At 44.8% G+C, this 62718-nt stretch overlaps 1 protein-coding gene across 1 annotated transcript; it reads right to left on the bottom strand.

Moving 5' to 3' along the window:
* Positions 1-3998: 3998 nt before the first annotated feature.
* Positions 3999-33876, bottom strand: LOC147672092 (D-amino-acid oxidase-like; the record flags this gene model as incomplete). The annotated part of the gene is made up of 3 exons (XM_086948041.1): positions 33743-33876; positions 8432-8644; positions 3999-4113 (listed from the first exon to the last, which is right to left on the bottom strand). Coding segments are annotated over exons 1-3 (369 nt in total), but the record flags the coding sequence as incomplete, so codon positions are not given.
* Between the last annotated feature and the right edge of the window lie 28842 nt (positions 33877-62718).

The following is a 62718-nucleotide window of genomic DNA, read 5'->3' as shown; positions in this document are numbered from 1 at the left end:
AAAACCCATTGAGGTTCCATTTGATTGATTGAAAAACTGGCCATTCCACTCGAAATAGCTGTGATATAATGCGAATTGCATCAATTGTAGGATCAACATTTGTTGATGTTCCTCTAGATCGCTGTTGAGCCAACTCCACTCTAGGGCTTCAATACCATCTTTGTGTGGGATGGAAGTGTATAACGCAACCACGTCTATGGCGCATAACAAATACGTTTCTTCAGGATTTAGCTTGACTTGATTGAGCATGTTTAGGAAAGCCGTTGTGTCTTTGATGTATGTCTCACCCTGTTGGACTCGGGGTTGCAGGAATTTATCTACGAATTTCTCTAACGGTTTCGAGATTGACCCGCAGGCCGAGACAATGGGTCTAAATGGCGGTTTAACAGGATCCTTATGTATCTTGGGCAACATATACAGTTTTGGCCTTCTGGGGTGTTGCAATTGGAAAAACGCATATGTTTTTTGACTGATCCATTTCATGGTGAGTGCATGTTCCAAGATTTGCTGTAACACTTTTTGATACTCTTGAGTTGGATCTCCAGATAATGGTAAATAAATGTCTTGATTGTGAACATGGTTGTCCACACTCGTTTGATAAAATTCTCTGTCCATCACGATAAGGGCACCACCCTTATCAGCTTTTTGGAAAACAAGGCTTTTGTCTTGGGTGAGGTTTTTCAGTGTATTCCATTCTTTGGTGGTTAAATTGTTTTTCTTAGGTTTAGCGAAAGCAAGTTTCTGTATATCAGATGATACGGCTCTTGCGAATGCTTCAATAGTTTTGTGAGTTGTTGGCGCACAAAATACACTGGGCGGTTTAAACTCATAATCCCATGGTTCTGATGTTTGAGTGGGTTCCATATCTTTGAAAAAATACCGCAGTTTCAAGTTACGGAAAAATTTGAAAAGTGATATTTCAGTTTCACCTGCGTTTGTTCTGTATGTTGGTACAAACGTGGTTCCTTTATTCAACACTGATATTTGCATTTTAGTTAACTGTTTAGATGATATATTGATTACTAAGTTGCTTTCTGCAGTTGACTCCGTGTCCTCCTGGCCACTTCCTCCTCTGTTTCTTTTTCTTTTTGACCTTCTTGTACGTGGCTTGTCGTCGGAGGTGCATTTGCTGCTGGACTTATGTCTAAAAAAGACTGTTGTTGAACGTTAGTTGAACTGGTTGAAGGTTTGGCTACTTGTTTCGCTACTTTAGTGATTGGTGGTCGAATTTCTCAGTTAAAATTCATGGTTATCGAGAGTATCCAGCAACGCCCAGACATGGATCCTGTGAAACAGAGACTAAGGGTTGAATTTTATTGGCTAAAAAAACTGAATTCAACTCAGCCCTTCGGGCTAAATGACCGGATTGAACATGCATGTTTTCTATAATTTGGAACTTTAACATTGACTTTTGACATTTTCTGATCCCCGCATAGTCTTACAGTATTTCGATGTTTGAATTGTCTATTGATCTTAACAAGTATTTCAGCTTTTGTTCAGCATAACACAATGTGATAAAGTTTTGAGATTCAAGTTCTGAACTTCCTTTTACATTATCGTTTGAAACACGGAAAAGGTTTTCTCACATGATCGGAGTCACTGGGCCGTCATTGGCCGCGGGCCCGATCAGGTGATTTAAATCTCGTGACTTACACTTCCATTTACACACGCGGAATTTGAATCCCAACCGTGAAGACGCTGTTGCGTCCCGTTACTCGTAAGTGACAAAGTGTTTGATTTAGAGTTTCTAAATGTACTTCTTGAGTTTCAGTTGGTAGAGTTAAATATAGCCGTTAGTTAACTCTAAATGTTCGTGATTCATGGTTTAATTTTCATGGAGTTATCACTTGAAGAGGGTTTGATATCATGTTGTAACTAAGTGTTATGCTTAATGTCGTAGCATATTTGATGAGTGACTAATTTGGTCCTGTTTGCGCTTAATTTTCAGACCCCTGACGAAGGGTCATGTTGTTGTGGACCCGAAATGCATTGGGTGAATGGAAATTTCCTTGAGAATCAGTTTATGACGACATAAGAATGGAATTATGTTCGCTATGAATTTTTGCTTATAAATATACAACGTTTCAACAACTAAGATTTGAACTATGCAAATAAAATTGATGAACTTGAAAAAGAAAAACTTGGAGTAGAAACTTGCTTTCTTTGTAAAAAGAGTGCTCAGCCTTGAGGATAGTGGGTTCTACCCTCAATATTCGTTCATATTTGAAAAGGCACGTTAAGACTACGTGCGACGACTTGAGCACCGCCTTAAGATTTTAAACTGTGTCAAAACATTTCAAAAAAACGAGTGCACCGGGATAACATTTCTCTTTGAATTCAAACTATATCATTTGTTACCATGTCTGATGAAACGGGAGTATTAATCTCTGTGTGCACTCCCAGTGGCTTTGTGTTCTGTTTTCCTCAGTGCTGGTGTGCCCAGAGGTGGGCCCTGTGCTCACTGTGCTACCTGGCTCAAGCTATGCCTCCCTGATGAGGCCTCAGTAGGCCAAAGTCGATCTGGGGGTGCTTGTGCTCCCGTTCGAGGGGCCCTGGCCTGGCAGTTTGGTGCAGAACCAAGGATGATGTGCAAATGGTTGGGCCCGGTCTGAGGTGGCATAATGGGCATCGAAAAGATGGACTGGGCAGTGACCCGGAGTAATTACTAGTAACTCACATTAATTCTAGCACCCACCCATTACTTTTGTGTTTGTTCTTGGTGCTGTAAAATGCCGGGCACGAACTGCAGAATGTACAAGGGAGACAATGGTGAAAGGTCAGTTCTGGGCCAGAAGAAACAGTGTTTAGAATAAGCATTGCCAAAATGGCTAACGGAACTAAGGAGCACTCTTAGGGCCTTGTTTTGGGGTCCCTGGTAACTCATTGAGTAATCTGACCATACCTCTTCCAGAGTTCACCTTACTGGCTCAGCGATAAATCCGGAAGGCAGAGTTAATGCGCATTACGAGTGGAGCCTTTAGAGAGGAGACTAACCGTGGGCAACTAGTAATTCAGTCCTTTACCTCCTTTTGGCAGGTGCAGCTGGTGCTACCACCAGCTGAAACAACAAAGATCTACGGAGTTACTGCAGACTTTAATCCCTATTTGTCTAGAATCTCCTGTTACAGATCAATTTGGACCAGGGACCTTGTAATAAGGGTTTATGTGCCATGGCTGGTGATAAAAGCCTCAAGTTCAGGTCCCAAGGTCATCAGCAGGGTCAGGTCCAAGAGGTCCAAAGGAAGGACTCACACTGACTATTGCAAGGCACTGTTGCCCTCCTCGTGTTCTATTTTCACCAAATCTTAAGCAGGTGCACTTGAAATACTCTAGGGTGAGAGGTACTTCTACTCAGCGGACACATGCTCTGTCCCGCCACCACGCGATGGACATTTGAGAAGAGATGGACACATAAGTCCCATGAGCCTCAAACCCCCACACTAAGATCCAGAAGATACTCTCAGTGGAAGGGAACATCCATGCTATGAGGTCAGAGCCCTTACGCAGGGACAAACAGTTGAAACCACACCTATGTCAATTCTTGTAATACGACAGAAAAGACGAGTATTCTAATACATCGGAATGAGTGATGGCAAAAACAAAAACTAACTTTAAGGAAGCAAGTTCTAGATATCCGTCTACTGAGGCGAACCTGTGTAGGTTAGGCAGGCCTGGCACTATTTAGAGAGGATTAATTCCAGGATGAGTGAGGGATATGACCAGGACATTAACGCTGAGGAATTAGAATGACATGATTACTGGAGAGTTAAAAAGGACCATAAGTGCATCAGAATCAAGTGGAGTAAAAAAAATCTAGTGGTGCACTTCAGAGCGATAACCTGTGACGGGGGCTGTACTACGGCCATGGCACTGGGTGGGATTGCATTATTAAATACAGAGCGGAATGCCAGTAATCGAATCATATGACTATAAACCTTTGCTGCATTTGGCAAACAGTTTTCCCTTTGCAATCTCTACTGTGTTAAGAGCACACATACTGGCGTTGGTCTGCTTGTGAGGTTGTATGCAGACTCCAGGAACACTCCCATCTTGTCGGCTTCCTCCGAATGGACACACTTCAACAGGTAGTCAAATGTTTCTTTGTTCCATTGGCTGAAAAGAAGACGGTAATAAATATTGCAGTTAAAATGCAGCACCTGCCCCTGTTCCCCGACTACCACAAAATGACATAAATCCCCAGAATTCCCAACATCCAAGTCCTCACATTGCATAAAGACCCAATGCTCAAAATGCCTCCACTTCATCAGTCTACATACTATTCCAGAATGCACCACGCCCCAGTACTGCGACTGCACAACACCCAAGAATGTAAAACGTCCCAGTGCCTCGTTGTAGCGCTGTGACAATTTTCAGACTACACAATCCTCCAACACAGAGAATGCAGAACACCTCGTTCACAAGATGGTACAATGCACAATGCCACTGCTCGGTACAAAGACCGAGTCGCATGATGGCACACCTAGCTCAGATTCAGGCATTTCCATCTGTGCCTCTTTGCTGTTGAAATTCTGGGGCAGCATTATGAGTGCCATTCAGTCTCATGATGGCTGATGCCGTCCTGTGTGGGGCGTGTGCAATTGGGGTGGGGGGTCCACAGGGGCGGTTGCCCAGGGCGCAAAATTCTGAGGGATGCACAATTTTAAAAGAAAGTATTGCGCCCACTAACCGGTGGACCATTACCACTTCCTGAACTAACGGTCCACAGGTTAGGGGGCGCAATACTTACTTTAACAAGCATTTGCAATGCAATAGGTCTCGCATTAGGAAAGTTTGAGCTATTGGTCTTGTAAATGACAAACCTTTTATTTATGTGTTGGTTTTGAAAATAGTGAAATTAATAGCGTTGTCAATTACAATGCCAATACTTTTAACTTTTGCAAATGTGACACCTATAGCATTTGTAATGTAACATCTTTGTATTTACGTGACTTAGAAGTATTAATATTACAAATAACAATGGCTTTTATTTTTTTTAAATAATTAATACTTAAATAAAAGTTATTGTAAATTATAATGGCAATAGCTTAAACTTTAGTAAATAACTTTTGTGAGGATTATGTTCAGTGTATTTTATTGTGGGGAAAATCCAAGAACAGAAGTGAAATATTAACATATTTTTGTGATATTTGTAATAAAGCTTGAAACATTGAGAGAACATATTTGAACCAGTTGTTGTTCACAGAAAGTGCTGTTCAGGACCTGCGGATGTTTGGGAGGCGAAGAGACTGGGGTGAGGGGGGCGACGCCTCCTCAGGGAACCAGCATCATGAGGCAGATCTCTCCGGTCTTTGCAGGCATTTCCAGCTAGCATTGAATGGTTAGTAAGTGGGATGGTACAGCCTGCATCTGTCCCCTCCATTTGGCAGCAAGGTTCCACAGGGCCTTTCATACATTAAATGCTTGACTTTTTGGATAGCGAGAGACAGTAGTGACTTGTTATACATCATATGGTGACAGAGATGCATTACTTATTGGCACATCCAGGCAATTTGATTTCTTTAAACAGCTATTTTGTAAAATACAAATCAGCCCTCTATTCTAGACAAGCCACACATGGTGGGTGCAGGCAATTGGCGACATGTTCCCGGCAGCGTTGCTGCTGGATAGAGGTGAATGAATCCGCGGAAATGGCTGGAGAATAGTGCGGATTGCCGTGAGGCAATCACTGAGGCAGAGAGCAAGAGAGCAGGTGCGACAGCTATACAATAATGGCAGGTTCAAACTCACATTCCGGCTCCCACTATCTACACAGAACCTACCTGATGCTGGACAAGTAGACACGAATATAACCAGATAGGTCGGTGACTTGCTCAGATGCGGGCTCTTCTGCCGGTTCCCTACACACCGCATGGTCCATGAAATACTGGCAGCTAGTACTGGCAATACTGGCGTACTTGTTGGAGGGATCTATGAAGCTGTGCTGTATGGGGGTGGTGCCTCGCAGGGAAAGCCTCGAGGTGGGAATGTTGGCACTTTGAGTGGTATTGGGAAGGAGACGAAGTGCAACAACCAGGAAGGTGGTCAGGCCCCCCTCTGGCAGCGTGAGGGGCAGCCCTGATGGAGTAGGCACTTACTGATGAACCGCATATTAAGCAGACCCAAAGGGATGATAAAGTGGGGGAAGATCTGGCGACCGGGGTGAAATTATCAGAAGGGTTCTGGACCCATTACTAGGTGGAATATAATAGCGGAGACTACAGACTGAGCCACCAGATGGACTAGTCCTACCTGCTTGAGGGGAGGAAGGGAAAGAATGTTGGGGAGTTCTGGATATAATGCATGTCACTTATATTGCTTGATTAAAAAATGACTAACGTTGTGATGCTGTACTTGTCACTGTTAAAAACCTTAGAAAAAACTTGTTTTTAAAAAAGGAATCTCTACCTCTCAGTCTGACCTGATGTCTAGAACTCTCATGTCCAGTTTCGTGCGCGAGTAGCTCATCGCTAGATGAAAAGAGCGCCCATGAACTTGAGTGATGTTGATGTCTAACATAAGTGGTCACCGGTTCACTGATCTCTAACAAAGATAAGCCCAGTCACAGCTGTAATGTCTATGACTGCTGCCCAACTAACAGCTCAACCGGTAGCATGCGACTAAACAAGTCGTCCCACTAAAAAGTAAACAGTGGACACGATCTTGTGCTTAGTCACCCAGGCTCCCAAATATTATCCTTTTCCCGCGGTTTCTTACATTATATTCGTCTCTCGAGCCTGGTGTGTTACATCTTGCTTACGCAGAGCTGCTTTGGCTGGAGCGCCTGGTAACTGCGCATGCGCGTTTGACGAGTATATGCACTTCTGGGTGAAAAGAAGCAAAGTTCTTCGAGGTATGGTATGCGTGGATGACCTGAACTGAAGAGGCTCGCGTGAAGGCAACTGATTGCTCGAAGTGCTGGACAGAGCCTTCTAAATCGGAAGCCCCGTGTGACGGATCCTGTAGCCCGGTGAATGGGGCGGGTGGGGCTTAGTTGTAGGGGGGGTGTGTGTGTGTGCGTGCGTGTGGATGTGTATGCAGTGTGTGTTTGTGCGTGCGTGTGTGTGTGCCTGCCTGCGTGTGTGTGTGTGTGCATGTGTGTGTGTGTTTGCGCACTTCAGGAAATGTGAGGCAGGAGATGTGCACGGTGCCGGCCTGGACGTGCGTGTCCACATACCCCAATCGCCGCGCGTGCCCGACCCCTGTCTCAGATTCCCAGAAAGTGGGCAACAATAGATGCTTCGCTGGACGCAATGCTTCGCATTGCTTTTACCAGCTCGACCTAAAAAGTTTGCCACGGTTGCTGGCAACCCACGCTACGCCGCTGGGCGTTTGCAGGTCAGGCACTGAGTGACGACACCGCTACTGACTGAGCCTGTCAACTGGTTTACCCTGTGAAAGATATGCTCTTGGGCATCTGGTCGGGGCTTGGGGCACCACTGCCGCTCCTCTTTTCCTGCCACTGAACAGTGCTTGCGTCCTACCTATTTTATGGTTGCTCACCATCTGACAATGAAGCCGGCCTGATCAACCTGTGCTGCATCACACATTGACCAACTCTACACCTTGCAAATTTATCACAAGATTAATTTAGTGGAAGCAGTGCGAGCCTCACCAAGAGGCAGGGATTAATGCTTGGTTTTTGGGAAGATAATTCAGTAGTGGATTAACTGGGAATATCAATTTTGCTTTTAAGAAAGGCACTATACATTAGATAGCAAAAAATTGCTTTAGTTCTGATGAAGATGGGCTTAAATAAGTAAGCTATTTACATCCATTAGTGAGAAAATACATTTCTCAAATTCTGTGGTCATGATTATGCACTAGCCAGTAAATGAACAGAATGGAAAAAATATCATAGGGCCCAATTCGCAAAGGAAAACTGAGACTAAAGTTTAACTTTACAACTTTTGGTATTCACAAAGGGCATTTACAAGCACTAAAGTTGAACTTTTGTCTCAGTTTAAAACTTAAGTAAAACTGAGACAAAAGTCTAACTTTACTACTCATAAATACTATTTGTGAATACGAAAAGTCGTAAAGTTAGACTTTTGTCTCAGTTTACCTTTGTGAATCGGGCCCATACTTTTTTTCATATTGAACGATTATGAAAACATTGTGAGCTTTACTGGGAAATAGCATGATAATTCTGAGAGTTATTCCTGTGTATAAACCAAATCTCACCAATATTCAGAGAAGTTGCCAGCATCTTTAAGCCGAGGAGAAACCTGAAAGAATGATCAGCAAAAAAGAATGATTTCTGATAGTTGTTCTCTTAACTACTGGGCCCAGCATGGCAGAAATTACTGCTGTTAAAGGTATTTCCGGCTCTTTCATTGTCTTTGACAGCCACACTCATAATCAGGATTATCCCTCAGAATCTAATACATCTGCATAGTTAAAACAAAGATGAAAACAGAAAATGTTGTCTTACGTTTCCTTCACGTTCCCTTTGTCGTACAGATATGGCTGCCACAGGCCTGCAGCGCCATCGCTGGTGGTGAGTGGAGTGAACTTGTCAGCATAGATTTCAATTTTCAGAGGTTTGATGATGGAGTGAAATCTGTCATGGATGCATAAAGCTGAAGACAGTCCAATCACACCAGCTCCAATCACAGCAATGTGCATTTTCCGGGTGATAAACCCACTGCAAGAATCAGAAATTATGTAAGTTAAGAGGATTGAACAGTTGCACCATTATTCTAAATTGGCACTAAGGGCCCGATTATGATGTCGGCCGGACTGCCACCGACAGGCCGTCAATGGCGGTCCGGCCGACATCTGGGGCTGCAGTCCGACCACCGCATTACGATGCGGTCAGTTAGGCCGCATCGGTCAGAGGGACCGACCACCGTCCCTGCAGACTCAAGGAGTACGTCGGGACGGCAGTCGGAATGTGCTCCTACAATGGGGGCGGTGCCTGCGGAGGCACCTCCGTAGGGATTACGATGTCCCTTTCCAACAGCCTTTCCATGTCTGACAGACCGGCATGGAAAGGCTCTGGGACAGGGTTTTGGAGGCCCCTATGAGGGCCCCCCTTCCCCCTGGACCTCCGAAATGTGGTGCCTCACCCAACATTAATGTACCGTGTGCCAGGCATCACATAGTGCCTGGCACACAGTGAATGGATGTTTAAAAACATCCCTTTTTCCATTACGGCTTGGGCTCAAGCCCTTTTCCGGCCGCAGCACCAGCTGCAATGGAAAAATGGATGTTTCTAACTACCACATGTGTGGTTGCATCCTAATCTGTATGGTGGAACTTCCGACTACAAGTCAGGCGGTTTCAATCTCGTTACAATATCGGTCAGACGCTCGTCCGACCGGCATCGTAATCAGGCCTTAAGGGTTTCTTTCTTGTTATATACTGTACTCTAGAGCTTTAGTACAATTGGTTCGCTTTAAGTGAACCACAATTACTTAAAGGTCTCTTTCTCAGATTATATCTCCCACTTAGCACAGATTCTGGGCAACAATCACACCTCAAAGACTCTTCAGGACATAAACTCAATCCCTGCACAACTTCTTTTCATCTCACCTGTTCACTCCTGTTCAAACGCTTCTTGGCTCTACTACCATCCTAGACTGTAAACCTACCATCATCAATAGCTCAAACTCCCTTGGTTTTAGTCTTGACAATAGACTTAACATTAACAAACAGATTAAAAACATGGCCAAAATGCTCTCCACCAGCTCAAGCTCATTTATGTGATAACACCCTACATCACAGCTTTCCAAACTTTGCATGTTGGTGACACACTTTTTAGACATTCTTCATTTTGCGACACAGTAATGTGAGCGAGCGTAGCGAGTGACCCTGAACCACCTAAGGGGGGTTCGGGGGAGTTTTTTCCCGATAAAATTTTGAAAAAATAGTGGGCAAATAGTGCATTTTCAAGCAAATTTGAGAAAGCAGGAAGGTTAATAAAGCAATTGTGAATCTGTTCTAACAAAGACAGTGAATGGCAAAACTAGGTGTGAGGTTAGGTTTGTGCCTGAAACAAGAATATAATCATGCACACATTGACACATGCCCCAGTGATTTACGGCACAAAATGTTCGGGTGCACACCCAACCCTATAAACAAGTTGGATGAGAAATGTACACTACCAGATCTAGAACCAAAAGAAGCCTAACATTGTGGCAAGTGATGTTGATCACACTCAAGTCACTTCACACTAGAAGGGGGAAAGCCCATTTTGGAAAACTGAGACCAATTTATAGGATAGTTTGCGCTTGTATCTCAAAAATGACATATGAGAGCAAAAGTGTGAAAGGAAAGGTTGAAAAAAGAGAAAAGTGTCAGAAAAAGAAAGGGAGATCAGAATGAGCAAAGGAGATAGAGAAGAACCAGAAATAAGGATGGCAGGGAAAGACCAAAGAAGTGGAAGATAGAGAGAAACATGAAGACTAGTGATGGATATGAGAGGAAGGATATAGAATGAACAGAAAGAGAAACAAAGAAGAGAGTCTAGATTTAGGACGAACAAGGATGGAAAAATGAGAGGGAGGGAGGTGATAAGAATGAGTGAAAGGCACGAGGGGAAGAGACATGAAGCAATAGGAAGGAGACCAGGTGAAAGAAGGACAGATGAGTGAGGATGGAGATAGGGAGCAAGTGCTTAATTTAAACCGGTGGTTTCCACCCCTCCCCCCTCCCCCCCCACGAGCCCTACTGCTGCTACCAGCCAGCAGCCTCAACTGCTTCTTTGTTTACAGAGCCCTAAAATGCGATAAAAAGCAGATATATAAAGTTACGATTTCTCATAACCCAGAAATGAAACAGCTATCTTCTTTTCATCAAGGCAAATTGCGCAGGCACATTCCACATTTAGCAACCCCATTCTTAAAAAAAAAACACCTGACCACCCTTTTCCGGTCTGCTTCTCTAAGAATGTGCGAACAAAACAGACAGTTGTGCAGCAGGCAGATAATTAACATTTAACACTAGAACGCTGAGCTACCACCTGTGGCTTGGTTAAAATGTAAACATGATTTCAGACTACTTCGCAGAAAGCTTTCTGAAGGTCGGATACCCCTATCGATCCCTAAACCCTTTACACCCCCTAAAAACCCCTTACCCTCACCCACCCATGAACCCTAAACGCCCCTTATAACCCCACCACATGGAAACCTTACTCGTCCCACCACCTGAACCCTTAAACCGCACCCTTTTTAATGGCATAAAGTTTCCTGCCCAACTATACTGCGCAATGTGGTATCAGGGAATATGGGATGTATACATTCACTCCACCCATCTATTTAGCACACATTGGAAGTTTCTATAATACCCAAGTGAGCATACTCTCAGTGGATCCTTAATGCTCCAAAACACTAGGTTTTTTGGTAAGCAAGGCGTTAAAACAAAGCTGTTTTCTGTTAGAATGTCGTTTTGGTGATGTGAAGTGTATGTGACTGGTATTTGTCTTTTGTATTTTTTGAAACTGGAATGAGTGTGAGTAAAGGGGATGGGGACAGTGCGTGTCTGGTTTTAGTGCTCTAAAATCAATGATTGACGAGAGCTGTTGAGAGGTGAGCATGAGAATTGTGGATGAACGGGTTTGTGTAGTGTTGGGTTGTGCAGAGTAATTATAAGTGTGAGAGGTGAGGGTAGGAAGGTCTGATCTTCTCTGGTGGTAAGGCTGGTTATGGTGTTAAATGAGGATTGTTGGTGAGTGGTAGTATGTGTGGAATGTCTTGGCGAGTGGGAAATTGTGTGTTGTAGATGAGGGAATAGGAAGGGTTCAGGTAGTATTCTGTATCAGATCACACTTTTCACCTGTTCAACTCTGCAGGTTAGCTCTCATTTAAACAACCTGAAATGCTATCGCACACTTTAGAATTCTTCTCTAAACACGCCAAAAACTAGTGCTAAGCAGGCTCAAACATAATTGAACACAGAAAAAACAAATGAAGCAGACGCACACTTAAACTAGGCTTGCGTTTAACTCTTTGGTCCTTTTGTCACTTTACTACAGTGTTGAAAGGAAGCTCGAATCGTGCGCGCGCATACAGCAAATTCATAGAATAGGATTGTACACCAAAAAAGCTACCTGCTTTTATCAACTTTGCTCTGGCCTTACTCTATGCGCTGCTCAGTGCGCAGAGGCATTGTAGGGGAACCAAAGGAAAATGGCTACCTTGGTTTCTCTTTCTGAAACTTAAGGGGCTGTGCATGCTGGGAGGGAAAGAGGTGTCAAGTGAGGTTATGATAAGCCATACATCTGTTTCAAGAAGGCGGCCGCTGAAATAACACTTTTCCACTATCTTTGATGCTTTAATACATTTCTGATTCTCAACTTTGCTCCCATGGGTTTCAAATTAGTATTCCAATATCCGCCTTAATGTTTTTTTACTTCGCTACAATCAATCGGGCATATCAGAAGCTTTTGGAGGACCCAGGTTACATAGGTTCTGCAGGGTCCCTCTCTGTTTTTACGGCAGCATACACACCTCGTTCAAAGTAAAAAATGTAATTGGGCACATTTTGAGGCAGCTGCAGCAGATGACACAACCTTACCATCTACTCGCCGCCGTTCCTCCTTGTCACAGGGCTACCACTCGTATGAAAAACGTATCGAGCGCCGGGAATGGACTGCGCATTTGACGAGCCCGGCAAAGGGAAGAAGCCGCGCGCGCACACCTAATGGTTCCTCGCCTTCCTCTGCGTACTGCGTCACTGATAGGTGCAGTACCGTCCTGCTCAAACAAAGAATAGAGCGCGTCTCCTTGTCGTTGCGCGACACACAAAAGCATGGCAGGCGACACAGTAGTGTGCCGCGACACAGAGTTTGGAAAGCTCTGCACTACATCCACGAACAGCAAGTGGTCCAATCCCAAGTCCTGCGCGCACCAATTATCATGACTCCATTTTCACAGAGAATCCACCTTGCTCCCTTGATGCAGTGTTACATGCCACAGCCTAGTTTCAAGAAACGTATGGTTTGCGCATACCACCTCAAGACTCGCTTCCCGGGTATGGCTTTCAATACAGGGAAGATGTAACTACAAACTAGCTGTGTGATTCACAAACTCCTGTTATTTTATGTGTATTTGTAAAGTGCACCATCACTCATGAGTGTATACTGGGGCTGAGTAGGTGTATGTCCCTAGCCCTGCCTATGCTACGTTGGTTAGTTAACAAAGTCATGGCATCAGCTTCTTGCCGAATTCAAGAAGAGAGGAGGAAACCATGATGCGGGGTGAGAGCCTTCCATGCTTTAGTAACGATGTAAGATGACACGTCCTCCATATCTGGTACTGTGTATGCGTGGGAGGTGTGTGAGTAGGGGTCATGCTAAGCAGATCTGTCCATTTGGTTGGTGTAATGCACCCCATGACCAGTCTTCTCTAAAAAGTTGTCTGTCAGTACCTCTCCTTATAGGTTTTTGTTTGGTTGAATTGATATATGTATACCAAACCTAAAAAGGGTGCATTTGAGATGATAAACATTTGTGTATTTTTAAAACTCATAAGCTGATATTTGGTCAAAAAAGATTGAATTTCCAAAATGTAGTCAAAGCTGAAAGTTGAGTGATAAATCATGTGGCAATGGGATGGGGAGACTTATTACTAATATTAGTACGTTGATGCCCGTTACGTTATGTAGTACCAATGTAAAGGCATTCCAAACTTATAAAGCCTTTTTAGGTCGAGCCTGGGCAGCACATGAACTGCTCTGTGAGGCATGCTGTATTCAGGTATGGACTTGAACCTCCACCCACTCTCCGCCCATATTATTCACTGGCTTGTGTTATTGTTCACAGTAAACTGTGTTTTTTAATTGGTCAGTAGGCTTAGTAGTCCCTTCATAGTACTGCCTTATCTCATTTTGTAACCTCCCCTGAGGACACCCCCTGTTACGTGTGTTGTTACTCTGTAGGCTTTAATTACAGCTTCCGAGCACTATTTTCCAAAATAGCTTTGTCCTGCCTGCACATGCTCTCTCCTAATGCTTTAAATAAAATCTTGATAGCATGGGCAATGAACGCATTTGCAATGCAATAGGTCTCGCATTCACTAGAGTTTAAGCTATTAACATTGTAAATGACAATGCCTTTTATTTATCTGTTTTAAAAACAACACATAAATAAAGGGCATTGTCATTAACAATGTCAATAACTCAAACTCTCGTAAATGCGAGACCTATTGCATTGCAAATGCTTGTTTTAGATTACTGCTGGCAACCCTCCTGATGTACTGATGGGATCAGTGCAGGTAATCTAGCATAGGGTGGCCACAAAGGTAATCTTGCCTGATGTGGTCACTATTACAACAGTAATACTGGTAGCTTAGGATGATTTTCATTGAACAAAAGTAGCTCTTTTTACAGAAAAAGTTCGAGGCCCCTAATTCAGGGGGCTCTTGCACACTTCAAAGCTAGGTTATGCTGCTCAAGAGGCACACAACTTCAAAAAAGAATATATGCGGCCGAAAATAAATAAATAAATAAATAAATCCAATTTCGTCTGTCGACTCCCCACCCCGCACCACTACGTTTACCTGCACGAGCCGCGACTGATTCGTTTTCCTTTTATAAATGGTTCATGCAAGGTTCAACAACTGAGGCAAAGAAACTACAATCCCCAGAATGCACTGATGTGTTTAAATGAAAGTCCAAGGCCATAAATATGATAGCTTGTTGACACCGAGGGCATGACTTTGAATCCCACAATGCAAAGCAAACATCCTTTGGCAAAGACAATAGGTCCAGCTTACATTTTGACTCCTGGCTAATCCAATACAGCAAGTGCAGTGAAAAAAAAAACATACTTACAATTGCTTTCTGTAGTCAATTCATCTATGTGATTTAGAATCTAAAGTGTGTGGATTCAGTGCAATATTTAGATGTAAAATAGTCCCCTGTGCACTGCACTGCAAGCACTTCATGGGAGGTGTAATGATACATGAAAAAGTCACAGTATGAGGTGAGAGCATTATGGAGCCAAACCCCACTGTAAGCATAGCTTGAAGAATTGCTAACATTAGGTATGTGCTAGCAATGCTATAAAGCCAGACACAAAATGGGTTTGGTGGAGCTATTCACATATAGATCTGGGAAAATTAAGTATTTTCACGAGGGGGATAAAGATGTACTAGAACCTGCAAAATTAACTGCTGCCTAATCTTGTTGTTTCCTAATATAACAAGGGAAAACAAACAGTTGGCTGAGGACCGTGGGGAATTATGCTTTAGAAGACAGGGGTCCTTAGCTTATCAAAATGTAAAAACGAGAATGAAATATAGGCCATGATAGGAAGCTATATTTGCCCTCTGTCCAGCCGGACAGGGTATTTATTAAACACGATGAATACACACTTGTTTAAATGGTTTTAGACACAGTCCTGTACCTTTCTCATGAAGGACACACGACACGTAAGGGAGAATAAGAAGAAAAATAGAAAAAAGATTTCACAGGCAAAGAAAGAGCAGTGCTGGCCACTTTTGATTCTTAAATTAAAGTGTATGCCAGACGGCACTAGGCACAACGAAAGTAAAACTCAATGGTTAGGTTGTGAAAGCACTATATCAGTCGACGTTTCTATCCTTTTGCTCTAATTATACAGGATCATCATCAGGACTAAAATTGACAACATTTGCCTGCCTGGAATTGTGGTACAACCGCCTGTTGTGGAGGAAGAAAGAAGAAAGAAAAGGAAAAAGATAGCCAGTGGCTAAATTAAAAGAAGATACTCCAACAAGTTAGACTGTCCAACTGCTTTGTACATTTATTCGGAATCAACTTAACGTGGTCTATTTCGTGTATGAAAACAAGGTGAGAGTACTGGGCTTTCATAACCGGGTGCGTTGGTGACTGGTGTCAATACATAGATTAAAAACCACATGAGACATTTAGAGGCAATATTTCGCAAATGCAAGACGTGGAGGTGGCCATAGTAATTTTTTATCCAGAGGCCAGCCCAACACCCCTCAACGAGGGCGAGTAAAGAAACCCCAGAGATGGCACAATCCCCCAGGAGAGAGGAAAACCAGGAACAATTTCTACCAATGGTAACTGAAAAATCAACAGAGGTGATACCTATCTTCAACCTCTCACAACATATTCTGTTAGATACAGAACTTGAATTACCGAAGAAAGGCCTGTCATTCGTGCCCACCATTCGCCCCAATTTTATGGAATTGCACATGGAAGTGTTAAGATTCTTTAGAACAATCCGCCTTAAAGCATTTTTCCAATTGCACCCCAGCCCCCTTTCTGATTCATACACTCCCTTTCGACCACCATCCACCTTCTCACCTTCATCTTCAATGGTGCCTCCCGAGATTATAGCATTTGAGAAACTTGTACTCAGAGATCTCACAACAATACAGAATATTAAACTCTTCATTCCATATAACATTTCATTTCAAGAGAAAAAAGCAATTGACACACTCAAAAATAACAGAAACGTAGTCATCAAAAGTGCAGATAAAGGTGGAGGGATTGTCATTCAAGAAACAGAAACATATAAGGCCGAAATCATGCGCCAGTTGAATAATCCTGACCATTACCAGAAACTCCCTGGGAATCCAACTAAACAGATTCAAGAGATCATTACTAAATTGACGTCTCAAGCCTGCTCCGAAGGCTACCTGAGCAAAAAAGAATATAACTTTCTTAACATCAAATCCCCGAGATTACCAGTTATATATACACTCCCAAAGATCCACAAAAATCTAAGAAATCCACCAGGAAGGCCCATTGTATCCGCATGTGGCTCTGTCTTGGAACCTCTGGGGGCCTACGTACACTTCTTCATTAAAGAGTTTGTTCCAACCACGGCATACTATGTGAGAGATAGCATGTGAATGATCAATCTGGAGGAACATCTCGAATTTGACCCCCTCAATGAGACACTATGCACGTTAGACGTGGAATCGTTATACACAAACATTCCACAAACAGCAGCACTACTAGTCATTCAGAAAATCCTAGACACCCGTTCACGCCCACACAGGGTACCCACTCTTTTCATCCTCCAATTACTTGAATTGTGTTTAACGAGGAATTTCTTTTTCTTCGACAACACATATTTCCAGCAGATCAAGGGGACATCCATGGGTGCTATTTTTGCCCCTAACCTGGCCGTATTGTTCATGGATCAAATAGAAATAGGTTCCATACTGACATCATCGAATCCCTTCTTCTCAGGCATAAAAATGTGGAGGAGATATTTAGATGCAAAAGTAAACTGTGGGAACACCTGCAGTTAAGGGAGTGCACAGCTATTGGACAACTGTCTCAAAACAAACTTGGTGTGTCCTGATTTAAACTATATTCACAAATGCTCAAAGGCAACAGGGTTCTGATCAAGTTATCAGGTTTAGTATCAACATGTTTCAACAAACAAATTATATACACATGATTTCAAGCATTATATGCATACCAATTATCAATAGATATTCAAAACGATATGATTTTGTTTGATAGTTCAAGAAAACATAGCGTTATACATAAACACATGAATGCTTAGCAATAATGTTCTTTTCAAAAATCCCAATGCATTTCGGGTTCATGAATGGAACCCTTCGTCAGGGGAAATCAATTCCATGGGTAAAGTTGTCTTCCCAAGTTGAATGGAATCCACTGTAATCTAAAACACAACAATGTGCAGTAAGTCTACTGCATCAAATGTAGGATTTGTACTCAAATTTGTGACTGAGGTGTGCATAATAAAAAAGAGGAAAAGAAAGTGTGCAATACTGTGTGATTGCCAGAAAACGAATCATATTAGTAAAAATCACCTCCGAAAGAATGTGTAGCATGAGGTGTAATAAGTGACAGCAGTACCATATCCAAAACAGTAAAGCGTAAACAGTAAAGTGTGATTATGGGCTTGCCTGATAAGTTACTTGTAGCTGCCGTGTTTCACAATCTTAAGAGTGCCGCGAGATACTGTGGGTCCTAGTTTTTCAAAGCGGTCTGTGAAATATGAACATTACCAGTATTTAAATCAAAATATAGAAAAAGGAGTTGAGTTAAGCGAGCCTAATTGCGTTGGAGGCTTACCAGAAAGCAGTGGGAGTTCTCGTCCGTCAATACTCGGGACGAGAGCTTCATGGAGTCTGAAAAAGAAACGGGGATGCACCGTTAGTAAACTGATGCGTGTGGGATGGAATAGCACAGGAAATATAATAGCGAAGTTTAACCTACCCGAAGTGTGGAATCGTGAAGTTTCTGTTTGCCGCCAGAGCTTCTGAACGCCGAGATCGCGTTGCGTACGAAAAATCCCATGATGCTTAGCGGTTTTAAAGGGGCAGTGTGGATATTCAAAATACCGCGATAAAGGGTTGTATGTAATAGAATCGTGATATATGGCTATACCAAAATGTAATGCTTACATATTGATAAGGTGTTGGAAGATATGTATGCCACGTGAATTGTGTTATGTACACTAGGAGCTAAGCGCAAGACTCAACAAAAATAAAAAAGTAAGAAATTTGTCGAGTGACCCATCTGTGCAAGCATATGTTAAATAAAGGTTATCTGAATGAAGGTTGGATGACAAAACCCTGAAAATGAGTGGATGAAGATATTGAAAAAGGCAAAGAATGGTGTGGCCTGCTGTGTCCCAGTGTACAGCCAAAGAAGAAGTATTGTTTTTGTTCCTAATTCTACTTTTGTGCTCTATAATGCGTGTCTTAATTTTCCTACTGGTTCTGCCTACATATACAAGGCCACAAGGGCATTTGATCGCGTAAATTACTTGTTCAGTATTCCAATTGGATGTGTGCTTCAATTTTATCCTATGACCCGTCTGTGGGTGCATGAAGTTATCGCACAGAATCACATTACTGCACTGGCCACAGTTGTGGCATTTCGTCATTCCCTTGAACGGTTTAGCAGGCTCTTCATGCTGAGATTTTAACATTTCACGTAAATTCTTCGATCTGTGGTGAGCAAACAATGAATTTACGTGAAATGTGATTCTGGGCGATACCTTCATGCACCCACAGACGGTTCATAGGATAAAATTGAAGCACACATCCAATTGGAATACTGAACAAGTAATTTACGCGATCAAATGCCCTTGTGGCCTTGTATATGTAGGCAGAACCAGTAGGAAAATTAAGACACGCATTATAGAGCACAAAAGTAGAATTGGGAACAAAAACACTACTTCTTCTTTGGCTGTACACTGGGACACAGCAGGCCACACCATACCTCAATTACGTCACACAATTCTTGAAAGCCTCAGAAATAACCCAGGTATTGACATTAACACTGCCCTTGCACGAAGGGAAACCTATTGGATAAAAACATTATGCACGCTGGCCCCGAATGGGCTCAGTGATCATTATGAAATGTTGTGCTTTTTGTAATAATACCACATGAGAGAAATTGACTCATTCTCTGAATTTGTAAAGGATTTGCACTCGCTTCCTTCCCTTTTTGTTTCACATTACCTTTATGGCCATCCCTATCATCTATTCTCTTATGGGCATTCTTTGCCTTTTTCAATATCTTCATCCACTCATTTTCAGGGTTTTGTCATCCAACCTTCATTCAGATAACCTTTATTTAACATATGCTTGCACAGATGGGTCACTCGACAAATTTCTTACTTTTTTATTTTTGTTGAGTCTTGCGCTTAGCTCCTAGTGTACATAACACAATTCACGTGGCATACATATCTTCCAACACCTTATCAATATGTAAGCATTACATTTTGGTATAGCCATATATCACGATTCTATTACATACAACCCTTTATCGCGGTATTTTGAATATCCACACTGCCCCTTTAAAACCGCTAAGCATCATGGGATTTTTCGTACACAACGCGATCACGGCATTCAGAAGTTCTGGCAGCAAACAGAAATTTCACGATTCCACACTTCGGGTAGGTTAAACTTCGCTATTATATTTCCTGTGCCATTCCATCCCACACGCATCAGTTTACTAACGGTGGGTCCCCGTTTCTTTTTCAGACTCCATGAAGCTCTCGTCCCGAGTATTGACGGACGAGAACTCCCACTGGTTTCTGGTAAGCCTCCAACACAATTAGGCTCGCTTAACTCAACTCCTTTCTCTATATTTTGATTTAAATACTGGTAATGTTCATATTTTACAGACCGCTTTGAAAAACTAGGACCCTCAGTATCTCGCTGCACTCTTAAGATTGTGAAACACAGCAGCTACAAGTAACTTATCAGGCAAGCCCATAATCACACTTTACTGTTTACGCTTTACTGTTTTGGATATGGTACTGCTGTCACTTATTACACCTCATGCTACACATTCTTTCGGAGGTGATTTTTACTAATACGATTCGTTTTCTGGCAATTACACAGTATTGCACACTTTCTTTTCCTCTTTTTTATTATGCACACCTCAGTCACAAATTTGAGTGCAAATCCTACAATTGATGCAGTAGACTTACTGCACATTGTTGTGTTTTAGATTACAGTGGATTCCATTCAACTTGGGAAGACAACTTTACCCATGGAATTGATTTCCCCTGACGAAGGGTTCCATTCATGAACCCGAAATGCATTGGGATTTTTGAAAAGAACATTATTGCTAAGCATTCATGTGTTTATGTATAACGCTATGTTTTTTTGAACTATCATACAAAATCATATCGTTTTGAAGATCTATTGATAATTGGTATGCATATAATGCTTGAAATCATGTGTATATAATTTTATTTTGAAACATGTCGATACTAAACCTGATAACTTGATCAGAACCCTGTTGCCTTTGAGCATTTGTGAATATAGTTTAAATCAGGACACACCAAGTTTGCTTTGAGACAGTTGTCCAATAGCTGTGCACTCCCTTAACTGCGGGTGTTCCCACAGTTTACTTTTGCATTCAATAGTAGGGGAATTTAGGGTCTTTTTCCATAGACAGGGAGCAGCACGCAATTTCTTTACATATCTCTAAACTTTTTTAAGAACTCTGCTTAACTTACAATAAGAACCCCTAACAGAGGTGTGCAACTGCACCACTCTTCATTGCATGGAGATATATAGATGCCATTTTTCTTATTTGGAACCAGACCAATGAAACACTGGCCAGTTTCTTACATTGGCTCAATAACAATTGCTGTGGGCTTACATTTACTCTAAGCCAGGACAAGGCTTCAATAGCGTTTCTGGACCTTACCATCTACCACTCAGAGGGTGAACTTCTGACCAGACCTTTCAGGAAACCCACAGAGCGGAATACGCTCCTCTATTACAAAAGTAACCATCCTAGGGCTTTAAGGGACTCCCTACCATATTCGCAGTTCCTCAGGATCAGACGAAATTGTTCCTGTAGAACTGACTATTTCAGAGAGGCTGTAGTTCTCTCTAACAAGTTAAAAGACCGAGGCTACCCGAGGAGAATAGTCAGACAGGCCCTGAAACAAGCGTGGTATTGTCCACGAGAGGTTTTACTGACGCCAAAGGTGAGAAATCAGAAAGACAGAATCACGTGCGTCACAACCTTCTCGCCCGTTTCTAATAAAATCAGAAGGTCAATCATAAAACACTGGCCAACGATTAATGCAGGCTCAATAAATATTGACAGACCCCTCTTCGCATTTCGCAAGAGCAAAAATTTAAAAGACCACCTTGTAAGAGCTGCATTACAAATAACACCACAGGGCACCACTCTTGACACAGCCTGGGGCTTACCACCACTCATAGGCCATGTAAAATGTGGATGTTGCAATGTATGTGAATACACAGTGGAGGGCAAGAAATTCACCCACAATGACACCACGTTTGAAAGATGTTCATTTTCAAATTGTAACTCTTCAAATGTAATATATGCCATCCTATGTCCATGTCCAAAAATATATGTGGGTCAGACCACACAAAAAGCTAAGACACGCATTTGCCAGCATAGGAGCCGTATAAGATGTAAAACAACCAATGATCCTCTGATGGACCATTTCGTGGAAGTTGGACACAACGAAAATGACATAAAATGGACGATATTGAAAGTGGTGAAGTTACCAGCCCGAGGAGGAAACATTGCCCAAATGCTGAACAAAGAGGAGCTAAAGACAATGATCCAATTTGATACAATAAGGAATGGCTTGAATCGAGCAGAAGATTGGACTACCTTAGTATAATTTGCACAATATGCTTCCAGGCTTGGAAGCATAGAAACCAAAGACCTTGTCTTAATTGTACTGTATCATGTGCACAATTGTAATCTAAGTTTCTTTTGGCAATTCGGAAATTTGTATATAATCTATAAATGTATTAAATGTCACAGAATGCACTCTCACTTATGTAAATGTAACCACTTGCACTGTACATGAGCTCCCAAATAATCTCGTGCTTAATTACTCCCCCTACTAGCCCGGTGAATCTCACACCCTAAGACTACTAGATTCGAGCAATATGACTCAATCCTCATTAAGGATTAGGCAAGACCCATTCCAATATGGCCGCCACAGTCTGGCCCCTTTCTATTTCTATGTCCAACTTCGCGTTGCCCCAGACAAAACAAACGCTCCACTGAGGTTCACTGCAACCGGAGCAATGGTCGGATAGGACATCGTTCTCCCAGAACACCAACGGCAAGGTAGTCATTGCACTACTAATGTAAGCGCCAGCATTCCTCGGGGTCGAAAGTACGCTTACGATATTCCCAAACGGAATTATTCGTGACCAGATCCCCTTGCCTCTTTCTGTTTTCAGACAAAGCATCGATATTCCATCGAATGCTAATGGTCTCAATGCAGTACCCATATTAACAAGGTAAAAGTCACCACCCACAGTTTATCGCGGAAGACATGGTCTTTTCCGAACGTAATTTTGATAGAAGCGTGTCCCTCTCTGTATTAGGCGCGTAAACCCGATCGGATCCTGCAGTTCCACACTGCTTTAACTTTGGACATCGTACCAAGGTAATTAGGGATACTTCCTTGGCAACAGTCACCGGTTGGCATGATCACAAGTTAAGTATGTATGCCTAATGGGTACCCCTCCTTCCCACAGGTAGAGTCCCTCACTCGTGCTGTCAGCCACATCTGAAGGGAGGCGCCTCAACCATTTCAGATAGGAAAAGCCCCAACCCGGGCAAGGTAATTAACATCTTCGAGGGTATAAGTATCACTTAGCGCCTTCCCTGCTCCAGGACACTGTATGAATGTACACAAATGTTTTGTCACTCGAGGGCCCCCGAAAATCAAAATTATTAGTAATAATGGAATTGCATAGACTTCTTTTATAGCGAAAATATTGCCTCTAAATGTCTCATGTGGTTTTTAATCTATGTATTGACACCAGTCACCAACACACCCGGTTATGAAAGCCCAGTACTCTCACCTTGTTTTCATACACGAAATAGACCACGTTAAGTTGGTTCCGAATAAATGTACAAAGCAGTTGGACAGTCTATCTTGTTAAAGTATCTTCTTTTAATTTAGCCACTGGCTATCTTTTTCCTTTTCTTTCTTCTTTCTTCCTCCACAACAGGCGGTTGTACCACAATTCCAGGCAGGCAAATGTTGTCAATTTTAGTCCTGATGATGATACTGTATAATTAGAGCAAAAGGATAGAAACGTCGACTGATATAGTGCTTTCACAACCTAACCATTGAGTTTTACTTTCGTTGTGCCTAGCGCTGTCTGGCATACACTTTAATTTAAGAATCAAAAGTGGCCAGCACTGCTCTTTCTTTGCCTGTGAAATCTTTTTTCTATTTTTCTTCTTATTCTCCCTTACGTGTCGTGTGTCCTTCATGAGAAAGGTACAGTACTGTGCCTAAAACCATTTAAACAAGTGTGTATTCATCGTGTTTAATAAATACCCTGTCCGGCTGGACAGAGGACAAATATAGCTTCCTATCATGGCCTATATTTCTTTCTCGTTTTTAAATTTTGATAAGCTAAGGCCCCTTGTCTTCTAAAGTCTAATCTTGTTGTGCCTTTATGTTTCGGTTATTTAGATGGTTATGTATGCTTTTTGACAAATTGTACTAAAGTTTTTTGTAAACAAACAAATAGGGATATGTAACCTCTTTCAGATGTGCCTTTGCTACAAGCTTCATAGCGTAAATTGAGAAACATTGCTTTTGCAATAAGAGGAATGCAAATGTATGTTGTAATATAAACAAAATATGCTCAAGCTATAACATAATGCCATGGTAATGCCGCAGTAAATTAAAAAAAACAAAAAAGGTTTTTGTGGAAAAATATTGTGTCAAGAATATCGAGGACATAAATATCATGAAGGTAAGTTTCTATGGGCGAGAAAAGTTTTACTATACTTAACTCCACATATACGTACCTTGATATATATATATATATATATATATATATATATATACATATACTCTCTTCTGCCCAAAATCCATAAAACACGCTCTCAGGACAAAACGAGGTAGTCACCAATTCCAAGCAGTGCTGTTTATTTCACAACGCGTTTCGCCGAAAAACGACTTGATCACGTGAAAGAATGCTGTGAAAACATTGGCTTATACCCTTGTGCATACATGGACATCAACAGAGGACTGACGTATTGCTGTAAGTTACTGCACACAATTTCAGTTTACATATACATCAATCTGTAGATGCAATATTACATGATGTCCCTTTATGTCATAAACACTCCTAATTCAAACAATGAATTATGTCTCTGTATTACACACATAAAATGTAAATCAAAATGTAAATCAAAGTCAAATCCAAACATTATTATAAATAAACTGTCACGAAATGATCGCTGTTCTCTGAATTTGAACAGTTCCACACCTATGTATGTATAGAATCAGCAATACTCAAGTCATCTAATCCAAACACGGAGCATGCCGTCTACTCCGAACACTGCTACGGAGCATGCCGTGACCCCTCCTTTTCTCACACTAGATGCGTGTGGAATGGCTTGTTAACTCACAATATCAATAACACTTGAGAGTCACTGTAAAAAACCACATTGCGGGTAGAGAGTAGACGGCATGTGCTGCACGAAAAGAAATGGAACAAGCCAGGGCTTTAAGTGGGACAGGTCCTGCCAGGTCTTCCACCGGGCAGTAATTAAAAACGGACTTTGAAACAGGTCCCTACCTGATCTTTTATTTCAACGGCTTCATTTTACAGGCAAAAACACCAATCAATTCCTCAACAATGAATGTGTAATATTGTAGGGTTTGGGGGACCAGGCCTTGGCTGATCGCTAGCGCAGGGGTGGAGGTGCGCAACGTACACCAGTCAGCCTCACACCCAATGCTAGTCGGAAGTGACGTGTCCAAGCACACGCCTTCCATTTATTGGCGTGGCCTGCGGATGAGGGGATGCGTGTGTGCGACAGCTAGAGTGCTAACAGCACTACATCCCTATCCAACTTTACAAACTTTGATTTTTTGTTCTCGCAAATGTTCCAGAATTGGGTGATCAGTCTATCATAGTCTCAATATAAAGCACTGTACTTGCGTGTCCCTTGTTGACGACTTCAGGGGCTCAGCTGACAGGCATAGTCCCTTAGCTTCTGGCTCGGGGGTGGATTGGGCCGTAGGTTGTATCGCGGGGGCTGGCTTCGACCATGTTCCCGGTACTGTGGGGTGCTCCTGGTGGGGGTTTGCGTCGTCGGTGATCCACTTTCTGGCTCCGGCATTACTTCTTGTGTCCCTGCTGGCGAGTTGTCCTCCTCCTCTTGCGTTAGGGCCCCGGGCGATGCCTCAGTGTTGTCCACCGCTTCCAGGTTGTTGGCCAGCCCAGAGGGTGTCACTTTGAACCACAAGGTGTTTCTCGACACTTCTTCCCCTTCCTTGCGCGCGGTCACCATAGTCCCTTTTGTGGTTGTCACAGTCCACGGTTCCGGTTCGTAGGGCGTCTGGAACTTCCCTCCAGGACGTCTGTTCCATATGACCACTTGGTCTCCCCGGCACAGCCGTCGTGGTGTTGCTCTTCGACACTGACTTGCTCGCTGATTGTTCTGTCGTCTCCGCTCCTGGGTTTCCTCTGTGTCATTCGGGGTCGATGCCATCCCCGGGGCAGTGGGAAGGAGGTCTCTGCGTTGTCCTTGGAACATGAGGGCCCACGGACTTCTCTGGGTGGTGCAATGAGGGGTCCCTCTATATTCCCGTAGGAAGTCATGCAGTCTCTGTTCTGGGTCTGCTTGCTCTACCATCGCTATCCGAAACATCTTATTTAGAGTTCGCATAAATCTTTCGGCCTCCCCATTTGCTTGCGGCCATTGGGGTGTTATGCGCCGGTGGGTGATGCCTCTGGCCTTCAGGAAGGTTGCGAACTCTGCTCCCTGGAATGGTGGTCCATTGTCGCTTTTTAGTTCTTCCGGGTATCCAAACATGGAGAATAATTTTTCTAATGCTGGCCCCACGTGTGTGAAGGCAGTGGAGTCGATTCTTTCAACGAACGGGTATTTCGAGTATGAATCAATGGCCACCAGTGTGTGTCCTTCTCCTGGAAAACTCCCGAAGTCCACACTTATTTTGGTCCACGGTGTGGTGCAGGCCGCCTCCGTGATGATCGGGGCCGGCCTCTCCGGATCACCCGTCAGTTGGCAAGATAGGCAGTTCTTCACATAGTCTTCCACCATAGTTTCCAGCTCAAGAAACCACACCTTCTCCCGCATGCGGGCCTTCATATTCGTTGTGCCTTGGTGGCCGCGGTGGGCGAGTTGCGTAGCTTGATGCCTAAGGCGTTGTGGTACTACTAGTCGTGTCCCCCTTAGTAGCACGCCATCGTCGGTGGCACTGAGTTCATGACGGACATGCCAGAACTTTGTGAGGGCCTCCTTGTCCGCTGCCATCCAGGTGTTGGGGGGGTGTAGGTAATTGGCCCAGGTCCCTTCCTGGATAGCTTGCAGCGATCTCATGTATGGGTTGTCATCAGCGGCCGCTTCCTTGATTTCACTGATGGTCATGCATCGGGGGCAGGATGTGAGTGCCACCCATCGGGCGTACTCTTCACAGTCGTCATCGGTGGATGTCGGCTCCTGAGGTAGTGGATGGCGTGATAGATAGATAGTCCGCCGGGTTCTTGGCTCCTGGCCGATACACCACCTCCATTCCATACGACTGCAGCTGGATCACCCATCTTTCAATGCGTGGTGGTGGATGCGGGGCTGTGCCCTTGAAGAGGTGTACTAGGGGTTGGTGATCTGTGACCATGACGAATGGGTGGCCCTGTAGGTAAAGGTGAAAATGGCTGCAGGCCCACTTGATCGCCAGGGCTTCCCGCTCAATTTGGGCATACCGGGTCTCGGTGGGGGTCAATGCCTTGCTAGCGAACGCTAGTGCTGTCCATTGTCCGGGCTCGTGCTCCTGGGTCAGGACTGCCCCCAGGCCTACCGGGCTGGCGTCGACAATGACCTCAGTGCGTTTCCCAGGATCAAAGTAGGACAGTGTGGCGTTTTCCAGGAGGGCATCCTTGATGCTCTGGAATGCTTCATTTTCCTTAGTGACCCACTGCCAAACGGCGTCCATTTTGGTGAGGGCTCGTAGGGGTTTGCTTTTTGTGGCTAGACCCGGTATGAATGGGCCACAGTATGTGGCCATCCCGAGAAAGCTTCTCACCTCCGTTGGTGACTTGGGCGCTGGAGCGTCTTTGATGGACTTGGACTTTCTCGGTCGACTTGAATTCCTTCCTGGTTAAATATGTAGCCAAAGAATTCAATAGATGACTGAAAGAATTGACATTTGTCTTTGTGGAGTGTTGCTCCATATGCACTTAGTCTCTTCACGACGTTCCGCAGGTGTTTGTAGTGGTCAGACGCGGTGGGCGAGTGTATTAGGATGTCATCGCTGACGTTGATGTCTCCTGGCAGCCCGGATAGGAGTTCCCTAATGGTGTTTTGGAACACCTCAGCTGCTGACGATATGCCGAAATTGAGGCGTTTGTAGCGCCTGAGGCCGAGGTGAGTGCTGAATGTCGTGATGAATCGGCTCTCCTCCGCAAGGGGTAGTTGATGGTATCCAGCGTTAAGATCCATTTTGGAGAACCATTTTGAGCCATTCACGTCGGCCACTATGTCGTCCATCGTGGGCGTCAGGTGTCTCTCTCTCCGGATGGCTGTGTTCGGTAGTCGCATATCAATGCACAACCGGATTTCGCCCGGCTGTTTAGGTTTTTCGACGATGACCAAGGGTGAAACCCATGGGGTAGGCCCCGCCACCTTTTCAATAACTCCAAGATTCTCCAGTTTCTCAAGTTCTTTCTCCACCAGGGGTCGGAGGTGAAAAGGTATCCGGCGGTGGCGTAGGGCTGTGGGGGAGATCGATTTGTCGATGTGGAGTTTGATGGGGTCACACTTGATGCACCCTAGTCCCTTGAATAGTTCAGGGAAACGCTCCAGCAACTCATCCACTTGGTGGGCTCGGATCCGGTTGGCGAAGGCTATCAATTTCAGATCCTCCGCCGTATGACTACTCAGTAAGGTGTCAGCCTCCCGGTTGATGATGTGGATTGTTGCCGTTACTTCCTCCTCATCTGCTCGGATGGGTATCACGATCTTCCCCTTGAGAGGTAGGGGTGTATCCGCGCCATAGGCGAAGATTCTCGTTTTAGATGGTAAGACCTCGGGCGGGGACACAGCTTGTTGAATTGTTGTAGTCCCATCACATTGACAGTGGCCCCCGTATCAATGATCGCCTTCACTTCGCTTTGTCCCATTTGTACCACGCAGGTTGGCTGTGGTCTTCTCGGCTGCTTGAGTTCCCGGGCGAAGGAGATGACGAACGCCTCTTCGTCTTCCGAGTCCGAATCATCATCATAGACCGTGGGCAGGTGCTTCTCTGACTTCTCCGGGGCCGGATCAGCTAGTGACAATTGGCGGACTGCTTTAGTGGGTGTCCATGATTTCTTAGGGTTTCTCATCTGGTTCTTCCTGCGGCAGACTGATGCGAAGTGGTTTGGGATCCCACAGTTCCCACAGGTCTGTCCCTGGGCCGGGCAGTCCTTGGCCGCGTGTGGTTCATGGCCACAGTATCCACAGCGGGCCTGAGGTGACTTCTTTCGATATCCTTTCTTTGCCTGACCACGTGCCCGAGGCCGCACGGCGTCCGCGCGTTCTATCTTGATGTTTTCCGCCTTAATCGGGGTTTTATGCAGGGCCTGTTCCATGGCCGTCGCTCTGACGTCCGAGAGCTCGTGGGATCTGGCCAAGATAAGGATGTCTTCCAAAGAGATTGCGGGCTTACGGAGAATCTGGCCTCTCAATTTCTTGTCCCGGCATCCCTGGATCAGCTGCCTCCTTATGGCTCTGGGCTGATCCTCGTCGGTGGAACTGGCCAGCTCCCTGACGCACGTGTGGAATTGATCCATAGTCTCTCCGTCTCGTTGACGTGCCTGTCCCAACTTGAATACCTCGAAGTCCATGTTCAACTGGGGGTCAAAATGTCCGTTGAGAGAGGTAACCGCGGCAGCATAGCTGGCCGCCGCACCCGCGTTAGGGAGGTGTTTGAAAAGTCTGAAGATCTCATCCCCTGCGTAGTGGAGTAGTAAGGATCTTTTTACTGCGTCATCCGTCTCTCGTGTGACTACAAAGTAGTTCTCTAGTCTTTCTAGCCAAATCTTCCAGCGGGGTGAGGCCGTGAACGGGTCGATTGCTTCGCTGAATGGTGGCAGGACCCCGCCTGCGGCGTGCTGGAAGGGGATATTAATGACAGGCGCCGCCGCATCTCCATCCCCCATGGCGCAGACTCCCAACTAGGGCGGTGATAGCTTCTGGTCTAGTCAGTCCCCTCAGGAATTCGCAGCAGCACGTGTACCTGTGCAAAGATCCGCACCATCCGCTCTCCCCGTGTCGCGGCTTCCTCCTGCGCCACGTGAGCCGTGTCTGGCCAGCCTCGGGATGGTCAGGACTTCTCCAGACGAGTCTCCAGGTTTCCAGAGTGTTGGCAGTTGTCCCTCCAGGCGTCAGCACACACTCCCGGGACGCAGCAAACCAAAAACGTGGAGCACGCGAGATGCGTGAGGGTTCGTAGGGCGTTTTCCCGCTTCCCACGCGAAATGCGTGAGGTTTGGAAGGGCGCCGGTGCCGCGGACCACGCGAGATGCGTGAGGTTTGGCAAGGCGTCGCAAAACTCCAGACCGGGACACCGCAGGAACCAGCAGACGGCTTGCACCCTCACCGGAGAGCAGCCAGAGGGTGGATGTCGCATCCCAGCAGGCAGGCAGGGCAGTGGCAGGGAGGAGTGCTCCGGCAGCAGCAGGCTCACTGGTAGGAGCCAGGATATGCACGGTCGGCGCCGCGGAAGAGGAGCGGACCGCTCCGTTGGGTGCTGGTGCACAGGCGAGGGTTGGGCCCCCTCCGCTCGTCGCCAGTGTAATATTGTAGGGTTTGGGGGACCAGGCCTTGGCTGATCGCTAGCGCAGGGGTGGAGGCGCGCAACGTACACCAGTCAGCCTCACACCCAATGCTAGTCGGAAGTGACGTGTCCGAGCACACGCCTTCCATTTATTGATTCCCCGCAGGCCACGCCTGGCCTGCGGATGAGGTGATGCGTGCGTGCGACAGCTAGAGTGCTAACAGCACTACATCAACACTTAAAGTAATCAACATCAAAGACACAGTCCATGTTTACATTTTACATGTTTTACTGCATCTTGCATTTCTAACAGTTATAGGGTTTTTTCAAAATCTGTGTGTTCTGTAGTATTTTTCCATGAAACATGGCCCTATTTTTGTAGTGCACACTGTGAACTGAGTCACCTTCGGACGTCAGGTTGAGTTCAGGTTGTGTGCGCATGATGGGGAATAACTGAGAGCTCTGGAATCGAGGTTGCAGGAAGAGCAAGATTCTCACATTATCAGTCAGTAGGTCAAAAAGTATTCAGACTTCATGCAATCATTGCCTCTCTGAAGCTCACACAGACGGATGCAGCGTACGAAGTGCATGAAACAAAAATTGGGAACTGTGATGCTGTGCACAATGGGGGCAGGGTCAAAGACATGGCTAAAAAACAAAATATTCAGTAACTTTTTTCGGTCTTTCACCTTCAGGTAACTACATATAAAATAAGCCCAGCTTAAACTAAAAATAAATGCAATTATTACAACATGACGTAAAAGTGTTAGTTAGAGCAAAATAGAACAGTATTCTTTGTTGATGTCTTTGGTTCTTTAATACAAGTTGTATAGCGCAGCTCTAAAGAAAACACTTTTACGTCATGCTGTAATAATATATGTGTGCACGGGAGATTGGTAAATGAATATGTTGTAGGTTCTTTCTGCACAGATTAAGGGGTTAGAAAGGTTTCCCCTTCCCAGTTACCAACATACCTCACTTTTTTCAATCATAGACACCGACGTTGATAAGCTGAGCGCCATTCTTCCTACAAACTAAAACCTTGCTCTGATAGCATAAAAATAAATGCAAGTTAAGTTAATCAGTGCAAAATGCACTTTTGTACATTATGAATCCTCTATTAGTTAATGTGCAGCAGAGTTCTTCGTCTGTACACAGAGAGCCACAGAATTGAATCCTGGTTGGCGCAGTGGAGAATAGTGACATGTGTATGTTTAGTGCTACGAGCCCCCATCTGTGATAGAAAGCATTATGAATGTGCTGGTCATTTTTAGGTCTCGGCCACGCAGCACGCATGCGCTACTCAGGAGACCTTTAGCCATCATACAGCTCTTTTTCCAAGCACATACTCGTGCTTGTGGGGGCATACAGCTTGCGGGAGTGCGCAGCGCCGCGACACAAGCACGAGTGTGTGCTTTGAAAAAGAGAAAACAGCTGCTGCTTAGCGCACGCGCGAGCACTCGCTCCACCCCTCCCACTTGTTTGAAACATGTCGCCAGCCTACTTGTCAGTAATTAATCAATCGATGTCTCATCTGCCAGAACCAGGGCCTGTTGTCCCTTTTAAATCTCACAGTTGTGTTGCCTTTCAACAACAGCACGTTCGGATCCTTCCCCGATCAATTCCAGCAGCAGTTCCTCTGTCTATACAGATCATCTCCAGATAATTCTGCAAGTCGTCTGTCTTCAATACCTAGCATCTATATAATTTTTGGTTGTCTGGGTGTTTTACTTGTTTTATTCGTAACACACCACAGCCCTGATGTTTAAGCAGCGCAGTCCTGTTTTATTTCATGCAGGAGATTCCCTCCTATATCCTCATTGTTTCCTTAGAGCGACTTGACTTTCTTATTTCCATCGTAGTACCTTCCCTTTCGGTCCATCAGGTTTCTACAGTTTGTCAAATTGAGCATCACTGAGATCGTTTGTCTATTCGTTATAATATCTCCATCACAGATGTTGTCTGTGGGGAATGCTCCTGTAACGGTCAACAAGGGGAGAAGTCTCTCACTCATTCTTTCTCTTTGTTGTCCTGCAGTCCTTCTGTTCAGGTAATGTATATTGCATGCCAGTTACAGACACTTTTAGAGCTTACAGCAGACTACGGTTTGCATCCTTCCTGATATACAAGATGGAACTCGCATTTAGAATTAACAGTGTTCTATTTAGATTTGGAAACTGCCAGTGGAAATAGCCTCTTCTGCCAGGAAGACTGGCCCAGGTAACAATTATTAAGACACCCTCGAAAAAAACCAGCTCTGGTATCTCCAGAGTGGTACAAACAGCAGAGATGTTTACTTACCTGTAATCCTCCGTAATCCATAGATTACTACCCCCTACCCTGCCCTTTCCTCTCCCCACGTCACCGTCCGGCAGGTACTCCCACCACCGACCGCTACTGAGCACAGGTGACTCCCTGCCCTACACATCAGCTGAATTAACCTGTCTGGGACGGTTGCCTTTCCACAAAAAGTAGGAGAACTGTTTTTCTTAAATTAAAAAAGTATGGGCATGTTGTGCCCCTCAGATCCTGCCCACTTCGACCACTGGATAGATGTTCATATATGTGCCAACTGTAATTACTATTTTTTGTGAGAGTGTGTGAAGGAGGCATACAGCTCTTGAAATATTTACCAAGACAAAGAAAATGCTGCATTACTCATTTATAAAATACAGATAAAAAGCACTGGCAAAGCCAATGTCTGGTTTGTTTTAGGCACATGATCTTTGTTTTGTGATGTGTGGATGCAATAACAAAAAACTCACACCAAGGCCTCCAAAGTACTGGGCAGGGAACAATGTGCAAAAACACATACGCCTCTTGGAGAGGACTCTTCGGTCATGTCACTTTTAGAGACGACTGACGACCTCGTCTTATTTCTCCTACTTAAAGCACTGAAGCATGGAAATCTTGTTCAAAGGCTTTAAGAAATGTATTTAATTATATAGGCTCTTAGACATACTTCTTTGGCCGCTCTCCTTTTTAAGATCCCACCTTCTTTATCCCATTTAAAGTACTTGCAGCGAGACTGCAATCCCCACTCATATAGTGGGGCAAGTAAATCTACAGGGGGCAGAATCCAAAGTGACCAGATCTGAAAAACCAGAACTAACCAGCCATTTGAGACCCTAAACCATTTGCGTGGGATTTTACACCGTATATACGAACATTAACAGGCGAATCAAATGGCACCACACACTTCGTGCCCGGAGCTGGTCTTTAGTTCCATAAAACTGTGCATTTTGGGAGTTGTAGTACGCTCATCGCACGTGAACCGCTAGAATAAAAGACACACGTCTGACAACGTCACTGTGTCAAAGTAAATGTATTTATTGATGAACTGCATTTGTCTGTACATTGCCCTAAGGCTTTAAAGCACTTTACTAAAGTCCCAAAAAGTTATGCTTGTACAAGGAGGCCTACGGTAGCTTTACCTCGCAATAAAGCACTGCCAGAGAAAATCTGTCGAGTGTGGTGCCCAATGGGGCTGAGTCTTAAAAAGAAAATCAAAAGACACAGATCAAATACCTTGCGTGTGAAATGCATGTCAGGATCGGTCTCGAAAGCATCTGGCCGCCCGGTACCAGCAGCCCGGCATGTGTAAGCTTCTCCACAGCCCTTGTTTACAGCAACGACGACAAAGAGAGAGAGAAATTGAGAACGCCAAGCAGGTGGGCAAACTTCCGTAATGGCCAAGGATAGTTTCATTTTCATTTCCATACTACCTGAGGTTGCAAAATGAGCTACAGCGACATCTCATTCCAAAACGCCAGCACACTCAAGCGGTACATGGGGGAACTGCAGGTACAAAACTGCTGGAGAGGACACAAGGGCATGAATGAATTTAATCCAACAGCCAGACTACAACCACCTTGTTGGGGATTTTTCGTATCCAAGGCAACCACCGAGCACGATTTAACTGGGGATGTGACCACTAAAATCTCATTTGTCACCTGGGCCAACTTCAAAGTTTCAAAATAACCTCTTAATTACAAATAGTTATATTTTTGCAGAGCACAAGTCCTAAAAATAGAAGCGGGGATACTAACCAAGTTAGGCAGTATGCTAGTGACATCATGGCCCATGACATCACATCATTTGGCATCGCGCATAGCATCACAACCCATGACCTCACAGGTTGTGACATCACAAGAAGTGACTTCAGCTCTTAAGACCTCACCCATGTTTTTAGCAGGGCTATCATCAGTACATTTGAGCGCATTAAAATATTTAACAAATTAGATTTTGCGTTGGAGTTGTGCCCAAAAAGTGCAGCAACCATGATGGAAAATCTGGACCTCAACGTATTCATTTATTTTTTAAAACCCTGCCACAAAGAAATTGGCACACAGGAGGAACATTGCAGTATATCTGTTCTGCTTAATTGGTTGCAAAGTCTGCATTTGTAAATATATTATGGGGTTAAGGCACCTGCTCCATAAATCGTTGGTAGGTCTCAGAGAATCATAATAATGGTAAGATAACTCTGGATGTCTGGAGGTAAATGCACTTTCTGGAAAGATCTGTGTTGTGTCTAGTCACAATTTTGAATCAAAGTAGCATAGCGGTATCTCCTGCAAAGCACATCATGTGACACGCAGATGCCAGATTTTTATTTTATTTAGATAGGTAAGGTGGGTTGCTTTCCTTTAACACAGAGATCCTATTGTTACTTTCAGTTCATAAATTGTAATCCTTCTTATATAGCACAGTGTGCTATGAAGGACATATACCTCTACACCTGGTAACCCTCACAGTCTTATGTAACACATCCTGTACATTGATTTACACACACACATACTTTATTGTCAATGTTTAATGTATATGTGTGATATAAAGTGCTCCAACACTCTGGATTGGGACGAGTAGCACTGTAAAGGAAATAATACAAAGTAGTCATATTTAAATGGTTATTTGTGTAAATAATGGGAAAGACCAACACATCTGCGATTCTTACAGTGCCTGCATACGTGTTATATACAGGGACTGAAAAAAGTCAAAAGCATGCCTCTTTTAAGTACATGTGATGTTATAACAAGCTATGAGCCTGTGTTTTCCCTCCATTCAGGGCCGGACTGGCACTACTGGGCATTTGCCGGTCCCCAGGAGGCTGGAAGGGTGGGGAGTCGGTTTTTCAGTGTTGGGGGCCGGTTTTGTTAATGGGGGCTGGTTTTGCAGCAGTCCTGCAACAACTCCCCCTTTTAAAAAAGCATCAGTGCTTCACACTTGCACTCCACCTGCCCTCCCCTCCAGGGTTGGTCTGACAAAATTGCCACGGCTGCTTTGAGTTTGCAGTCCGGCCCTTCCTCCGTTGCATTTGCAGCTAGGTGTGAGGTTCCAGATAGCTCCCAGCCAGGATACTCAATCAAAAGGAGGACTCTGGTTTGGTGGTAAAAACATTCAGTCATTTTATTTGTTATTTTATTGAGTTTATTGTTTTGTTCTGCCCTCGGTCCCTTTCGTTTCCCCTTTCCCAGCTTTATTCTGTTTCCGTTTTCTGCATTGTTGGCTGGTTGAGTTTGTGCTGCGTTCGTCGTCCACCTTGCAGGTTAGCTTTACAAGCACACAGATTCCAGCTGACATCATAGTAGTCCATGGGTTTGTCACAGTTTGGTGGCTGGCAAGTAAATTCAAATACTGTATAGACCTGTTATATTATGGACACTCTGCAAAAATACTGAAGTCAGCTTGAGGATGCTTCAATTACCAGATGAGATACAGTCTAGGCACACCCTGAATTAAGAGCTGGGGTAGTTTTACACAAAGTACCCCGGGGGCGCAATGAATGTTTGTGCCCACTTTGCGCATCGCCGGGGTACTTTGGTATTTCAGAATGGGCTGCAGACAATTGTGTTGCCCCTTCTGCAATACTGAAAGCGCTGACGCACATACAGCACCAGCGCTATCTCAAGAGGGCGTTCCCTCATTTGCATGGGGGTGTGGCCCAATGAAAATGATGGAATCCCTTTGCCTCTGCGCCCGCACTGTATTCAGGGTTGCCAGATTGGGCTACTTCTCACACATTTGGGCAATATTTTGCCCAGTTGTGCGAGGAAAAAGCAAGCTGGGCAGGTAACCAAACGTTGGGCTAGAATCCACTCAGTGTGTGGCGGGCTCAGAGAATTGTGCGGTGCAACCATGCTGCAGCTCAGGGTTATCCTGCCAAGCCCCTTCTCCTGATTTTAGGTATGCGCCCTGTCCACAGGAACACCTGCAGGGCCATAAATCTTTGGATGCACTGGAAATTCCCTCCTATGAGTGTCTTGCAGTGGCCTCTGACATGCTCGCATAACCTGCAAACCTGCCTCCTAATTCCATTGACCCAATCGTGGTCAGATCCATGAGTCACTGGTTGCCTCAGCGTTCGGGTTCTCGAGTAAGCTCTGCGGCAGCCCCCCAGCCAGTTCAAAGGTGAGTGAAAGGGAGGATGTATGTATCCTCATTGCACTTTCTGCACCACTATGGTCCCCTTTACTGCTCTTATCTATCTCACTTCAGCAGGTATTGCACATTAAGGGTGCAGGGGATACTGCCTGTAAGTAGCGTGAGTACTTGCTCTTTAAAGCACCGCTGTGTCCTTGTGCACTGTACCTGCTGCTCATGTAAACTGCTCCAATAATTCGAGTTCCCGCTATAGATATAAAAAAAGCTCTCAGAATCCAGAACACTCCTTTTGGCCCTTCAAGTTATTGCCCATTTAATAAATAGCTCTGTTTGGCTAGTGATTCACTTGTCACAATCCAGTGCTATGTGGCATCTGTACTATTTTTAAATCTGGATATCTTGGCAGCTATCGAAGAATCAGGAGCGTTTGCCCAGGGGTAAATTGTTGTCCTTTCCATTTCCCTTTGCTACCTGGCCCATATTCTGGAGCCTCTCTTAGCTTCTAGTTATTGCCTCCAGATATTCGTGGTGGGGACGCAACTGAAAACTCAGGCCTGAAGCCTGGCTTGGCTCGAGGTCCTGTTGGAACCTCAAGTCCATAAGGGACTTCTGCCTGCCACCCCCCTTCTTCCCATGGTATGGTATGGGGTGGCCAGTGCATGCCAGCTTTTGTATCTGGGAAACAGGCTTGAGTCTCGGCATTGGCTGACCATCCTGTGATTCTAGGCAAATCACTTAATTTCCTGTTGCCTGTGAAAATAAACGTGACCTTATGTAATCAAAGTGGTGCTCATGTAAAGGGCTTTAAATGGCGTAAGAACGCATCACTCTGGAGCACCCCTGTTTCTAACCCCATAAATAAATACACATGAACTGATGTGCTTCTGTGCTCGCATCATGCAGGCGCGGTGGTGGGTGGGGTGGGGGTATACAATGGACAGCTCTCTTCTGATTAGTACCAAAAAGTGTATGTAAAGAGATGTTCAGCATTTACCCATGAATAGAGCAATGAAACAGGTCTGAGCAAACGTGAAGCGTTGGCCTATATTCCCGTTACTCTTGCGGGCCTGGCTTGAGTGTGAGAAATAAACTTGATGCTATAGAGCACGTTTCTCCTGAATAACTTTTCCACATTTGCAGCCCCCGTCCCAACATCGGACCCAGAACATTTCTCAGCAGCTTGCTCCACATGATGAAATATAAGTAAGTAACAATTTTCCTGACAGACAAACTTTAATTTAAATGCACAAAATTAGGTTGTCTGATTAATGTGGGCGTAAATAAATAATTCTTGAAAAAGAAGTATATTTTTGAATGATGCGTTCAGGCTACACATAAGTTAATGGAGTGGCAACATTGGGCTAGTATTTGGTTGCCTTTAGGCTAGAAGTTGTGAAAAAATGTGGCAACACTGGCTGTATTATAGACATGGGCGCAGAGGCAAAGAAGCTGTCAGGGGGCCGCTTATGGCAGCCCTCTGGAGGGGGAAAGAAGGTCCTACAGACCCCCCAGACATCATCCCTTTGCAGGCGGGTGCAGTCACTCACTGTACCCGCCTGCAAGGGGATCTCTAATCTCCTCTAAAAGTGCGGGCGGGTTGCAGCCTGAATACTAAAACACGGAGCAGCTGCTTCAAAGCCGCTCCGTTTCTCACTCAGGGCAGCACGAACAGGGGCGGCCTTAGGCATGTGCAAGCTGTGCACCTGCACAGGGCCACCAAACCCCAGGGGCCACCACGCCAATATATATCCTTAATATAATAATCCTCTGAGGATGGATGCATATTTGCGTGGCGGCCCCTGGCAGGGATTAAGGCAGCCTCTGGCTCTGATCCACTTCCAAACACCCTGACCCCCCCCCCTGTTCAATGGCCTACTCGCTCCGCCCGGACCCCCTCTTCCAGGGCCCCATACCTACGCTCCCTGCCCAGGGCCACCATGAGCCTAGAGCCGCCCCTGACACGAATTTGTGGCTGCCCTGGGGCAGAGGATTCTGTGTAATAGGGCGCACTTATCCCGCTTGCACCCGGCACACATTGTTTTAAAGTGCGTTGGGTACAAGCAGGGAAATATTAGGCCCCCTGGTGTTATACTGTACCATTCGATGACATAGTGTGCCTTCCCTATTTTCACCTGTAATGTTTCACAGCATAGAGCAGGCAGAGTCTGGGGCCTGCCACAAGAGCCTTGTTTTTGCATCAGACTTCTCTGATTAGTTCTGGCTATGATTCCAAGCAAGCACGAATGTTACCAGCTGGTTCAAATATTTCAAAGAGCAAGCAGGGCTGTGCAGTGATCAGCAGCCAATGCACCTCCCCACAGGTCTCATTTTCTCCAGTAAGTGATGGATCTTGTCACAAAATGTTAGGATTGTGATGTTGCTCAACTAGGCACACTGCAAGTCCTGCATTAAAGTGATTTATCTTGAGTTAATCAAGGCGCCTGTCAGGTTTCGCAGAGTCTATTGGCAATGCACCCACTCCTCAGGACAGGTCTGCTGGTACGTCAGCAAGCATGGGCAGCAGGACCAAACTGTGGAAGAGAAGGGAATTTAAATGGGAATGTGTGAGAGTGAAGAGACAGCTGGAGCACCACAGTCCCATCTGGTGCTCATCTCTCACACTTCAGGGTACACAAAGCGGGCACACCGGGACGTCAGGATAAAGTTGAAAGTTTTCTGAAGATTTGAAAACAAATGTTCACAATCAAAAGCAATAAAATATTAAAGGTAATTTTCATTAATATGCTTCTTGGCTTCAGAATAGCAGGTGGCAGAGAACCTGAGTCAACGTGAAGGAAGCCGTTAACAGAGAAGATACATCCTGATTGAAAGCAAGCCTGGTAAAAAGATACATGGAAGCTAGGGAAAAACACATCAAACCAAGCCAAACAGTAATCCATAAGGATTTCTAGGTTCAGGCATAAGTATGACCGAACAAGGATCAAAACAACAAATGTGAAGGACACACTATAGTGATAGAAAAGGAGGAAATACAACAGGAGAAGTTTCCAGGCACCTTCCTAAGTGAGGTGAATGGTTGCTTTAGCACTGCTGCCACTCAATACCTGTATTTCCCACCCCTTGGCCTTCCAGGCAACCAGTCCCAGAAGTTCTGGTTGCATGTACTGGGACCACAGGCTGGTCTTCCACAGTCTCACAGGGAACCCCGTGCTGATCCGGTTGCATCATCTTCCCGCAGCAAGTCCCTATCTCCTCACACTTTGCTTATGCCTGACAGTACCACCGACTACTAAGGCACATTTTTCTGAAAGTAGTAGTAAGATGGAGTTTGTTTAGAATAAGGAGCGTGTGGTGCTACAGTGGTACCTGCTTCAAGCAAGACAACCACATTTGAACTTTCTCAGCAGGTTGAAGAGTAGACCACCACAAAGGTTTGGGGGCCGTGCTAAGCTCTATTGATTTAGACTATATGCAGAACTGTCTGGCTTGACAATGCATTCAACCAGCTGAGACACTGTGCTAGCAAATTCAGACTTGCGTTAAACAAGTTAAACACCAAAGATGTTTGGCCTACTTTTATTTGGCACAAGTTCTGTATAATGAAGATGACACCCAGGCAATTGGGACACTAACACCTCTTTCTTTTTCCTCATCAGCGCCCTTACTCAATACGGAAATACCAGAAGTGGCCCCTGATCATCAAACAAATGCAGCCAGTGTATTACCCTATCTGTGAATATATTAATCTAATACTTCTGATATGTCAAAACAATGAAACACACAAAAAAGTATATGCAGTGCAACCTTACTTTGATGTCTGAATCTGCAGAAAGAGTTGACAAGGTAAACACATTAAGGATGTCTGATTATGGAGACATCTAGAAACTCTGAATAGGTGGCCGCTTCAACCTTGACAGACCCATCCAGGGGACATGAAACATGCAGGCCCTGAGGTAGCCAGACAAACCAAAGGTAGATAAATAGAACTTCCAACATCTCTAGCCAAATAAGTGCCTTTCACAAGTGGTTGTAAGTGCTTATTGCTAAATTCATATATTAGGAATTAAACCCTTAGCCATGGTGCCTGAAGTCATCATCCCAGACTATGGCTGTCAAATGCAGATAAATACAACCATACAAACAGTTGTATCAGATGAAGCCACCCAACAAGGGAGTACCTACTAAGGTAGCTGCTATTAGCTTGATTCTTTCAGGATCACTAACTGATCTATTGACCCTGAATGCGGCCAGCCTTCGTGGGCAATCAACTGTTCCCAACTACGCAGAAAACTGTATATTCTGACTGTTAGTAGCTCCTTTGAACATATTTATGTAAACATCTGTGAAGAAATATATTGAGCAGGATAAGGCATCTATTAGGCATAACACTGCAAGAAATGCCAACGCATTGAGGAGTAATTGATGAAGCAAGGCAACTAGGAAATAATTGAATTACTCTATCTTCCAGTCTGGGTGGCTGCGGTGAATGCATGGCCGGGCACAAGGAGTGCTGCATAATGGTTAGGTCCATACCCTAGGCTTTATTCCTGAGGTCGTCTACTGACCATGCTGTGTGACTGTAAATATTTCCAAATAACCCTGGGGGAAAACAGATATCCCCTGCATATGCTCAAAATATATAGTTAAGTAACAACAGTAAAACAACAGGCGTCTTCTTGGTGTGGTAGTTTAATATTTTCTTTGTTTCTGTTGGTGATGTCTCCGAATAGCCAAAGAAATGATTGCGGTCTTAGCCAACACGTGTTTCGTCGCTTTAGGGTGGAATTGATCCCGCAACTTTTTCAAGGCTATTTGAATTGCCAGTATAATCCCTTGTTTTCAGTGATAATTCCGACCCGAAAATCCGATCCTCTCTATGTTTGTGAAATTTGATTCAGAAGTGAGCCTCTAAACGCTGGAAACTCCAAAGTCCATGCCCCATCCAGCACGGTTCCTGACTATGATGGATTGTCCCCACTCCGCGAGTATGCCAGGTGCAGACCATGCATCAGGCGTGGGAAATACCGGATCCCACTGAATGTGATATGGAAGGCAGTATGTACTGGGCCCACACTGCATAGATTGCGGTTTGAAACTATACTAACATTTGCACATTACATAATTAGCCTGCATGTACAGTTTTATACACAGAAAGTAGGCTCAGGGCTGACACAGAAAGTAGGCTCAGGTACCAAAATATAGGTGTCCCCCCAAATAGCAAATCAGATATCCAAATATGCCAACATGTTAGAAGACAAAAGTGGGAGGTTTCAAAAAATAAATGTGGGGAATGTATGCCCCCACTGACTTCTATTGGGGCCTGAATCGGGTCCTGTCATGTATAGGTTTTGCAAATCTGCTGCTGTAGGATCGGATATTAGAAAGGCAAATGTAGGTTTTATTTCTTACCTGTCTGAAGCACGGAGAAAGCACCTAGGCGGGCAGAGCGAGCGTGATGCCAGTGGTGTGCACTGGCATGCAGGAGCAAGTTACTGGCAAATCATACATCGAGTTACATAATACCAGGCCCAGCCCGCAGAGGATTCGGGTTTTTGCATGCAGGAATCGGGAAGCGGAAGATTAGCCTTGAAATCGGCAGTCTCCCGCCTGAATCAGGAGGGTTGGCACTTACGCAGATATCTAAAAACTAATATCAGTGAAATCAACATTAAAACACGGCCCTCCTGACCATAAAACAGGAGCACAAACAGCCTAAAACCAGCCAAGACAATGACTTGTCAGACCAACTCTGTGGCCATCCCAGATTGCCCTGTAGGCTAGTCTAACACCAATAAAGAGTGCCAAATACACAAACATCATTTACACCAGCTAAATAGTGGCAAAACAATATTTTGCACCCTGTCAGTGCAAATGGTTTTGCCAATTCGAATAAGACCAATCTACTTAATTACTGCATATCTGAAATTCCTATTCCAATATTGAGACAAAGAGGGCGAGTTAGACTACATTCAAAATAGATATAGAATATAATATATATTTGAACATAAGTAAATTACTTGGTTCAGCAGGGAAATTTACGATTGTCACTGCATGGTTGGCAGTACTTAATTTGTAATAAAGTAAGTGCCAGGCCCCTTCTTGGAAGTTCACTGCACCCTGCACCACCAATAGCCCCTGCCAATGATAGTACCAACAAAACCACTACCCATAGCACTCTGAAGAGATGGTAAGCTTTATTCACAACTTCCAGCACTGGGAACAGCTGGCAACAGCTGCCTGTTACAGAATACCCCACTCACCATTCCAAACTCACACCACGTTCCAATTCCGGTGACATGAGCATTGGAACGATGGCAGACAAGCCCCCAACACACACCCTTTCCTTCCAAATTACCCACAAAAAACAAAAGATACTAACATATGCAAATCTTGCGCGAAATGCACGTGAACTAGGTACATGAAACCGAACCAACAAACAATAGATAAAACGAACCTTGAACTGCATTAAAATAGTGTAAAAAAAGGATGCACATTGACTGGTTACAGGAAATGTAAATCATAAACATTAAATAAAATGAATATTCCCATTGCAGTAACATAAATATGTAAATGTAACTTTTCAAATAATGGACACGGAGTGAAAACATTTAAAGGAACCAATTACGTCACAAAATCGTTGAATTTCTGAAGGACAAACCTTTTCCACCTTGAATCAGGACAACAATCTAGAACCATTGCAGACTCTACCACCCACTTTGCTCTTGTTCCACACTTTTCTGTTCTCCAAAATCCCAACTCGATTCCTTACTTCCTTCACACAGTGACAATGATAAAACCTAGACTGTCCCTTATGAACAAGTCTGTGAATTAGTATCCTCACCAGATCACCAGCTAGAACCTTGCATTCCCTACCTTTGCTCCCTTTGAAAGCATACTTCTCTTGCACACTTCGTCGCACATCCAGAACATCACTCATTTTCACTCCATCCAACTCTTTTCTACTCACCCATTCCCTATTCAAACGTGTACGAGCTACTCTGCCTCTCAATAAGGAAAAAGGAGATATACTGGTGCTAACATGTGGGGTGGTTCTCATGGCCCACAACATGTACTTCACAGCTTCTTCACAATGTATGCCATAAACTAGGGCTAACTGAAGTAGGTCCTTCACCACACAATTCACTCTCTCAACAAGTCTGTTGCTGCGGGGATGGTACAATTATGTCTTTATATGTTTGATACCATAGATTTCAAGAACGTACTAATCTCGCTGGATACTAATTCCCTGTGGGGATGGTACAATGATTTCTTTAAATGTTTTATATCATTAGATTTCAAGAAAGTACTAATTTTGCTGGATACTAATTGACTGCCATTGTCAATAACTAATTCTTCTGGAAAACCCTCTCTAACGGAAATGTCTTGAAAAAAAATCAATGACTGCTTGAAATTTATACTACTGACAAATTGTATCTCTGTCTAGTTCGACATGTAGTCAACAAACACCAAGGCATAGTTAGACGAACTGCCTAATACACCAAAAGGAGCAGACACATCTAACGCTGACTTGTGCCAAGGTACTGGATTACTGATTGTAGGAATTATAGGAGACGTTACGGTGACCTTTAATTTATCGCTTAAGACACATGCACTACATTCCCTCATACAATGTTCAACTTCTCTGTCCATTCCAGGCCACCAAAAGTCCTCTATCACATGGCGCTTCATTGCACGCATGCCCACATTGTAGAAAAAAACCTTTTTAGGGGTTCACTGATGCACCTGGTCCTTAAACCAACAAAGAAGAGATTGGCACGGAAGCTGGAAAATCAAAATAACACGTTTATTAACCTCACATGAGGGAGACTGCATCAATACGGTACCCTCAGGGCACTGTAGGAGGCAGTCTATGGAGTACATACACCCTGGGTCTTTTATGCCCAGTTTAGCTGGGAGATGCGTCACGTTGTAAAGCCTTGCGCCACATGTAGGCGTTCCGGCGCAGGGGGGGGGGGGGGTGTTCCAGGGCAGGAACACCTCCTAAAAGTGGCTGAGTGAAATCTACAAGATTTCACTCAGTCACTTTTAAGCCCATGCTGCGTCAAAACCCAGGCGTAAGGATTGGCGCAGCATTTGAAGGATAGGGCACCCCCGAGCCTTGTTGGAGCTGCGTCGCGCTTGCGACGCAACTCCAGCGATGCTCCGCCTGTACGGCAGCAGATGCGTCACACATCTGTCCCTTTTTGCCCCATGGTGCGGCACATTGTAAATGCAGCTCATCCATGGTGGCGCAGCCGTGACGCACAATAATTGGCACATCCCTGCTGATATGCAGGGATGTGCCAGTTATTATAAGTCTGCCCCTTAAAGTCTACATTAAACCTCATTCCACGCGGAAAGCTGTGGTAGGTACTTAAAGGGGTTCCACACAACCTCCTGGATGTTCTGGTTCATCTACATGAGAATACATATGCCCAAGATAGATGGGGAAGGGTCGGGGAGCTCACTGAACGAATACCCATTCAAAATGAAGGGCGCCAGGGATGTGTCCTTGCCTGGCCCTATTCTTTCTAAATTGAATGATGCTGCGCTTTATTTAGAGGATGCCCAAAATAATGCCCTTCGGCTTTCTGGTCGTAAGATTCCCCTCTTATTATTCACTGATGACACCCTTCTGGTATTAAAGTCCCTGAGTGGCCTTCAACATTTAGTGGAAAAGTTCACTGCTTTTTGCAGTGAGCGAATGTTGGCTATCAACTACTCCAAGACAAAGTTTATGGTTATCAGCCTGCATAAGTCTTTCAGGGGCTCGATAACTCTGGAAGGCAGAACGTCAGGGTTAATGAGTTCATTTCAAGCTAACCAAATCGATGTCTTGGTTGCCCCAGGTCGAGAGAAACAGCCTGAATCTCACCCAGCACTGTGCTCCCATCTTAATATTGTATTGGGGCTCTAAAGCTAGACAGGTATCTTCCACCCTAAAGGTGGATAGAGCCCAGCTGCAGGCTTGTACAGGGCGGAAGTATGGGGCAACGCTATCTTGGCCAAATTGGGGGTGTCAGAGAATATGTTTATAAGAGCCCTAACCATCCTCCCACGAAACACTCCGTTGATCCCACTTTGACAAGACCTGGGCCTTGAGCCACTGACTCATTAGGTCCCACATAGACCACTCTTGTTCTGGCGAAGGCTTAGGTACTGGCCAGTCCTGGAGGGCAATTATAGCGCCCTCCAGGACATAGCCTTTTATAATACATCTGGTAAAATTAAATGGCTGTCTAATATTAAAAACCTGTTACCCAGACTGGGTTTAGGTGAATTCTGGTCTTCCTGTCCTACCATGAAACATCTTTCTAGGGCCTCTCTCAAGAAGGTTTTCTGGGAATATATGCATGCTGCTGACATGAGGAATGTCCCAGACGGGTCTCTTGCTAACAACATTTCAGACTTTAGGATTGTCATGGCCTTTGAGCCATTTTTAGATTATATAACCCTGACTGCTACTAGGAGTATATCTTACATTTCGATATGTACTCTACCATTACTGTCGCCTCAAGTGAAATGGAACTTCTGTTGCTGTTTGAGTACCAAATGGCCAACAAATCAGCAGGCCAAGTTATCCCTGGCACATTTAATTTTCTTTTATCTCTCGTATGTGTGCCCTAGAAAAATCCTGGATTATTCCTATATGCACACAACTGGGTTGTAGACGGCATCAGGATGATTGTTTGCACAGTGTCCAAATACCTTTATTAGAGCTGGTTCATTAGATCCAAAGCGAGTCTTTTTTCTCAAAATGTGTACTGTTTGGAGCTCAGATTTCTAATTAGGTATCACTGAAGGCTGCTCATGGCTTTTTTCTACAATGATATTGTTGTTTTTTTCAAATGTACTCTCTATATAGACCATATTTTTATTGAGTGTCTTTCTCTCTCCTGAAATGGCTACTCTGTTTTGTGATATCTTATGACTCCAGTTATGTCTGTAGATATAGCCCTTATCTAGCCTAGCTCTGAGATTAAGCATTTTTATTTCATGATTTTATATATCTTCTCAAATAGCTGAATTTGTAAATTGCTGTGATTTGTTGTTTGAGCTTTTTTATGTGTTTTCTATTGCATTTTTATTCTTGTTAATTGTATATATATTTGTTTGTATGTTGTACTTTTATGGTTGGAAAAATTCCAAATAATGTATTTGATGATGATGAATATAAAAAACAACAACAAAAATATAAATATTTTTAGATGCTTGCTTGATTTAGGCGAGGTCTATTTTACTTTTACCTTCAGCCTGAACAGCAGGAATCTCGGCTTCAACCCCACTTCAGAGACCCGTTGCTCTGTGTTTTTTTGGCAGGTGAGACCTGAATTAACAAACCTAAAGGTCCCTGCTCCCCTTTTTTTGTTTAAATAATGGACGTGCTAACCTGACCACTCCCTCATAAAAAGATAATGCCAGGTCAGGTGGTAATGCACATAGGAAATATCAGGTGGTGCATGAAATATCCTCAGAGTTATTTCTCATCATAAAGCAAAACAAAACACCATCTGTAGCGTGAAGTAGAGCAGGTAAGTGCTCCACGACAATCTACGCCCCACACGGAGTTCAGGAGTTCCACAGGTCCAGGTGTGAGAAGCTCATTCAGACCAGGATTTCTTTTTTGTTCCGTCACTTGCTGCCCATTATGAATTCCGAATGTAAATTAAAAACCTGGATTGAATATGTCATCATGGACCTAGTAAACATGACAGCCTCGACAGCCCAGCTGTTATTCCTTAATCAAAGGTGTACATCTCAGACTCAAGGCACAGTACCAGCGTCCTTAGAACAATTGGACTGTAGAATTGTCCTGGGTTTTTATTTGGAATCTCTGCTGCAGAAAGCCAGGAGTTCCCAGAGGATATGGAATGCCATCAGCTTCTCCCAGGCTCTTCATGCTGGACTGAACATCACTTGAAGAACCTCCACATAGATTTTCCTGGTTGAAGTGTCTTTTCTACTGCACCCATGGACAGCCAGATTTAATGTGTTGGAAAATGAAAACAAAATGGAGCGAAAACCATCCACAGTAATGCATTGTATAGTGTTATGCTATTCATATAGCACTTTCCATACCCCTTGTGAGACGTAGAGCGATTTCATGGGCGGTCTGGTTGCATTATTTACAAAACACGTCATACCCCTGGGATCTGTACATCTGGCCTAAGTGTGTGGCCATTGACTTTTCCAACAAGATCTTTATAACTAGAGTAGTTCACCAGAAGCCAACCCATTAATTAAACACTGTCGGGCAGATTTACCAGTCCCTTGCACCACCACGTTGCATGACGCACCCGTAGTGCAGCCTGCTGAGAGATATTTACAAGCACAGGTAAAGTCACCCTACGTGACTTAGCCTATGTTTGTAAATATCACCCCTGTTCACGCAAAACTTTGCGTGTTAGGGGTGTGGCATGGGTGTTGCTGTGGGTGTTCCCGCGCAACAACCAGGTCCACTAATGCATTTCCAGATTTACGAGAAATCGTAAATTTGGAAATGCGTCAGAATGCTACGCCATCCTAGGGGTGGAGTAGCGAGGTGCAACAAGGAGAAATGTTTTTATTTCTCCTCGTTTCTATGCATGCTGCATTCTACAGCACACATTGGAGGAGGAAATCACCACAATTGATTGTTTTTGTGCAGGAAGGTGACCCTTCCTGCACAAAAACCATCTCCCCACGACGCAGGCATCCTTGCACTAGGGTGCAAGGGTGCCTGCGCCAGCGTATGGCAGCAGTGTATGCGCCAGTGCAGGGGGAAGCATAGAGATGCTATATATTGTTGTCAATATGTTGCATCCCTGTGCTTCGAAACGAACGCAGCGCAAGTCATTTTGCAGCGCTGCGCTTGTTTCTTGTAGATCTGCCCCTGTTGTTCTTGAGTAAGATTTAGAGGAGATCAGAGCAACCTTGATTGCATTTTACAAATTACTTCATTCATTCAGAAATGGGCACATTCATGTACTATCTCCACTCCAGTTGCTTCCTACGAATAAACTAAAAGTTTTAATCTCCTCGAGATGTGCTTTCTTCCTCCTTCTCATTCCTTACTATTCCCCTCACATTGCTGGCCCGGCTCCGGTGCAGATACAATTATTCTCGCACTCATTGAAAAATAATGATGAACCATTGTGAGAAACTGTTGTTTACTTTGTGTTGCACTTGCTGATTAATTGGGACACGTTTATTGTAATGTCAGGTTTATGTCTGGGAGCATATCATTAAAATCACCTCTTGACTCACCTGGTTTTATGTACAATACTAAACAACAGCAAAAGAGGAAGCACAGTATCTAATAAATATGGGGAAGGACAAACCAATGAGGACAGCCTTTACATGTAATGTCGCACATCAGGATTACCCTGCATTAGAATATTTTACTAATCAAAAGTAGAGCAGGCTGGTTTGTGGAAAATCCTGACCAGGCAGAAAACTGTCATCAGAAAGGTAGTGCCCCTGAGAAGTAGTGTTGCAAAACAGTATTATACTCCAGTGTTATTGCATGCTACTGCAAACCAGTATTGTATGTACTCCAGTGTTATTGCACGCTACTGCACACCAGCACTGTATATACTCCAGTGCTATTGCACGCTACTGCAAACCAGTATTGTATGTACTCCAGTGTTATTGCAGGCTACTGCACACCAGCACTGTATATACTCCAGTGCTATTGCACGCTACTGCAAACCAGTATTGTATGTACTCCATTGTTATTGCACGCTATTGCAAAACAGTATTATACTTCAGCTTTATTGCATGCTACTGCAAACCAGTATTGTATGTACTCCAGTGTTATTGCACGCTACTGCAAACCAGTATGGTATGTACTCCAGTGTTATTGCACGCTATTGCAAAACAGTATTATACTTCAGCTTTATTGCAAGCTACTGCAAACCAGTATTGTATGTACTCCAGTGTTATTGCACGCTATTGCAAAACAGTATTATACTTCAGCTTTATTGCAAGCTACTGCAAACCAGTATTGTATGTACTCCAGTGTTATTGCAGGCTATTGCAAACCAGTATTGTACTCCAGCGTTATTGCACGCTACTGCAAACCAGTATTGTATGTACTCCAGTGTTATTGCACGCTATTGCAAAACAGTATTAAACTTCAGCTTTATTGCACGCTACTGCAAACCAGTATGGTATGTACTCCAATGTTATTGCACGCTACTGCAAACCAGTATTTTATGTACTCCAGTGTTATTGCATGCTACTGCAAACCAGTATTATATGTACTCCAGTGTTATTGCACACTATTGCAAACCAGTATGCTACTGCAAACCAGTATTGTATGTAATCCAGTGTTATTACACGCTATTGCAAACCAGTATTGTACTCCAGCATTATTGCACGCTACTGCAAACCAGTATTGTATGTACTCCAGCGTTATTGCACGCTACTGCAAACCAGTATGGTATGTACTCCAGTGTTATTGCACATTACTGCAAACCAGTATTGTACTCCAGCGTTATTGCGCGCTACTGCAAACCAGTATGGTATGTACTCCAATGTTATTGCACGCTACTGCAAACCAGTATGGTATGTACTCCAATGTTATTGCACGCTACTGCAAACCAGTATTGTATGTACTCCAGTGTTATTGCATGCTACTGCAAACCAGTATTATATGTACTCCAGTGTTATTGCACACTATTGCAAACCAGTATGCTACTGCAAACCAGTATTGTATGTACTCCAGTGTTAGTGCACGCTATTGCAAACCAGTATTGTACTCCAGCATTATTGCACGCTACTGCAAACCAGTATTGTATGTTCTCCAGTGTTATTGCATGCTACTGCTAACCAGTTTTGTATGTACACCAGATTTATTGCATGCTACTGCTAACCAGTATTGTATGTACTCCAGTGTTATTGCATGCTACTGCAAACCAGCATTATATGTACTCCAGTGTTTTTGCACGCTACAGCAAACCAGTATAGTCGTCCCACGCAGAGGGGGGGCTGAGGATGAGGACTTCCGTCTTGTCTGAGTTCAGCTTCAGGCGGCTGTTCCCCATCCACTCGGCGACGGCCTTCATTCCCTCGTGGAGGTTTGTTTTGGTGGTGTGTGGCTCCTTGGTGAGGGAGTGGATCAGCTGGGTGTCGTCGGCGTAGGAGATGATGTTCAGGTTGTGCTTGCGGGCCACTTGTGCGAGGGGGGCTATGTAAACATTGAACAGGGTCGGGCTGAGGGATGAGCCCTGGGGTACGCCGCAGATTATGTTGGTGGCTTCGGATCGGAAGGGTGGGAGGCGGACTCGTTGGGTTCTGCCGGAGAAGAAGGACGTGGTCCAGTCTTGGGCCTTCTTCTGGATTACGGCTTCTTGGAGGCGTGTTCTTAGTGTGCTGTGGCAGACTGTGTCGAAGGGGGCTGATAGGTCCAGGAGGATGAGGGCTGAAGTTTCGCCGCTGTCTAGTTGGCGTCTGATGTCGTCTGTGGCGGCGATGAGGGCTGTCTCGGCGCTGTGGTTACGTCTGAATCCGGACTGGGATGGATCTAGGATGTTGTTGTCTTCAAGGTGGCGGGTCAGTTGTATGTTGGTGATTTCCTCGATGACCTTCGTCTGGAATGGAAGCAGGGAGATGGGCCGGAAGTTCTTGAGGTCCTTGGGGTTCACTTGGGCTTCTTGAGGACGGCGTTGATTTCGGCGTGCTTCCAGCTTTCCGGGAATGTTGCTGTGGCGAAGGAGATGTTGATGAATTTCCGTAGTTGGGGTGCGATGGTTGCGTCAGCTTTGTTGAAAAAGTGGTGTGGGCATGGGTCTGACGGAGATCCTGGGTGGATGGAGTTCATGACCTTGCGTGTCGCGTCGTCGTTGACGTGGGACCAGGAGGTCAGCTGGTTGGTGCAGGTGGTGTTAGGGGTGGGGTCTGTTGTGGTCGGGACGGATGAGGTGTTGAAGCTGTCGTGGATGTCGGCGACCTTGCGATGGAAGAAGGTGGCCAGTGAGTCACACAGGTCTTGTGAGGGCGTGATGTCGTTGGTGTTGGCGCTGGGGTTGGAGAGTTCCTTCACTATGTTGAAAAGCTCTTTGCTGTCGTGTGCGTTGTTATCCAGGCAGGCTTTGAAGGATGATCTTTTGGCTGTTCTGGTGAGGTGGTGATGTCTGCGGATGGCGACCTTGTGGGCTGCATGGCTGTCTGGTGTGTGGTCGTGGAGCATCCGGCATGTTCATTTGGAGGTCAGGAGCTCTTCGGTGAACCAGGCGGCTTTCTTGCTGGTGTGGTTGATGTATGGTTTCTTGAGCGGGGCGAGGGTGTTGGCGCAGTCGTCAATCCACTGTCTGAAGTCACGGGCGGCGGTGTCTGTGTCGGTGCCGTCGGTGGGCTGGTTCTGGGCGAGGGTGGAGGTCAGTTGGTCCTTGATGACTTTGCTCCAGCAGCGGCTAGGCAGCTGTTGGGTGCGGTGGTGCGTGGTTGGTGTCTTGAAGGTGAAGTGGATTCAGCGGTGGTAGGTCCAGTGAAGTTTGGTGGTGTGGTTGAAGGCGATATAGGTGCTCGTGGAGAAGATTGGGTCGAGCGTGTGGCCGGCGGCATTGGTGGGTTCAGTGACGAGTTGTCGGAGGCCGAGGTTGGCGAGATTATCGATCAGGGTGGCGGAGTTGGCGTCGTTGTTGTTCTCGAGGTGGAAGTTCAGGTCTCCGAGGAGGATGTAGTCCGTGGAGGCGAGTGCGTGGGAGCTGGCGAGGTCGGCGATGGAGTCGCTGAAGAGGGCCCGGGGTCCGGGGGGTCCGTAGCAAGTGTTCCTCTGAGGGTGGTGTTGGGGTCGGTGTGGATCTGGAAGTAAAGGTGTTCGGCGGCGTTGAGGGAGTCGTCTGCGAGGGTGTGGACCTGGAGGGTGGATTTGTGGACGATGGCAATTCCTCCTCCAATTCCGTTGGTGCGGTCTCTGCGGGAGATCTTCTAGCCATCCGGGATGGCTATGGCGATGTCAGGTGCTGAGGAGTCATTCCACCAGGTCTCGGTCAGAAAGGCAACGTCTGGGGCTGAGGTGTCGAGCAGGTCCCAGAGCTCGATGGCGTATTTGCGTGCGGAGCGGGTGTTGAAGAGTATGCAGCAGAGGTGGTTGGGTCCGGTTCTTGGAGGTTTGGTGGTCCTGTCACATGTGAAGTTGCAGGAGTGGCAGGTGAAGGGTCCGTGGGTGTGCTTCGGGGCGGCCTGGAAGCAGTGATGGCCTCAGCCGGTTTTGAAGCGTGTGGAGGGTGTTTGCGTCGTATCGAAGTCTGGCGCCATGGCATGCACGGGGTCCTGGGGTTCTGGCACTGGGCGCAGTCCAGGCGCGGACGGGCTCAGACGGGCTGCCATTGGCGTGCCTTCGGCATGCCAGCGGCGCCCCCGCTGCGCGCGGTCGCACAGCGGCCGCCATTTAAGGCGGGAAAGGAGGGAGGAGCAGCTGAGAGGGGGGAGCGGGCGGCGAGGCCACAGGGGGCAGTGGCGAAAAAAGAGCAGGATACAAAAGGCAAAAAGTGGGAGTGGGAGGGGGAACGAGCTGGTCAGTAGTATGTCAGAAAACGGTACAAAAGTTACAATGGACACACAATTCTAGAGACAAAACACCAGAGTACAGTACAAACCCAAGTGGTCACAGCGGTGAGCAGCGGCAGTTAGGAGCACAGCGGGCGCGAACTCGCGTTTAAGGCAGGGGCAGGTAATCAGCAGGTGGAGCTGTTCGGCAGCAGGGGGGTGACCTGGCCTGCAAGCAACGTCAGGGGTCACTCCTGCTGTCGAGCAGCGGCCGCCATTTACGGCGGGGAGGGAGGGAGGAGCAGCTGGGAGGCAAGAGCGGGTGGCGAAGGGGCGTGGCCGCAGGGGGCAGCGGCGGAAAAAGAGTGGGATACAAAAGGCAAAAAGCTGGGGGTGAGGGGGGAACTGAGCCGGTCAGGAGTATGTCAGAAAACGGTACAAAAGTTACAATGGACACACAATTCAAGAGACAAAACACCAGAGTACAGTGCAAACCCAAGTGGTCACAGCGGTGAGCAGAGGCAGTCGGGAGCATAGCGGGCGGTCACTCGCGTTTAATGCAGGAGCAGGTAATCAGTAGGTGGAGCTGTTCGGCAGCAGGGGGGTGACCTGGCCTGCAAGCAGGGTCAGGGGTCAAGAGTTATTGCACGCTATTGCAAACCAGTATTGTGCTCCAGAGTTATTGCACGCTACTGCAAAACAGTATTGTACTCCAGCATTAGTGCACGCTACTGCAAACCAGCAGTGTTCTCCAGCGTTATTGCATGCTAGTGCAAACCAGTATTGTACTCCAGCATTATTGCATGCTACTGCAAACCAGTATTGTACTCCAGCGTTATCGCATGCTACTGCAAAACAGTATTGTACTCTGGCGTTATTGCACGCTACTGTAAACCAGTATTGTACTCCAGCGTTATTGCCCGTGGCCACGGGTACTGTTTCTTGGTATTTGCCTTCTACTTAATTATGGGATTGGGCTGCGGTTGTATGTCAGACATATTGTATGACATAAATATCAGATTCTGAATATTGTTTACAAATTGTTTTCCATATTGGCTAAATATTCGTATTATTAACTCCAATGGGGCAATTTGTTTGTATATGATATTTAGGACACAATATTTATGTAAGATGATATTCTGACTAAGTTATTATTGTTTTCTATCACTCAATAAAAGGAAGTATCAGCTGACAAGCAGTATGTCTGCACCAATGTAGCAATAAAAAGATTGTAGATAGGAGGATATCAACAACAGGGTTATTTTTTTGCCCAGGGTTTCCAAATAAAATCATTGCCTAAGATCTCACATGAACCCCCATGGCTGCCACTCATATTTGTTTATTTCTGTCTGTCTACAATGATGCGTACGTCATGTTGGTTACTTTTATGAAGCTTAATGGCATCCATCGCTTTTCCCTCTCCACTACATGGACAGAAAGATTCCTGACATTTTCCACGTATTCCACCAATCTCATGGATGCCTTCCTTCCCTCCCTCCCTCCGTCCATCCCTTGGTATAGACTTTAAGATATCTTCTCTCCTGGCCCTCTCCCAGACCTCCACATTCTACATGTGCAGAATCCTTCCAGCCCTCACTTTTGATGGGATATGTACAGCTGTGGGATCTCGTCTTGACTACTGCAACACTGTCTACTGAGGTATAAATAAATCTCGGCTCCATAGTCTGCAAATCCTCTAAAATCAGGCACGATGTCATTTCTTTGATGCTCTGCATTTCTGCAGAGCTTTTCTTTCGTTAACACATCTTAACTGGCTCCCTGATCAGACAAAAGTAACTTGCAAAGTACTCCATATAAGTCATTGCATCTTCTACAGACCTGCATCCAAATTCCTCACAGATGGATTGACTAAGTTACCCCCTCCTGGGGGTAACAGAGAGTCTTAGGCACGGTGTCGATCAGGGTAACACCATGGCGCTCATCCTGCTGGACTTGAGCGCAGCCTTCGACACCGTGTCGCATTCCATCCTTATCGACTCTCTGAAATCCCTAGGTGTGGCAGGCCAGGCCCTGGCCTGGGTAGTGTCGTTCCTTAGCGACCGAACCTTTCAAGTGTTTTCCCCTAAAGCAGCTTCCACCATTTGTCCATCTACCCGTGGCGTTCCCCAAGGTTCAATCCTTAGCCCTCTATTATTTAATATTTATGTTAAACCCTTGGTGACCATAGTTGAACAGGCTGGGCTAACCTTGTTCTCCTATGCAGATGACACCCAGATTGTCTTCTCCCTATCAGGGAGAGACGAGAACAACACCTCCGCACTCAAGTCTGGCCTCATTCTTGTGGCCGACTGGATGCGGAGAAATTGTCTCAAGCTGAATGGGGAGAAGACCGAGGTGGTCATTCTGGGTCGGAACAAACATCTTTGGGGCCCCCGTCATTGGCCCATTGAACTGGGCAATGCGCCTACGCCATCCACTGCAGTTCGTAACCTGGGCGTCAATATTGACGACAGGCTAACTATGAAGCAACAGGCTACTAAGGTTGCAGCCATTTGCTTCTCAACGCTGCGGTGGCTTCACAAGATTTTGTGGATGCTTCCCCTCTCCCCTCGCAGAACCGTAGTCCAGGCACTTGTAACATCACGCCTGGACTATGGCAATATTCTCTACCTGGGCGCAGATAAAGCCACCATACATGTGCTTCAGGTTGTACAAAATGCGCCTGCGCGCCTGCTAAAGAACGTCCCTAGACGCACTTCAGCTGCTGCCGCGTTGCGTGACCTTCATTGGCTGAGCGTTCCTGAACGTGTTAAATTCAAGGCACTCTGTTACATGTTCAAGGCCAAGCAGGGCAGCGCTCCAACTTATATCCAAGGGTTGGTAACACCTTACACACCCGTGCGCTCACTAAGGTCATCCGACACTGGCTATTTCACAGTGCCAAGATGTAAGCTGGCAAGAATGGGAGGCCGCTCCTTTTCTATTCTGGGCCCGAAATATTGGAACTCCCTCCCACTAGCACTAAAGTCAGAGACCAACCTACTCCGCTTCCGTAGGACTCTGAAGACTCTTCTGTTCACCTAGCGCAGTCAATAGTTGGTTGTGGCCTCAAGTCAGGTGCTGCATTGTCCTTTCTTCTATAGTCTGTCCCTGGCGCCGGGAAACCCACTGTGGGTAGCTGTGCGCGGTAAAAGCTTAAATAAATAAATAAATAAATAAATATTCTCCATCCCGCACCGTCCGCTCCACTGGAGCCATCCCGCTCCTCTTGAACCCCAGATCCACTTGCTGTTCTAACCTACTCACTCTCAAACACTCTTCTTTCTTCTTTTTACTTCCAATCCACCCAGCATCATTTACTATACAGAAAGAAACTGAAAATGCTCATAGTTTTTTCTTTGCTGCCAGTTCTCATTCCTAGCGCCAAGAGGCTCTATGATCCATAAAACCACAGTGACTGTAACATAACACATAACATAACTTTAAAAAGCTGAATAGCAAAGACAAGAAATATAAAGTCACATCTCACTTTATTGACTTAGGCTTGATCCTTGCTAAGCACGTAATCACGCGTAGATGGAAGTCCCCTGATCCCCCTGGTGACATAGCATGGCTGCGCTCATTCACAAATTGGGCACAGGTGGAAAGTACGGTCCTCCACTGGGAAGAAAACTGTTTTTTTAGGAAATACCCGATTGCCCAATTGGCCATCAATGGAATGCGTTGATGGCGGATTTACATACTGACATAACACCTGCCCCACACACAGCTGAGTCAATCATGAGTGCAGACGAGGAGCAGATGGATATGCGTAATGCAGAGCCTATTACTTAGATAGGCAGTACCAACATGTACCATTGTGGCAATGATGTTGCCAACTGTACGATGTTGTAGGAGTTTATGATATCATAAGGAACCGTCACCATGATCCGCATGTACCAATATGTGCATGTGCATGTTACAAGAGAGCTGAGACTAACTGCTTAAATATTAATGTTGTTTATCGAACAGAATGTAAAATGCATCCTATTATCTAATAGCCGCGAACAAAATGTATGTTGCAATATGTTACTTTACAGTAAAACCGTTTAAATCTGTTGCTAATGTACGCTGCAAAAGTAACACCTGTTGGTGTTCACCAACGATAAATGTATGCGCCAACACTGTATTATCATTTTATGTGACATGCTGTAACACACTGATCAAATTGCATGCATGTGATTCATGTTATCCATAATACCCTGTAATGTTACTGTCATAATCATGATTACAATGTATTAGCTAAAGACAATGGAAAAAAACAATAAAACAGATTCAAACAAAAAACATAACTTAAAAAAATCTGAAACACATGAAAAACAGTCACATGGATATACACCAATAGCCATTCCAAGAAGAAAGCCAACTAAAACTTAACCTACTTCCTAGCAAATGATCTCATCTCCAACAGGGCCAGAAATTAAACGCCAAAGAAACACCAACAAAAAAGACAAATACAATAGGTCAGATTACCTCACTCCAACAAAGCATCTCCATAACGACCCACAAAATAAATAAATGCTTTTCATTAGAAGAAATTAACTTCACCTCAAACACAACTGGGTCTGGCATACAAACACCATTAAAGCAGACCATCTCTATAAACAAAACTCAATCTGATGTAATCAAAACCGACAGTCATGAATATGACACCTTACAAAAGCCCAGCAGATACACCAAAAGACAATAAAGCAACATTTAATGCAACAAAGTCACTGGCAGAGATACTGTCTCCAGCAAAAAGTCAGTCAGTTCTTTTGAAAGAGACATTTAGAATTCCACTGTCAATACCCACTACAACAAATGCAATGATGTAGTAAGGATGGGGAGCGGAAGCTGGATAGCTGAGGAGACAGTAAGGCAAGAGGAAATGCACCCAAAGGATGTACTCCAAAACTGATCCAGAAAATCAAGTGCACCTGGTGAGACTACAGGGAGAGGAACAAACGAAAAATCAAGAAAAGACCAAAAAACTCTGCCTCCACGGAATATTAAAGAATCGCTATCCAACACTCAGCAACATCGCAATATTATGAAACTATACCAAATAACTATGAAGTTCTATGTATATATCAACAAGCTTGATTAATTTCTCATTTATTAAAGTAAAATTCATTAATACATCTCAGTAATATATCATTTTTTAATTACATATATTCTTATTTTATACAAAACAAGCCACAGTATACAAATTGAGAATTGATCATTGCCTCCCTAATTAACTCACAACCACCCCCTCCTAAAAATACCCAATATCATTCATACCTTTACACTTAACACTAGATGGCAGTGGTATATGTTGGCCAGCACCTCTGTAAGGTTTGTTTCAAAGTTCTAATTCACGTAAAGGGATATTCTCCAGCGTGCTCAATGTCAGACACCGTGCCATCCACAGTGTTACAAAGTATGTAAGAAACCCCACATACAAACAATGCCCAAATATTTTGTTTGACAGAGCACAACCCAAAGTAAGTTATCAAAATGACTTAAGTAAGTCAAACAGATGTGACAACATAAATGGCACAACTCAAATATTGTCCATAGTCAAAAGGTCTTCACAGGCTGTGAATGTCTCTATGTCTACGTGTCAACAAAGATGAAGACTTGAACATTAAAAGACCTTTTGACTATGGACAATATTTGAGTTGTGCCATTCATGTTGTCACATCTGTTTGACTTACTTAAGTCATTTTGATAACTTACTTTGGGTTGTGCTCTGTCAAACAAAATATTTGGGCATCATTCATACCTTATACATCCCAATTTATATCACACCATAAAAGGTTTTTTCATATATATATATATATATATATATATATATATATATATATATATATATATATATATATATATATATATATATATATATATATACATGTACATTTATTTATTTATTTTTACTGAAATAAACAAAAGTTACTGGGACGTTATAGTTAGATTAACATTTCACTCATACAAAAGCATAGAAATTCAGAAGTTATAGTTACCTGGGCTAATTATACCTTACGCCGCCACAATGCACTGCTTATGACCTCAAATATAACATAACTCATGACATGGTCAGTGACATCACTGATGACATATCAAATATCATTACTGATGCATCATCCACTGATTGAGGGTGTTTTTTTTCATTTATAAGTGTTAAACATATATACCAAGGTTAGACAAAAGTTAAATCAGTATAGTTTGTAGTCTGCAAATGAGTGATACTATTTCTAACATATATTAAGTGAGTGGATGTGTGACTGTTTGCATCCGTGTGTGAGTGGGTGTGTGAGTGGCTGTATGGGTATGTGAGTGGGTGTGTAAGTGCCTGTGTTGGTCAATAAGTTGGTGTGTAAGTAGATGTATGGGTGACTAAGTGGCTGTGTGAGGCGCTGTATTGGTGACTGAGTGGGTGTGTGAGTTGGTGCATGGTGGGTGAAAGGATGCATGTGGCTGTATGGGTAAATCAGTGGATGAGTGAGTGGGTGTATGGGTGAGTGAATTCCATTGTGAGTGGTTGTATTGGTGAGTAAGTGTGTGTGTGTGTGTGTGTGTGTGAGTAGCTGTATAGTGAGTGAGTGGTGTGTGAGTGGCTGTATGGGTCTGTGAGAGGGTCTGTGAGTGGCTCCAACAGTGGCTCATTGGCTGTGTGAGTGTCTCTAAGGGTGAGCGACTGGGTGTGTAAGTGGGTGTATGGGTGAGTGAGTGGCTGTATGAGTGGGTGTTTGGGTAAGTGAATGGGTGTGTGAGTAGCTGTATTGCACAGTCAGTGTCTGTATTAGTGTGTGTATAGGTTAGTAAGTAGGCATTTGAGTACTTGGATGGATGTGTGAACAGGTATGTAAGTGGTTGTGTAGGTGTATGAGTGGTTGAGAGGCCCTATGGGTGAGGGGCTGCATGGGTGGGTGAGTGTGTGTGCTTGAGTGGCTGTATCAGTGACTGAGTGGCTGTGTGAGTGGCTCTATGGATGGGTGAGTGGGTATATGAGTAGCAGTATGGGTGAGTAAGTGGCTGTTTGAGTGGTTGTTTGGTTACGTAAGTTGGTGTGTGCATGGCTGTTTTGGAGAGTGAGTGTCTGTGTGAGTGGTTGTATGGGTGAGTGAGATCAGTGTATAAGTGGTCTTGTGGGTGTGTGAATCAGTATGTATGTGGATGTGTGAGTGGATGTGTGAGTAGTTGGATGGGTGAGTGAATGGCTGTGTTGAGAGGCTGTAACTGTGAGTGGCTGGCTGGGTGAGTGGTTGTATGGTTGAATAAGTGGGTGTATGAGCAGCTGTATGGGTGAGTGTGTGGCTGGGAAACAATCATTACAACGTATGCATTACAACGCATGCTTTTACCCCGCATGCCATTACAACAAAAATGGCTTGCTGTAGGGGGTATAAGATGTTGGATTTAACTCCAACACCTTCCCTACTGTTGCACAAACTGGAGTTTGAATAGTAAATTATACTATTCCAAACTCCAGCGCACCCCCAAAAATAAGTTGGGGTAAAAAATGATGTTGCACCGGCATACAGGTTAAAAGCATGCATTGTAACATCATACAACCAGTGTGGCTATGTGAGAGGTTGTATGAGTGACTGGTTGTATGGGTAGCTGTATGGGTGGATGAGTGCTTGTATGAGTGGCTTTATGAGTGAGTGAGTGGATGTGTGAGTGGCTCTAGGGATGAGTGAGTGGTTGTGTGAGTACTTGTATGGGTCTGTGAATGGGCATGTGAGTGGTTGTGTGTGTGTGTAAGAGTAGGTGTATGAGAGTTTGTATAGGGGTGGGAGAGGGTGTATGAGTGGTTCTGTGCATGATGTCATCAGTGATGTCATTTGAGATGAGCCTTACCTGGGTCAAAGGGTTTGCAAAGCAGGTAATCCCGACAGCCCTGGTTCTTTTCAATATGCTCAGCCAAAGAAGAACCGCACACATTTCAAGCAAAGAAGAGCACAACACTGACAGCTGCACAAACAAGAGCAGCAGGATTGGTGACTCCCTCCCCTGCAGCAAGTCTGGTTTCTGGGAATAAACTACCAACGCTCTCAGTGGATTCAGGAACTGGCAGGTCACCCTGCTCAGTTTACATTTTTTTTTTACTTGTATGAGATTATAAACATAAACACAATCAAAACTTGTAAAGTTGTAATATAGTATTAAGGTTAAGGATAATACAGAAAACTAAAATTAAATTTCCACCTCAAAATCAGTTCGTGATTCTGTGAAGACTTACACATACCCTGGGGGATAGTGAGTGAGGGGGGGGGGGGGGTGCAACAGCTGATATGTAGCTGAAAGTCATACATTTATTATTATAACTCACTATTTATCCTCATCCTTTTTTCGAAAGGTTTGTAAATTGTAATGCTTTATTTAACATTTTATCACAGTTACATAATCAAACATAATACCAGCAATGTTTACTGTGCTCATCGCCAAAGGAAAAAGCACATTAATCAAAATATTCATCTTTTCTTCTCAGGCTTATCCTATAGTTTACATAGGTCAAAGAGCATTATTCAGCCACTTCCACAGTCTCAGTCACAGCATCCGCCGCAGGGGACCGAGCGCATCGGTAGCATCCCTGAGGCCTGTGATCATGTCTCAGCCGCAGCTCGCCGAGGAAGAGCCTCGTGAGTGTGTATGTTGAGCCGGGATCAGATAGATTTATGTGTACATCCTGTCTCGAGGCAGGAGACGCCAATAGCCTCTGGCGCGTGACGCTGGGGGCTGAAGCTGGGGCTAAGGTTGTTCAGTTTGATGCAATACATCAGTTATCTCAACCAGTGCGCAGCCTTGGGGTGTGAGGTCGTCTGCCCAATGTATGGCGACCTGGCTCTTAGCTAGTAGCAGGGGCCCAACGACCAGTAGCAGACCCTGCAGCCCGGGAGGGGGGTGGTGGTCGGCAGCTGCTCAGAGGGCTCACAAACCTTCAGGGGGCTCCTCCCCACTCAGCTCAAAGCCAATGAATATGTGAGATACGGGAGACTTGGGGGCTACTCGCCAATAAAGAGTCTCAACACCCCATCAGGGTTACAAGTGCTATATAAATGCAAACCTTTTTCCTTTTCTACCCCTCCCCAACCCTTCTCAATCCAAATAACTGACTAACATATCCACCACTAAAATTACTGTCATGTTTCACCATACTAATTCATCACTAATCCTGATGGGTTCCAGAGTAGCGTGCTACATGCGCTTCAAAACCCCATCAGGGGTAGCAAGCGCGATATAAATACAAACCTCTTTCCTTCTTCTATCCCGCCACCTACCCTTCTCTACCCAAATAACTGAATAACATATCCACTACTCAAATTACTACATATTTTACTATACTAATTTTCAACACTAATCCTTTATGGGTTCCAGTGTGGCGTGCTACTCGAGAGAAAAGCGCTTCAACACCCATCAGGGGTAACAAGTGCTATTTGAATGCAAACCTTTCTTCCCCTTTATCCCTCCGCTATCCTTCTCACTCCAAATAATCTGACTAAATATCCACCACTGAAATTACTTCATATTTCACCTTATTAAATCACCACTAATCCTTTATGGGCTTCCTGAATAGCGTGCGTCCAGAGACGTTTCAATGCATGGGCAAAGTGGGCTCTGGCCCAGGGCCCCAGCCTTCCAGGGGGCCCCCTGACAGAGTCAGCTCCGTTCTCCAGAGTTTTGCCCTAATGACCTTGAATATTTCTTAAACAGATTGT

Source organism: Lissotriton vulgaris, unplaced genomic scaffold (genome assembly GCF_964263255.1).
Source record: "Lissotriton vulgaris unplaced genomic scaffold, aLisVul1.2 SCAFFOLD_468, whole genome shotgun sequence".
Lineage (NCBI taxonomy): Eukaryota > Metazoa > Chordata > Amphibia > Caudata > Salamandridae > Lissotriton > Lissotriton vulgaris.
The sequence above is the reverse complement of the archived record's forward strand: the minus strand, read 5'-3'. Positions and strand labels throughout refer to the sequence as shown.